The following is a 67,625-nucleotide window of genomic DNA, read 5'->3' on the forward strand; positions in this document are numbered from 1 at the left end:
GGGGGGTTCCGAGCATCAGGAAACTCAGCGAAGGTGGAGGCTGGCTCAGGCTGCGGCAAAGGGCCCCGAAAGAATGCCCCACTCCACCCCGCTTCTTGGGGAGAGACTGGCCAGACCCCAACTGCCCCGGACCGGGGCGGGCCGGTGTCTAGTCTCTTGGCTCCGGCGTGAGTGGCAACGAAGCGAAGCGGGGCTAGACACAAGGAAGGACTTCCCCGGCCTCGCAGCCCGCGGAGAAGGGGGCGGGGCTCGGGGGCGGGGCTCGGGGGGCGGGGCCGGGAGCGGCCGCGGAGCGGGGCGGGGCGGGGGGGGCTGGTGGGAGAGCTCTCGGGCGCGCACCCTCGCCTCCTCGCCCGGTAAAGACCAGCCTTTCGCTTCCCCTGGTTTTCCCCGCCCTCCCCCCTGCCCTGCCCCCAGCGGCGAGCGGGGCCTGGCGGCGCGGGCAGCGCGGGCGGCGGGGCTCCCTGCAGAGCGCGCGGGGCGGGGGCCGCGGGGCTCCCGGGCCGAGGTCGGCGCGGGCAGGGCGCGCGGGGCCGGCGGGGCGGCGGCGGCGGGCGGGCGGGCGGCGGCCAGCGCCCCGGGCCCGGCCCGGGGGCCCCCGCCCCCGGGCCCGCGGGCAGGCTCGCGTTTGAGGAACTGCGCGGGGCCGCGCGCGCGAGCCACCTTCCTGTCCCGGGACCGCCCGCCGCCGCCGCCCCGACCATGTCTCGGATCGAGTCGCTCACGCGCGCGCGGACCGAGCGGAGCCGGGAGCTGGCGAGCAAGGTGGGCTCGGGGCGGCCGGGCCGGGGTAGGAGGTGGGGGGGAGTGCCGGGGCCCGGGGGCGCACCGATCGCGCCGCGTCGCCCCCCCAGCCCCCGCCCGGCCCTGCAGCCCGGGAAGAAAGTTGCTCCGGGCAGGGGCCGGGCGGGAGGAGGGAGGCGCGCGTGTGGTCGGGTGGGCACCCCTCGGCCCGGGGCCCCGCGCCCCGCGGTCGCCGGCGTGGTCGGCCCCCTTTGTCCCCGTCATTCGGCGCAGGGCCCGGGAGGGCCGGTTTCCCGGTTCCTCCCGCCTGCCCCGCCGCCGCGGCCCCCCCCTCCCCGCCCCGGAGACAAAAGTCAGCCCCTCCTCCCCCAGCAAATGGACTTTCCAGCTGTGATTCACTTCTCCCCTCGGGTGGGCGGGTGGCTGGGGTCGGGACGGCGGAGGGACCGCGCACTTCCTCCCCGAGCCGTCACCCTCAGGCTCCGGGAGCAGAGGTCTTTGTGTCGCTGGGACACTTTCCTCCGCCCTTAGGGGCCCTGAGCACACCTGTTTCTGGAACAGGGGGTCTCAGGTCCCCGACCCTGTCTGGCCCGCCGGCTTCCGAGCACCCTGTTCTCCCGGCGTGAAACCTTAGGCTGACCCGCCCGCCGGCACTTTGCCTCTGACCCTCCTCCTCTTCCCCGCTCTCATCGCTTCGTCTTGGGACCCATTCACCTACCATTTCCAGAGCCTGGGGGATAATTATCCTTGGCCCTCACTCCTTCCCAAGTATCCTTTATGCCTTCTTTGTACCCAGGCCCACTGTCAAAGGCCATGACCTCTGCACACCCCAGACCCCAGGAAATGAGGTGTAGGTGCACAAGTTAGAGCTGGGAGCGCTGGTGCATGCGGAGGGCACCTCCCAGCCGCCGGGGCACCCACACTACCCGTCATCAGGAGGGCCAGGACCCCAACAACGGCTGGTTTAATCTCTGGCTTCCCTCTGACCCCCGTGCCCTGCCCCGGGTCCCTGCCTGTGCTTGTCACCACCACTGTTCTCCCGGAAAGGGGCAGTACCCTTCGGGGGCCCTGGAAGATGGTGGAAAGCTCTCCCCACACCTCCCTCCTAGCTCCTAGCCTGGCTACCTGTCTTGAGGCTAAGTTGGGAGAGATTCCATCCTGGAACTTTTCCTTCAGGGGCTGGGATGAGATTGTGCCAACAGGAAAGCAACTAGGGATTTGAGTAGGGCCTAAGACAGGAAGTACGCTGGAGCCGTGGGCGGCAGCCTGGCTGCTCTGCTTGGGCTCCCTCACCCCTGCCCGGGCCAGGCCCCAGCCCTGAAAGTCTGTTTATTTTTCAACCGTTTGAGCTGAGACCCTGGAGTAGAGCCCGGAGGGGGGGGGGGGGCGGAGAGGTTTTTTGAAACCACGGAAATTTGGTTCCACCCTAAAAAGGAAAGCCAAGAGGGAGCTGTGGGGGGCAGACCTGGAGAGGGGTGTAGAGAGGGGCTCTGGGAGGGTAGATACTGGGGTCTTTTTTCATTGGGAGGAGGTGGGGGGCCAGATACCTGGGTCCTCATGCCTTGGTCTTTTTAGTGGTGGGGGGCCCGGGACTCCGGAAGCTTGGCTCTTTCTGTCCAGCCGGCCTTGGTTTGGGGAGTGGGGGGTTGGGGGGGCTGAGTGGGTGGATCTGAGGGCAAAGCGCCGCTGGAGGAGGGTGGTTGTCGGTTTGGGTTGGTCGGAAGGGGAGGGCCGCCTCCGGAAAGCTGTGGTTACAGAAGGGGGGAGTTGGTGCTTGGCCAACAAACCTTGGATCCCCCCTCCCCCTCCCCCAGCACACCAGCTGTCTCCTTTCTTTTTATACTGTGGTGGGAAGTAGAGGGGGCCCTGCTGGAAATGAGATTATTTGAGGAAGATGGTCTCCCCTGCTACCTATTTGGAGGGATGGGTCAGACCAAGCCCTGGGCCCACGCCCCTGGCACATTCCTTGCCTGACACCCGGGAGCCTCCTTAGAGAAGGAGAAATTTGGGGGGAGCATAGCCCTTCTCCCCATCCTCACCAAGGCTGTGTGGCCCCCTCCCCACACTTCTCATCTTGTCACCCCTTCCTCTCCACTCCTCATTCTCTCTGCTCTGCTTCCTACCTTCCCAGGTCCAAACCCCACAGGCCCCTTTCCCTCTGGCCCCCGGCTCTTCCCCCCCCCCCAAATCCTAACCTTCACATCTCTCAGAACAAAGGGTCCTTTCCTGTCTAGGAGCAGGGTTGGCAGGCGCCTCCAGGATGGCTCCGGAGGCTGGGGTCCCCGTGGAGTCTCCAGGACCCCGACCCTGGAGTGTGTGGGGCAGGTGGAGTGGGAGAGAGGGAGAGGCGATTTCTTTGTTCTGAGTAAGGAGAGGTGGCTGGCTTTGTGTGCAGGACAGACTGGGAGAGGAGCGGAGCCGGAGAGGAGGGGTGGGTGAGCAGGGAGGGGTTGGCAGGCCTAGCAGTTTGCCAGGAAGTTTTGCAGGAACTGGGGGTCCCTAGGAGGTTGAAGCTTGTAGGGGCACAGGAAGAGATGCTGGGGGCCATGGAGGTTTGGGACGGAGCTGAGGGGGGCAAGTCACTGAGTGCTGCAGAGGGTTGCTTATGTCTGGGGAAGGGCCGACTGGGCTCAGCAGAGGATTGAGAGAGGGGCCTGGACCGACCTTGGATCCGGGAGGGGACAGATGTGAATGTGTGACTCCCATGCACGCGTGGGACCTGTGTCCGGTATGTGTGTCTGTCCCCAGATGCTCCGGGTCACTGTTCTGAGTGGTGGTCACCAGATTAGGGGCTCGTGCTTTCTGGAAGTAGTTCCATGTTGAGCCTCCGTGTCTGGTTTGAGGGCTGATTAGGAGCCTGAGCGAGCAGATTGGTCAGGGCGCCTGGAGCTGGTAAGAGAAATGGACGAGAGGAGCTGCCTGGACCCTTCTGGGTTTGTTTGTGTCTCCTGGGGGAGGGGTGCCGGCAGCAGCTGCCCCCTCCCAAGCCAGCCGGCCTGCCCTGTGCCAGGAGGGCAGGGAGTCCTGGTAGCTATTGTTCGCCGGCACAAATGCCCGTCTGTTCGCCCTCCCCCCTCCCCTCTGCTGTCTCTCTCCTGACCTGACAGGTGTGGCCGGGCAGGGGGCAGGCTGGGGGCCAGGATGCCTGGGTCTCAGGGCCCCTGGCCTGATTTTATTCCCCATGGCCTTTAGTGCCCCTCTTCTGCCTGCCAGTGCACCCACCCCCATTGTCTGGGGCTCATCCTCATTCATCAGGCGAGTATTTATTAAGTGCCTTTGTGTGTTCAGTGGTGGCTTTTTGTGTTATGTTTCTGGCTTCGGCGCTAGCGTTTCCGTTTGGCCACCTTCTCCTTGGCCTGCTGCCTTCATCTTGTCCCTGGAAGCTGACGCAGGAGCAGAGCCTGGCTGAGGCCATCCCAAGCCCTCTTCTCAGTCCTGGGCCAGGGACCCACTGTCCCCCCCCAGTTCCCAGCCCAAAGCTCATCCCAGGACTCAGGGCCCTTCGCAGCCTATGACTGCACCCCTGCTGGTCAGGGGCTGAGCCGCAGGTGACTTGAATCGCAGTGCAACCCCAGTGGGACCCTCGGGGGCCCTCTGGTCACCGGGCAGAGGCCTCAGCATCTTGGGGAAGGGGCTGCTGCGAGTTTCGGCAGGAGCAGAGGTGATTCTGAGCACCTCGTGACTCCCCCCGCGGTCTTGGTGTGGACGTCCCTGAGGAGGAGCAGGTACCGCTGAGCGCTTGGGCCTTGCGGGGACTGGCACTGGCCCTCCTGGGGGGGCTCTGCCATCCCTGCTGCCCGCCGGGGAGCCCAGGAAGCCAGGCTTTGGCATTACCTTCCCCATGTTTCTCACATGGGAGGCAAGGTGCTGATTAGGGGGCAGACTGCCTCTGCCCCGGAGCTTTTGGGCCGCCAGCTACAGTGCCCTCTGCCCTTCACCCGAATTTCTTTCCCCAAAGTGACCAACATCTAGAAGGACAATGGCAGGAAGGCTTGGGTTGGCGTCTTCTGGCCTCCGGAGGAAACCCTCCAGGGCCTAAGCTCATAGAAAGCAGAGGAGGAGTGAGACGGGGAGACGGGGTTTTAATGGCGCAGGGCGAGGGTGCTGCTGGGACCCTGTGTCCCTCGTCCGTCCTCCCCCCATCCTGCCTTCCCTCCCAAGAGCACGCCGACTGCCTGTTGTATAGGCTGCCGAGCCAGGTGCTTTTGAACGCCCTCCTCACCGCTTCCTGATGCAGCTGGAGAAGCTTCCGTGAGGCCCTGTGAGCAGGAGTGTCTGGACGCCGGCTGGGCAGGACAGGACTGAACTGGGCAGGAAGGGCTTCAGAGTGGTGGGGGTGGCCGGTGTGGATTGGGCATCAGGCCCGTGTCTCGCTGCGGGGGTTGGGGCATGGAGGTGAAGTGCTGTCCTGCAGGTGGGCAGGTACGTAGGAGACCAGCGGGACCATCTTAAGAATGCCTGGAAGACAGTAGGACAGAACCAAGCAAAGCCCATTCACTGCATCTCGGGAGCAGCCCCCCCCCCCCACCCCCGTGGCCGGCCCTGCGTCCATCCATCCTCCCGGCCGGGCGCTGGGGCAGGCACAGACTGCGCAGGGACAATAGCGCTAGGCAGTGCCAGGGCCGTGGCTGCTGGGCAGTGGCCGAGGTGGGGCGTGCTGCTGCTGCGGCTGCGGGGGGGTCCCTCAGCGAGAGGCTGAGTGTGGGGAGCAGGGGAGACTGGGCCCAGAGCCCCAGGGTCTTCTGTGGGCCATCGACAGCAGGGAGGGAAGGGCCCGAGACACTCTGCTCTGGCTGCCCCCGCCCTCCCTCCTCCTCCCACCTCTTTCCCAGGTGAGTCTTCAGGAGGCCGAGGGCCTGGAGGGCAGAGACCCGAGGGCGGAGGGAGGGGGGACTTGGAGCAGCTAGGGCCGATCTCCAGCACCTCCCTTCTGGAGTTCACCCTGACCCAGACGTGTTCTTTTCCATGTTGGCTGGTCCGATGCTTCCAATGCAAGCATAGTGAGAGCTCCGAGTTATTTGCGTCCTAGAGAAGGCTGGGAGTGCAGCACAGAGGGGCTGTGGCAGTGAGGAGAGACCTTGGGACCTGGTCATTGAGGTCCCCCGTCATTCAGAAGGGGATTTGATCTTCTAAGGAGCTATAATTTGGAACAAGACAGATGGAAGTTAGACCAAAGGGAGAATTTTCTAGTGGCCAGATAGGTAGGTACCAGAGTAGAAGGAAGGAGGCCCGGAACACTGGAGGCTGGGGCTGGAAGGCTGGGCTTCCCTAACCAGGCCTGGGGCGGGGAGGAGGGAGTGGGCTGTAGGGGGGAGGTCAGGAGGGAGAGGCCATGGGCAGTAAGGGAAGCCACTGGGGGAGGAGGTGAGAAGGGGAAGGCAGAGGGGAGGGGAGGAGACTAGGAAATAGGAAGAGGAGGAGGAGAGGGGAGAAGTAGGCGATGGAAGTGGGGAAAGACCCTAAGACCTCCAGGCTTTGCTTATCAGCAGACAAACCTGGAGCTTCTGAGCTTCTGCCTGGAGCCAGGGGAGAGAGGACCTCCCCCCACCCCCCGCCGCGCCCCCCCCCTCCCGGCCCAGAGACCTCAGGGCACTGTGGCCCAGCGCCCTCTGGCCCCCGCGCTGTTGACTCAGCTTCTGCATACTTCCCTTTTCTGCCCGGAGCACAGAGTGCCCGCCTAGCACCAGCGCAGTGTGGTTTTCCCCACCAGCCTCTCAGCTGCTCGTGTGGGGGAGCCAAGTCAGGCCCAGGCCGAGGGCTCTCCCCAGGGCCCCAGCCAGTGTCCCCCACCCTGGGGCTCCTGCCCTCAGCATCAGCAGTCTCCACCCGCTCTGTTCCTGGGAAGCTCGGAAGTCCAGGGGGTGGGGAGTGTTCTTGCCAGCCCTGTTCTGTTGGTTACCCTCTCGGGGGGGGACGTCAAGGGTCTGAGGTGACTGCCGAGGAAGGTCCTGGAGTAGGTGGGAAGAAGGGCATCCCACGCCCTCTCAGGCTCTTGGGGGACAGAGAAGAGGGGGGGGAAATGACTTGACCCACAGCTAGCTGCCGGGGTGGCAGGGATGGGGACCCCCAGCCTCTGAGGTTCTGGGGTACTCTGTGCCCCCTCTTGCTGGAGGCTGGAGCCCAAAGAAGGGTGTTGCAGCCGGAGGACAGAGGGTAGAGGCCAGAAAGGACTCGGGATGGGAGCTGGGTGAGCCGGGTGAGCGGGAGGAGTGGGAGCTCACCCGGGTTTCTGAGGGTAGCATGAGGAATACAAGTCAGACTTCCTGCCGGAAGGAAGGAGACCCGTGGGCTGAGTTTCCTTCCTCGGAGAGACCAAAGCCAGGTCCAGCCTCCCATAGGGGCCCTGGCGGTTTGGGATCCTGACCCTGGGTTGGGGGTGGCAACAGAGGCATTCCGGCCGGTCTACTGAGGGGCTCTCTGGCCCCCCCACTGTGACTGCGGAGCCCGGCTCCAACACCCGTTGTCATGGTTATAAGAGCAGCTAACTCCCCTAGATCTGAAAGCGCTGGTGAGCTGGCACCCTCTGCCTCGCCCGCTCCCCCTCCTCTCTGCGCATCTTCCCCCAGCTCCGAGGAGAGCCTACAGCAGCCTGGGGGCGAGCAGAGCAGGGCTGGGAGGTGCAGGGAGGACGGCGGGCTAGAGCCGGGGAGATGAGTGCCCACAGGAGGCAGCCGAGCCGCCGGGGCCAGGTAGGTCAGGGGCGGCCCGGGCCCCCTCGGACAGCCGCCTCTGACACCCCGCGGCGGCCCTTCTTTGGGAAGGGGTGTCTTTCCGGCATCACCCCCTGGCCTCTGCCCTCCGCCTGTCTCTGGACAGCCCGGGCGCTGGCATCTTCAGCCTCACTTCCTGTCTCTCCCACCCCTTCCACAGACCCGGGAAAAGGAGAAGATGAAGGAAGCCAAGGATGCCCGCTACACCAACGGGCACCTCTTCACCACCATCTCCGTCTCGGGCATGACCATGTGCTATGCGTGTAACAAGAGCATCACGGCCAAGGAGGCCCTCATCTGCCCAAGTAGGTTGTGTGCATCCTGAATGGCACTCTGACTCGGTGCCCACTGACCCTAACCTTGCCATCTGTCCTTTCTGCCCTGGATCCGTAGGGTCACTCTCTTGGAGCCCCAGCGGCGCCCCGGGCCAGATGCTTGATCCTTCGCTCCCTTTCCTCCCTCCATGGGGCACAGCAGGGCTGTAGGGGAGTCAGGGGAGGGGGGGCTGGGGTGGCGCCCCTTGCAGCTGTTGTCCGCTGGGTGTCCCCCGGCTCCGGAGCAGCTGCTGAGGGTTAGGGGAACTGCTTGGAGAAGGATCAGGAATGTCCTGCTGGTGGAGGGGGGGCGGTGGCCGGCCGCGGCCTTGCACCTGGTTCTGCCTGTCTTCCTGGGCAGAACTGGAAGGTCAGGACTCGAGGGTCCCCTTGCCCCTCCCTTTCTCTTGACTGGGTGGAGCCTGAAATGCTTGTCTCTGCAGTTTGGAGTAGAGGATGGGATTAGGACCCTCTGTCTCAGATTCCCAGTGTGACAGACAGACCGTGAGAAAGAGGGAGAACAGCAGGAATGTGTGCGTTGGGGGGTAGCGGTCGGAGCTCCTGACCTTCGCCTACCTCGGAGGCCAGCCCTGTATTTAGGAGTCCGAGCAGGGCAGTCTTCCTTCCCTAGGATGCCGGCCTGCCCGCACAGAAGGCCCCTGCCCCCCAGCCTGTGGCCCCCTGAGGTCTGCGACCGGGGCGCTCCGGCTCTCGGTCCCTGCGCAGCTGGAGAGCCAGGGAGGTCTCCCTGCTTCCTCACGACCCATCTCAGAGTTAGGAGGATGAGGAGGGAACCCCAGGCTGGATCCCCCAAGACCTGACAGAGCTCCCCAGCGGGAAGCTTGTTGCCAGGGGAACCGGGGAGGCAGGCGGCAAGCGCTATTTAGAGAGCAGGTGGAAAGCGCTGGGGGTAGAAGGGAGCTCTAGGGGAGTGGGGCAGCCCCAGCCCCCCCAGTCCTCCCCTTCACCCCACCCTGCCCGCCTTGTATTTGTGGAAGTGAGCCTGCTGCTGGGTATTGTCTGCAGGAGTCGCAGGGTTTCCTGTTGTTGCACTTGGTGGAGGGAGCAGGAGAGGGAGAGGGCGAGGCCCGTTGGGGACAGGGACAGCCAGTCGCCCCACTGCCAAGGCCTGGCCACTCCTCCTCTCCTACCCCATGGTGGACAGAGTGTGGGGGCTGTGGGTTTGCCCCGGGCCTGGAAAGGGGGAAAGGTAGGGGTCAGAGCCGAGCCGCGGGGAAGGCCAGGAGGCTCTGGGGAAGGACGTGGCAGGGTCTGTCCCTGCTCCAGCGCCGGGTCCAGCAGCCTTTGAATTGCTTAGGCCTGGCCACAGTTCGTGGGCGCACGTGTGGCCCAGCAGCAAGGGTCTGGCCTCCGGACGCAGCCATGCCGGGGTTTCAGTCCCGGCTGCACCACTAGCTGCCTGGCCTCTGGTGGGGGGGCTGGGGGGTGTCTGAGCTCTCCAGGCGGCGGGCCCCTCATCTGTAAAATGAAGATCCTTGAATCGACCCCCAAAGGGTTGTTAGGATCAAGTAACTGTGGGCCACGTGCTAGGTGCTCCGGGGGTGCGAACCGCCCCCCTGCCCCTGGCCCCCACCCCAGCTGCTCTGCGCCTGCTTCTGTCCCGTGGGCGTCCTCTTCCATCTGTCACTCTCAACCACCCCTGTGCTCCTTGAGCTCGTCTCTGGCAGCCAGGAACCCCTTCTTCCCTCCGGGCCACCCCTTAGGTCACCAATGAGTCAGGATGGCCTCCTCTGCCCCTCGCCTGATTTCCTGCTGGAAGGAAGGGGGAGGAGGAGGCGTGGGGAGGGCCGGGGAGAGGGGCGTCCCAGAGGGCGTGGCCAGGGGCAGACTGGTGTGTGCACGTGGGTGTGCCCCGTCCTGTGCCGCCCGGCCCCCCTCACCCTCTCTCCCCCGCCCTCCCAGCCTGCAACGTGACCATCCACAACCGCTGTAAAGACACGCTGGCCAACTGCACCAAGGTCAAGCAGAAGGTGAGGCGGCGGGCGGTGGGCGGCGGGCTGGGGACCAGGCGGTGAGCGAGCCGTTCGCCCTCACCCGCGTGCCTCACTGTGTGGGCCCACACCCTGCACCCCGGGCCTCGGGCCCACGGCTGGCCCGCTGCTCCGGACACATCCCCTGGCGCTGGGCTCGGCCACCCTCATGCCCGTGGCCACGGTGCCGGCTCTCTCCCGAGGGGCTGGCCGCCCAGCTCCTGCCCCAGCCCGTGGGGGAGACCATTGGCGACAACTGTCCCTGGTGTCTCTTTTGCTCCGTCCCACAGCAGCAGAAAGCCGCCCTGCTGAAGAACAACACCGCCCTGCAGTCCGTTTCCCTCCGCAGTAAGAGTGAGTCGCGGGGGCGCGCAGGAGACCCCGGCGGGGACCCCAGGCCTCTCAGCCTGCGGGCTCTGCTGCCCCCCGCAGGTCGTTCCCCGCATGGCACCCTCCCCCCTCGGTTGGAAGTGCATGGTGGCCCCTCAGGGATGTCCAGCCTCTGGGGGGGGGGGGGGGCAGGGCAGAATTCCCGCGGGGGTGAGGCTAGGGTTGGCTGGCCGACCGAGCGCGCACACTGCTGACCGGTGCCGCACAATGAGCGGAGTCTGAGTCCCTCCTCCGCCACCAGCTGAGTCACCCTGGACGAGTCCCCTAACTTTCTGAGCTTCAGTGTGCTCATAGGCTTGTTTCGGGGACAAGATGAGACAGGAGCGCGTTAGAAGAAGCGCACGAGTGCGAGGTGGCGCTACCGTGACCTTTCCTCGACTTTCCTCGACTAGTGGCCCGGCGGGGTTGGGGTGGCAGAGGAGGCCTCATTTCCAGTCCACGAACCTGGGAGGCCTGGATCGCGGGAAGCAGCAGCGTTGACGTTTGCCTGCTCGCTGTCCCCCCTCCAGCCACCCCCCGGGAGCGGCCAAGCTCTGCCATCTACCCCTCCGACAGCTTCCGGCAATCCCTGCTAGGTTCCCGCCGCGGCCGCTCCTCCTTGTCACTAGCCAAGAGTGTCTCCACCACCAACATTGCTGGGTGAGCCTCTGCTTGGGGAAGGGACAGCCGGGGGGGCAGACAGTGGGGACCAGGAGGCCTGGGGGGTCATTCCTGTTCCTGAGCTCAGAACCATCGACAGGGAAGGAGGACTCAGGGTGCGTGCCCCTCAGACCCCAGCCTCGGTTCCCCATCTGGGGAGGGGTCTGTCCCCCGCATTGGGGTGACACAGGCTCTCTTCCCTCAGACACTTCAGTGACGAGTCCCCCCTGGGGCTGCGCCGAATCCTGTCCCAGTCCACAGACTCCCTCAACATGCGGAACCGAGCCCTGTCCGTGGAGTCCCTCATGGATGAAGGTGACGGCCGGCCCGGGGAGGCCTGCGGGGGGCGGGGCGGGACCCAGTGAGCAGAGTCGGGCTCAGCCGTGGGCCCTGCTGACGTCCAGGTGCAGAGGTGCTCTACAGTGAGCTGATGAGTGACTTTGAGACAGACGAGAGGGACTTCGCAGCCGACTCGTGGAGCTTGGCCGTGGACAGCAGCTTCCTGCAGCAGCAGAAGAAGGAGGTGATGAAGCAGCAGGATGTCATCTACGGTGAGCCCAGACCCCCCATGCTGCTCTTGCTACCAGGGCCAGTTGTCTGTGACCTTCCTCCAGCCAGGGCTCCCCCCTCCAAGACCCCTGCCTCCAGCCCACGAGTTGCCATAAGGCCCCCACCTTTTGGGGCTCTTGGTCTCCCAGGCCCCATCTTTACCCCTTCCTTCAAGTCGGTTCTCCGCCTTTGCTCCCGGCCTTTTCCACGCCTGGCACCATGTGGGAAATCTGGACGTGAGGGGACACGTGGTTCTTGCCCCAAACAGCTTACAGCCTGAGATGGCAGAACGTAAAGAGAAAACATGATTAAAGAATCATCTAAGACCATACCCATGCAGAATGTCAGCCTGGAAGGGAACTTAGGAACCTCCCACGAGCCCTGAGGCCCCCGCCGAGCCGACCAGTGTGGCCAAGCCACAGTCGGGTCCAACGAGCTGTCGCCCCACAGAACTCATCCAGACGGAGCTGCGCCACGTGCGGACCCTGAAGATCATGACCCGCCTCTTCCGCACGGGGATGCTGGAAGAGCTGCAGCTAGAGCCGGGGCTGGTGCAGGGGCTGTTCCCTTGCGCGGATGAGCTCAGTGACATCCACACGCGCTTCCTCAGCCAGCTGCTAGAGCGCCGACGCCAGGCCCTGTGCCCCGGAAGCACCCGCAACTTCGTCATCCATCGCTTGGGTGACCTGCTCATCACCCAGGTGAGGCCGGACCCAAGGGCAAAGGTGTGATCGGAGTCTGGGGGCGGAGGCGGGAGCTGGTGAGGCAGGAGGCCGGAGGGGGTCCCGGGGGTAGGGTGTGGCTTGGAGGGACATGCTGACCCAGCCCGGCACCCCGACTGCTAGTTCTCAGGTCCCAGTGCGGAGCAGATGCGTAAGACCTACTCGGAGTTCTGCAGCCGCCACACCAAGGCCTTAAAGCTTTATAAGGAGCTGTATGCCCGCGACAAGAGGTTTCAGCAGTTCATCCGGGTGAGTGGACCTCTGCAGGACTCGCGCCCAGAGCCACCCCTAGTGGCCCAAACCCCGCCTCCTCTTTCTCGGGGGGCGTGGCGGCTGCCGCCACCAGAAGGCCAGGTTCCCACCAACCCCTGTGGCACTTGTCAACAATAATCCCTCCGAGCGAGCGATAATCCCTGTTCACTTCTTTGTCTGGTTGGTCCTCGTAGTAAACCCGGGGCACAGTGCTCCCCATTTCCAGATGCGGTCACCCAAGCCAGCGGGAGGTCAACAGCCAAGTTAGGGCCGTCACCAGAGCTTAGGCTCCAAGGGCCGTGTTCTTTGCCGTGCACCCCGCCCCTGGCCCCACGCTGGCCCTGAGCCCCACCTCTGCCCTTGTAGAAGGTGACCCGCTCGGCCGTGCTCAAGCGGCATGGGGTACAAGAGTGCATCCTGCTGGTGACCCAGCGCATCACCAAGTACCCGGTGCTCATCAACCGGATCCTGCAGCACTCCCACGGTGAGGGGGCCGGCCGGGCATGGCTGTGCGGGGAGGGCTCTCTGGGGTGAGGAAAGGTGACCCAGGGAAAGGACAGGGTCAGCCGTGGAGCCCGGGGCCACCTCTGACGATGGGATCCGGACACCGTGGGAACTGGGGCGGGATGGAAGTGGACTGGCTGGGCCTCATGCTGGCCCTCGGCACAGGGACGGAGGAGGAGCGCCAGGACCTAACCACAGCACTGGGGCTGGTGAAGGAGCTGCTGTCCAATGTGGACCAGGATGTGCACGAGCTGGAGAAGGGAGCCCGCCTGCAGGAGATCTACCACCGTATGGACCCTCGGGCCCAGGCCCCAGTGCCTGGCAAGGGCCCGTTCGGCCGAGAGGAGCTTCTGCGGCGCAAGCTTATCCATGATGGTTGCCTGCTCTGGAAGACAGCAACTGGCCGCTTCAAAGGTCAGCGGTCAGTGTGGCGGGCCAGGCGGGAGCCCAGCGCCAGATGTAGAGAGGGAGGGGCATCCATCCTGTGGGCCCTCTCTCTGCAGCCCGACATCTGGGGCCCAGGGGCAGGGAAATGCAGCTCTCTGTTGCAGCAAAGTCCGAATTCTGTATTTCACTGCATGGGCCACACAGGGCTTCCCTGTCAGGATGAGTCCTTGCGTGCCCAGAGAGCTACGAGTTTGATGAGGAAGACAGAGAAACTCCAGGACCAGGGGACCAGAGTGGGGCAGCTCGCAGGGCTGCAGAGTGGGCTTCGGGAAGACAGCCAGGAAGGCCCAGGGCAGGGAACTGAGCCGGCGAAGGACAGGCAGGATGGAGAAGAGAGAAAAGAGCAGAGGGGGCCAGGGCGGGGGGCCCACTTTCCCGGCCTCTCTCCCCAGATCGCACTGGCCATGTCTTTCCTACCTAAAGCAAGGCCAAGAGAGTAGCAGGCCTCGGCTTTGGGTGTGAGGAATGAGGGCCAGAGTGAAACTGCTCCCCAGGCCTGAGGCTGCCTGAGGCTGCCTGAGCCCGCCGTCCCATGTCATGAAATCCCCCCTCCATGGCCTGGGGGATGGCAGTGCTTTACCGGCGCCTTCCTTCATCCCTTTCTCTCTTTCCCATCCCTCCCACACAGCAGCTAAGAATATAAACCGTGGGGGTTAAAAATAGCAAGGCTGGAGAGCTTTATTTCTGAAGCATTTAGCAAAAGCCCTCCCCTCTGTGTGCCCACAGTTTAGTAAGATCTCCAAGGTCAAAGGGTGAGCATGTGTTTTCTTGACTGTGACCTCTGGGTTTTAGGGACTTGACCTTTTGTCCGTGTCCCCCCCAGTGTTAAAGTGCGGGACTCAGGAGCAGAGCGGCTGGAAGGTGGGGCAGAGAAGGACGGTGAAGGAGGCCTCTGGGGTCGAGGGGGGGTGGGATTATTCAGCTGTGGGAGGGATGGCTGTGAAGCCTGACTGTCCCCTGCCTCCTGAGCACCGGGAGGTGCGGGCAGGGGGTTTCAGGTCAGGTCGCCAGAAAGCCCTTCTGTCAGCTGCGAGGCATGGCATTTAAAGGGCGGCCCCTCCTGCTCTGGGAATGCTTTTTACTCTCACAAAAATTCTGGACCCTTTCACCGGGAAAAATACATGTGCGTGTTATATTACTACGTAAAATTACGCAACTTTGGGAGGTTTGCAGAGCCCCCGAGACCCAGCAGTGGACACGCTTGGGGTCTGTGGTCCCCCGGTTAAGAAACGGCCTCAGCTGGGTGAAGAGGGTTTTCCTCGGATGCTCCGGTGACCCCCTCCAGTCTCCTCCAGCCAAGAAGCTGTTTGATGTGGGCACAGGCACCTCTCCCCGTGGCATTTCTGAGCTGTAGGAACGGGCAGGTGGGCGGCTGCAAACGGAGGAGGAAGCAGCCAGAGGGAACAGAGGCCGGGGACAGAGTCGTCAGGCCTGGCCCCTGAGAACGAGGCAGGCGGCTGCCGGGCCTCTGATGCTGGCCACTCTCCCGCCAGACGTCCTGATGCTGCTGATGACAGACGTGCTGCTGTTTCTGCAGGAGAAGGACCAGAAGTACATCTTTCCCGCCCTGGTGAGATTTTCCTCCTCCTTTCTCAGCACAGACAAGTGTCACGGGCTCTGCTTGCTTTTCTGCCCACGCCAGAAAGAACCCGAGAATCCCCCAGAGCCAACTGGCGAGGAGTGTAACCGTTGCTACAATATTGGGAGGAATAAAAACAGCTAACGCTGTGTGCGGGCACTTCCACACCGAGGAAGGCCCACTATGATCCCCTGTTTGTCGATGAGGAAAGTGAACCTTAAAGGTTTTTTTTTAATGTGTGTGTTTTTTAAAGTTTATTTATTTATTTATTATTATTATTATTATTGTTATTAAAGACTTATTCATTTGAGAGAGAGGGAGAGCACGAGCAGGGGAGCAGCAGAGGGAGAAGCAGACTCCCCACTGAGCAGGGAGCCGATGCGGGGCTCGATCCCAGGACCCTGGGATCATGACCTGAGCTGAAGGCAGACGCTTAACCGATTGAGCCACCTAGGCGCCCCTAAGTTTATTTATTTTTTTTAGTAATCTCTACCCCCAACGTGGAGCTTGAACAACCCCGAGATCAAGAGGGAAGAGAGGCCGGGGACAGAGTCGCACGCTCTCCCGCCCGAGCCAGCTGGGTGCCCTGATAAACCTTAATGTCAGTTAACTTGTCAGGTCACATGTGCTCCCAAGTGCCCTCTGGCCGCACCAATGCCGGGGCTCTAAATTTATATTGCAGGTAGTCTCTTCAGTCCTTCGGGCACTGCAGATAGACTGAAGACCCAGATACCCCAGGTCAGGGCTCCCAGGCTGAGTCTTTCCTTTCTGACCTGCAGGACAAGCCCTCGGTGGTATCACTGCAGAATCTAATTGTGCGAGACATCGCCAACCAGGAGAAAGGGATGTTTCTGATCAGCGCCACACCCCCTGAGATGTATGAGGTCCACACGGCATCCCGGGATGACCGGAGCACCTGGATCCGAGTCATTCAGCAGAGCGTGCGCGTGTGAGTGTGCATGGCCTCCGGGATCCTGCAGCTTAGGGCCCCAGGCCACAGCACTCCCTGGGGAAAGAACCCAGGGTTCAGAGGGGGAGGCAGGGGCTGGGGGAGGAGCACGGTGGCCCGGGGCAGGAGAGGTCATCTGGGCCGGCATAACCTGTGTGTTTCATGCCGCGACAACCCCGAGCACCTCTCAGGAGTGTGAGCTGGCAAGCAAAGGGACGCTTGGAGCCATCCCATGGTGGCTCGCCTGCCGACCAGCAGGGCACTCTCATGGACAGGAACACCTCGGGCTGTAGGCAGTGGGCAGTTACTTGGATCATATTGCATTTTACCGTTATTTTCTAAAAACAAATGAACAAGGGAATGAAGTCATTAAGACTAGCGCGAAACCCCCATGGTCGAGGCAAGAAGGAAACCGTTCCGTATGCTAAGGCAGCCAACCTCCAGCTTCTGGGGCACGTAGGTAGGATTTGAGGCCCTCGACTGTGTGTCTCTTTTGATGAAAAAAGGAAAATGCGTGTAGAGCGTTCAAAACGGATTCTTGAAGATTATGCCAAAAAAAAGAAACTCAATCAGGATATTTGTCAATTTTTTTATCTTTTAGAAATGGATTTTCTCCACTTTGTAACATGTAAACTTTTTTTTTTTACTTCTGCAGTTTAGACTTTTGAACAAATTTTTCAGAAATGCATGCCAAAGTATGACCTTGCCTGTTCTAGGAAAACCATGCCAAATACCTGTCCTATTGGCAGTAGATCCATGGGGGCCTCTCTGTTAACAGTATTAATGTCTGTCATTGTGAAAATTATAATTAATACTCTGTAATCGATGTATCAAGCTTCTGCCATGTTCAAAGCATTGTTATGTTTTTTTCATTTAATTCTGACAAAAAAAAAGCCAGTGAGGAAGAATGATATCATACCCATTTTTCAGATGAGAAATAGAGGGCTACCACCGGGTGAATAGTGGGGCCTGGATCTGGGCCCAGTTTGCTTCGCGCCGAGGCTGTAGTGACCGTCCTTGCGGTGCAACCCCCGCAGGTGGCCCGTGGAGAGGCACACGCACCGGGAAATTCGGATGATGGGTGTGAAGAAAAGCAGGGGGTCGGGAGTGAGTGAAGCCAGGGCTTGGGGCTGGTGAGTCTTACAGGGAGGCACCGAGCATGTTCAGGAAGGAGGCTGATTCCTGATCTCTCAACCCCACCCAACCTGTGACCTCTCTAGATGCCCATCCAGAGAGGACTTCCCCCTGATTGAGACAGAGCACGAGGCTTACCTGCGCCGAATCAAGAGTGAGTCCACCCACAGAGCTCTTTAAGTAATTTATAATACATCCCCGCGATGGAATACGATGGAATACGATGGAACTGGTTGAAATGTGCCCGTGCTGGGGAGGGCTGATGCAGACCCATAACCAGGATGTACTGTGAAGAAAAAAGAGCAAGGTTTAACACAACATAGGGTGTGTGCTACCCCTGGTGTAAAAATAATGGGGATAGGGTATGTGTCACATGTGGTAGGTGTGTGTGTGTGTGTAGTATCTCCAGAAGGAGAGCTGGGAAGACCAGGGTTGAGACATTAATCTACTTTTTTTACTTTTATTAGAGTATGAACTAACTGCTATACAAAAAGACCAACAAAAATCAGTTTCTTAAACAAGGTAGAAGATCGTTTCTCTATAGTCCACAAGTGGGAAGTTCAGGGTAGTCGGTACACCTCTGCCATCTTCATCATAAAGATTCCCCACCTCCCTGTCCAAAGTGGCTACCCTAGCTCCTGCTATCACATCTGCATCCCAGCTAGCAGGGAGGTGGAAGGGAACAGGGAGAGTTTATACCCTTTTTTTTTTTCTTTTTTAAAGATTGTATTTTATTTTATTTCTATATATATATATAATTTATATTTTATATTTATAAATATAAAACATATTACATGTGGGGCCTGAACTCATGACTCTGAGATCAAGAGTCGCATGCTCTATTGACTAAGCCCGCAAGGTGCCCCTTAAGATTTTATTTTTAAGTAGTCTGTACACCCAAGGTGGGGCTCAAACTCACAACCCCAAGATCAAGAGTCGCACGCTCCACTGACTGAGCCAGCCAGGTGCCTCTATACCCTTTTCTTTTAAGGGCCAATCCGGAGAGACAGTCATGTCCGTTGACCACAGTTTAGTCCCATGGCAATGTCTAGCTGCAGGTCAGGTTTAATTGGGCAGCCACGTGCCCAGATGAAATTTGTATGGACTCTCCAATTAAAGGAAGATGGGAGAATGAAAGTGGTGGGCATCTGCAGTTCTGGCCACAGATCATGTTAGTTTTGCTTTTAAAATAAAAGTCCAGGGGCGCCTGGCTGGCTCCGTGAGTAGAGCCTGTGACTCTTGATCTCGGGGTCGTGCGTTTGAGCCCCATGTTGGGCATGGAGCCTACTTAAAAAAAAAGAAAGTTCATGTATTACTTTTCCCAAAAAAAGTGTTTTCTTTTTTGTAAATGCCAAAAACCCAGAATTAAGTACTACGCTCAGCCCAGCTGTGGCCCCCAGGCCCTTGGGCCGCCCTTCCAGCACGGCTCTCTGGCTGCGCCCCCCCATAACACCACCCTGCCCCCCCTCCACCGTGTGCTCACCTGTCCCGTATCCACAGTGGAGCTGCAACAGAAAGACCAGGCCCTGGTTGAGCTGCTGCAGGAGAAGGTCGGGCTGTTCGCCGAGATGACCCATTTCCAGGTGGAGGAGGATGGTGGTGGGTTGACCCTGCCCGCCCTACCCAGGGGCCTTTTCCGCTCCGAGTCCCTGGAGTCCCCCCGTGGCGAGCGGCTGCTGCAGGATGCCATCCGTGAGGGTGAGGGAGCCCCGAAGGAGGAGTCCAGGGCCATCCACTTGGCCTCACAGAATAGGGACACGTGACTACACGTGGACACACACAGCCCCAGTGTCCATACACTCCCTGGGGCACCAGGTGTGGGGAAGGTGGGGGGGGCGGGGGAGGCACAGTCCTTGCTACTGTTTGACGCCTTGTCCTGCATACGTTTGTGCTGCCCCTTCGGCGCCCTTCAGTGACCTCTGCCCTGTGGGGGGTGGTATGAGTGAGGGCCCCTGGGCGCCTGACTGTTACGCGTGGCTTGGGTGGAAGGCGCCCTGCCGTTCCCTGCAGGGTTCCTTGTGGCTCCTGGGCTTACCTCCCCCCTTCCCCGTAGTGGAGGGTCTGAAAGACCTCCTGGTGGGGCCTGGAGTAGAACTGCTCCTGACACCCCGGGAACCAGCCTTGCCCGTGGACCCGGATGGCGGCGGTAGCACGAGTCCTGGGGTCACTGCCAGTGAGTGCCTGGGCTGGGGCCACGGTGGTGGGTGGGAGGGAGGGGCCAGGCCCTGAGGACGTGAGCTCAGCCTGTCCTTTCCCTTCTCCACAGATGGTGAGCCCAGAACCTTCAATGGCTCGATTGAGCTCTGCAGAACCGACTCAGACTCCAGCCAGAAGGTGGGTCTGCTAGAGGTACCAGGGCTCGCGAGAGGGCGGGAAGGGGCAGCTGGCCTGTGGACCCCGACACAGAGCTGTGGGGGACGGGCGCCTGCGACTCCCCCATCCTTGCCTCTCTCTGCAGGACCGGAATGGAAATCAGCTGAGAGCCCCCCAGGAGGTGAGGTGGGAACCCGCTGGTGTAGCCGACTGAAAGGGAGGGTGTTGTGGCTGAGAAATCGGGGCCCGGTGTGGGGTGGTGTTGGGGAGAGTCAACATCTGAGAGTGTCTGGGGGCTTGCTGTCCCTAAACCCACATTTGGTCACCTTCTGGGCAGCGCTCCCATCCTGAAGCTTGGGCCCTGTCCCCACCCTCTCTGTCCTCAGGAAGCGTTACAGCGATTGGTCAATCTCTATGGACTTCTGCACGGCCTCCAGGTGAGCGGGGCCAGCGCCAGCACGGGCAGGGGAGGAGAGAGTGGGCAGGGCAGGAGAGAGCGCGCAGGGGAGGGGAGAGCGGGCAGAGGAGGAGAGAGCGGGCAGGGCAGGAGAGAGCGCGCAGGGGAGGGGAGAGCGGGCAGGGCAGGAGAGAGCGCGCAGGGGAGGGGAGAGCGGGCAGGGGAGGGGAGAGCGGGCAGGGGAGGAGAAAGCGGGCAGGGGAGGAGAGAGCGCGCAGGGCAGGGGAGAGCGGGCAGGGGAGGAGAGAGCGGGCAGGGCAGGAGAGAGCGCGCAGGGGAGGGGAGAGCGGGCAGGGGAGGAGAGAGCGGGCAGGGCAGGAGAGAGCGGGCAGGGCAGGGGAGAGCGGGCAGGGCAGGAGAGAGCGCGCAGGGGAGGGGAGAGCGGGCAGGGCAGGAGAGAGCGCGCAGGGGAGGGGAGAGCGGGCAGGGGAGGGGAGAGCGGGCAGGGGAGGAGAAAGCGGGCAGGGGAGGAGAGAGCGCGCAGGGCAGGGGAGAGCGGGCAGGGCAGGGGAGAGCGGGCAGGGCAGGAGAGAGCGCGCAGGGGAGGGGAGAGCGGGCAGGGGAGGAGAAAGCGGGCAGGGGAGGAGAGAGCGCGCAGGGCAGGGGAGAGCGGGCAGGGCAGGGGAGAGCGGGCAGGGCAGGGGAGAGCGCGCAGGGGAGGAGAGAGCAGGCAGGGCAGGGGAGAGCGGGCAGGGGAGGAGAGAGCGGGCAGGGCAGAGAGAGCGGGCAGGGCAGGGGAGAGCGGGCAGGGGAGGAGAGAGCGCGCAGGGGAGGGGAGAGCGGGCAGGGGAGGAGAGAGCGGGCAGGGGAGGAGAGAGCGGGCAGGGCAGGGGAGAGCGCGCAGGGGAGGGGAGAGCGGGCAGGGGAGGGGAGAGCGGGCAGGGCAGGAGAGAGCGGGCAGGGCAGGAGAGAGCGCGCAGGGCAGGAGAGAGCGGGCAGGGCAGGGGAGAGCGGGCAGGGGAGGAGAGAGCGGGCAGGGCAGGGGAGAGCGGGCAGGGGAGGAGAGAGCGCGCAGGGGAGGAGAGAGCGGGCAGGGCAGGGGAGAGCGGGCAGGGCAGGGGAGAGCGGGCAGGGCAGGAGAGAGCGGGCAGGGCAGGGGAGAGCGGGCAGGGGAGGAGAGAGCGCGCAGGGGAGGGGAGAGCGGGCAGAGGAGGAGAGAGCGGGCAGGGGAGGGGAGAGCGGGCAGGGCAGGAGAGAGCGGGCAGGGGAGGGGAGAGCGGGCAGGGCAGGGGAGAGCGCGCAGGGGAGGGGAGAGCGGGCAGGGGAGGGGAGAGCGGGCAGGGCAGGAGAGAGCGGGCAGGGCAGGGGAGAGCGGGTAGGGGAGGAGAGAGCGCGCAGGGGAGGGGAGAGCGGGCAGAGGAGGAGAGAGCGGGCAGGGGAGGGGAGAGCGGGCAGGGGAGGGGAGAGCGGGCAGGGCAGGAGAGAGCGGGCAGGGGAGGAGAGAGCGGGCAGGGCAGGGGAGAGCGCGCAGGGGAGGGGAGAGCGGGCAGGGCAGGAGAGAGCGGGCAGGGCAGGAGAGAGCGCGCAGGGCAGGAGAGAGCGGGCAGGGCAGGGGAGAGCGGGCAGGGGAGGAGAGAGCGGGCAGGGCAGGGGAGAGCGGGCAGGGGAGGGGAGAGCGGGCAGGGGAGGAGAGAGCGCGCAGGGGAGGAGAGAGCGGGCAGGGCAGGGGAGAGCGGGCAGGGCAGGGGAGAGCGGGCAGGGGAGGAGAGAGCGCGCAGGGCAGGGGAGAGCGGGCAGGGGAGGAGAGAGCGGGCAGGGCAGGAGAGAGCGCGCAGGGGAGGGGAGAGCGGGCAGGGCAGGGGAGAGCGGGCAGGGGAGGAGAGAGCGCGCAGGGGAGGGGAGAGCGGGCAGGGGAGGGGAGAGCGGGCAGGGCAGGAGAGAGCGCGCAGGGGAGGAGAGAGCGCGCAGGGCAGGGGAGAGCGGGCAGGGGAGGAGAGAGCGCGCAGGGGAGGGGAGAGTGGGCAGGGGAGGAGAGAGCGGGCAGGGGAGGGGAGAGCGGGCAGGGCAGGAGAGAGCGGGCAGGGGAGGGGAGAGCGGGCAGGGCAGGGGAGAGCGCGCAGGGGAGGGGAGAGCGGGCAGGGGAGGGGAGAGCGGGCAGGGCAGGAGAGAGCGGGCAGGGCAGGGGAGAGCGGGCAGGGGAGGAGAGAGCGCGCAGGGCAGGGGAGAGCGGGCAGGGGAGGAGAGAGCGGGCAGGGGAGGGGAGAGCGGGCAGGGGAGGGGAGAGCGGGCAGGGCAGGAGAGAGCGGGCAGGGGAGGAGAGAGCGGGCAGGGCAGGAGAGAGCGCGCAGGGCAGGAGAGAGCGGGCAGGGCAGGAGAGAGCGCGCAGGGCAGGAGAGAGCGGGCAGGGCAGGGGAGAGCGGGCAGGGGAGGAGAGAGCGGGCAGGGCAGGGGAGAGCGGGCAGGGGAGGGGAGAGCGGGCAGGGGAGGAGAGAGCGCGCAGGGGAGGAGAGAGCGGGCAGGGCAGGGGAGAGCGGGCAGGGCAGGGGAGAGCGGGCAGGGCAGGGGAGAGCGGGCAGGGGAGGGGAGAGCGGGCAGGGCAGGGGAGAGCGCGCAGGGGAGGGGAGAGCGGGCAGGGGAGGGGAGAGCGGGCAGGGCAGGAGAGAGCGGGCAGGGCAGGGGAGAGCGGGCAGGGGAGGAGAGAGCGCGCAGGGGAGGGGAGAGCGGGCAGAGGAGGGGAGAGCGGGCAGGGGAGGGGAGAGCGGGCAGGGCAGGAGAGAGCGGGCAGGGCAGGGGAGAGCGGGCAGGGGAGGAGAGAGCGCGCAGGGGAGGGGAGAGCGGGCAGAGGAGAGAGCGGGCAGGGGAGGGGAGAGCGGGCAGGGGAGGGGAGAGCGGGCAGGGCAGGAGAGAGCGGGCAGGGGAGGAGAGAGCGGGCAGGGCAGGGGAGAGCGCGCAGGGGAGGGGAGAGCGGGCAGGGCAGGAGAGAGCGGGCAGGGCAGGAGAGAGCGCGCAGGGCAGGAGAGAGCGGGCAGGGCAGGGGAGAGCGGGCAGGGGAGGAGAGAGCGGGCAGGGCAGGAGAGAGCGGGCAGGGCAGGGGAGAGCGGGCAGGGCAGGAGAGAGCGGGCAGGGCAGGGGAGAGCGGGCAGGGCAGGAGAGAGCGCGCAGGGGAGGGGAGAGCGGGCAGAGGAGGAGAGAGCGGGTAGGGCAGGGGAGAGCGCGCAGGGGAGGGGAGAGCGGGCAGAGGAGGGGAGAGCGGGCAGGGGAGGGGAGAGCGGGCAGGGCAGGAGAGAGCGGGCAGGGCAGGGGAGAGCGGGCAGGGGAGGAGAGAGCGCGCAGGGGAGGGGAGAGCGGGCAGAGGAGAGAGCGGGCAGGGGAGGGGAGAGCGGGCAGGGGAGGGGAGAGCGGGCAGGGCAGGAGAGAGCGGGCAGGGGAGGAGAGAGCGGGCAGGGCAGGGGAGAGCGCGCAGGGGAGGGGAGAGCGGGCAGGGCAGGAGAGAGCGGGCAGGGCAGGAGAGAGCGCGCAGGGCAGGAGAGAGCGGGCAGGGCAGGGGAGAGCGGGCAGGGGAGGAGAGAGCGGGCAGGGCAGGAGAGAGCGGGCAGGGCAGGGGAGAGCGGGCAGGGCAGGAGAGAGCGCGCAGGGGAGGGGAGAGCGGGCAGAGGAGGAGAGAGCGGGTAGGGCAGGGGAGAGCGCGCAGGGGAGGGGAGAGCGGGCAGGGCAGGGGAGAGCGGGCAGGGCAGGAGAGAGCGGGCAGGGCAGGGGAGAGCGGGCAGGGCAGGAGAGAGCGCGCAGGGGAGGGGAGAGCGGGCAGAGGAGGAGAGAGCGGGTAGGGCAGGGGAGAGCGCGCAGGGGAGGGGAGAGCGGGCAGGGCAGGGGAGAGCGGGCAGGGGAGGGGAGAGCGGGCAGGGCAGGGGAGAGCGGGCAGGGCAGGAGAGAGCGGGCAGGGCAGGGGAGAGCGGGCAGGGCAGGAGAGAGCGCGCAGGGGAGGGGAGAGCGGGCAGAGGAGGAGAGAGCGGGTAGGGCAGGGGAGAGCGCGCAGGGGAGGGGAGAGCGGGCAGGGCAGGGGAGAGCGGGCAGGGCAGGAGAGAGCGGGCAGGGCAGGGGAGAGCGGGCAGGGCAGGAGAGAGCGCGCAGGGGAGGGGAGAGCGGGCAGAGGAGGAGAGAGCGGGTAGGGCAGGGGAGAGCGCGCAGGGGAGGGGAGAGCGGGCAGGGCAGGGGAGAGCGGGCAGGGGAGGGGAGAGCGCGCAGGGCAGGGGAGAGCGGGCAGGGGAGGGGAGAGCGGGCAGGGCAGGGGAGAGCGGGCTGCCTGGTCCCGCGCCTCCGGGGCCCTCCCGGTGGGGCTCGCCGGAGCCCGCGTTGTGACGCACCTGTCGGTGCCCCTGACGCCCCCAGGCGGCCGTGGCGCAGCAGGACACGCTGATGGAGGCGCGGCTCCCCGAGGGCCCCGAGCGGCGGGACAAGCTGGCCCGCGCCAACTCTCGGGACGGAGAGGCCGGCCGAGGCGCGCCCGCCCCCGCGGCGCCGGACAAGCAGGCCACCGAGCTGGCGCTCCTGCAGCGGCAACACGCTCTGCTGCAGGACGAGCTGCGGCGCTGCCGGCGGCTGGGCGAGGAGCGGGCCACCGAGGCCGGCAGCCTGGAGGCCCGGCTCCGCGACAGCGAGCAGGCCCGCGCGCGGCTGGAGCGGGAGGCCGAGGAGGCCCGCAGGCAGCTGGCCGCCCTGGGCCAGAGCGAGCCGCCCCCGGCGGAGGCCCCCTGGGCCCGCAGGCCCCTGGACCCGCGGCGCCGCAGCCTCCCTGCGGGCGACGCCCTGTACCTGAGCTTCACGCCCCCGCAGGTAAGGAGGCTCGGGCGCCGGGCTGGGGGGCGGGGTTTGCGCCCGGAGCGCCGGGCGGCGGCTGGGGAGCGGGCGGAGGCGGCGGGCGCCCGGCTGAGCTCACTCCCTGGCCCGCTGCCTCTCCTGCCGGCCCGTCACAGCCCAGCCGAGGCCACGACCGCCTGGATTTGTCTGTGACCATTCGCTCTGTCCATCGACCCTTTGAGGACCGGGAGAGACAGGAGCTGGGCAGCCCCGAGGAGCGGCTGCAGGACAGCAGCGACGCGGACACGGGCAGCGAGGAGGAGGGGGGCAGCCGCCTGTCCCCGCCGCACAGTCCGCGAGGTGAGGCGCCCGAGCGCGGGGGCTGCCGCCCTCGGCTGTGTGCTGGTGCAGGGGGCGCTGAGGGGGCCGCAGTCACCGCCGAGGGCTGCCGCACGCTCTAAGTGTGGCGCGGGGCGCACGGGACGCACTTCCTGCCTTTCCCGATGCCGCGCGGGCAGCCGAGCGCCCCGGGAAGCAAAGAAAGTGGGAGCCGCTCCAGTAAGTCTGTGATGCCGACCTTTGCAAGTAGATGTCGGTTGTTGTTTTTTTTTTTAAGATTTTATTTTATTTGTCAGAGAGAGAGACAGCGAGAGAAGGAACAGGAGCAGGGGGAGTGGGAGAGGGAGAAGCGGGCTTCCCGCGGAGCAGGGGGCCCGATGCGGGGCTCGATCCCGGGACCCCGGGACCATGACCTGAGCCGAAGGCAGCCGCTTCACCGACTGAGCCACCCAGGCGCCCCTAAATGTAGATTTCTAAGGAAAAGAATTTTTTTTTTTTTTAAAGATTTTATTTATTTGCGAGAGAGAGAATGAGAGACAGAGAGCATGAGAGTGGGGAGGGTCAGAGGGAGAAGCAGGCTCCTCGCTGAGCAGGGAGCCCGATGCGGGACTCGATCCCGGGACTCCAGGATCATGACCTGAGCCGAAGGCAGTCGCTTAACCAACTGAGCCACCCAGGCGCCCAGGAAAAGAAATTTTTAAGACTGTCAAAGTTCTCATAGTAGATTCAAGAAATACAAAATAACCCAAAGCTAGTGCGCCTTACATTCGTATGTTCCTAGCCGCAGGGTACCTTCTGTCGTGGGAAGGACACAGAGCAGGCAGGGGCCTCACCCGCCGCCCGGCAGCTCGGCGGCGCTGGGCCCTGTTGGTGCGGGGGTGCAGCTGCTCGGGGAGCCGCGCTGTCCCGCTAACTCTGCCCGTCCCCCTTCAGACTTCACCCGAATGCAGGACATCCCGGAGGAGATCGAGAGTCGCGACGGGGAGCCTGTGGCTTCAGAGAGCTAAGGGGGCCCCTCCGCCGTCCGGTGCCCCCAGGAAGAACACAGCGAGGGACGCAGACTTTGGGGACTGCAGCCTGCCAATGGCGAGGGAACATTCAAAAGAACTGCTGACCCCCTGCCAGCTCTTGGGCTCCTCGGACCCTGGGGCCCCGGGAAGCTGGAGGGCTTGGGCCACAGGGCCCCTGCTGGCATCCGGGAGCTACACCACAGATGCCACGTTTTCATGCCTTCTTCCCTCTACTTTAGGAAAATTTATTTATTTATTGTTTATTAGTTACACAGGGAGTGGGGCGATTTAGAGGACCAGGGACACGGGAACCAAGCCATAGGGATCGGGGGCCTTGTCCTGTAACACTACTGGGGTTTATCAGACTTAACCCCGCGGCTGCTGGGTTCTAGCCCCGACACCCCTCCCCAGCAACACCGTCTTTGGGGAGAGGCTGCTGCGCCACCAGACCCTTCCGGAAGGGCTGCGGGCGGGGCCGTGCCCCCCCCTCCCCGCTAACTGCTGTTCTCCCTTCTCTCCATCCTCCCTGGAGGCCCCAGGGAGACAGCCTGGCTCCCCGGAGTCGGAGGCGATGGAGTAGAGGTCGAGGGGGCCACGATGGCTCTGTTGGGGGGTGAGGGGAAAGCCCACGGGACCAGAATGTTTTTTGTTGTTGTTTTCTTTTTTGTACCAAAGCCAGCTGCACGTGTTTTGTATTTTTAAGAGATGATTGTAGGCAATTAGAAATCACAGCCTTCTATTTCTGCTTATCAGAAGAGCTTGAGGGGTGGGGGGGAACGGCGTCCCCTCATCTGCAGTAACGGGGGACCTACTCTGACCTCTCCTCCAGCCGTTTGGAAAACATGTTGTGGGGTGAGTTGGGAAATCTCTGTGAACCTTGACCTCATCCCCACCTCAGCAACCATGACTGAAGCCTCAGCGTGAATTTGGGGGTTTTCCAGTGGACCCCCAGTGCCCACCAGCCCCAGCCATTTTCTGCCCATTTGATTGTTTAAAAAAAAAAAGAAAAGAAAAGATAAAGCAGGGAAAATTAAAGACCTGGACCCCCACGAAGTGCTGTCTCGATGTCTGCCTGCCCTGCCTGCCCTAGGGCTGGACCTGTCGCCTCCCCCAACACAGGCCACTCCCAGAAGAGAGTGCCTCGAGCCCTTGTTGTTGGCGCTGACGTCCACAGATCCAGGGATCAAAATGAAGGTCACTTAGGTTCCAGGGGCTGCTGGGGAGTCCAGAATTAGAAAACTGGTCTGGGCCTCATTTGCATGCCCTGCTCAGAAATGGCGTCAGCGGTGGCCCCCTCCCCTCCCCTGCGGGCCCAGTTCCTGCTGGCCTCTCCCCAGAGTCCTTCATTTTCAGATTCAGACCCCACTCTGCCCTCGGTCTTTAGTGTCAGAGCCCTGGGGCAACCTCTTCCAGGGGCCCTGGGTGAGAGATTAGGTCGGTTTCAGTTCTTGGTTTTGCTTCATTTCACTTCCTGTTTCTGGTTACTACCCCCCTGCGGCTGGGGGAGGGGAAGAGGGAGGGGGGCCACGCGGTCCACACTCGCACACACCTCCACGGGGAGAGGAGCTGAAATCAGCCGGGGAGCGGGCTTGGGGACCGCCCGCACCTCCCTCCTGTACCCGCCCATGGCATCTGGCCTTGAGCAGGTGCTTTCTCATCCATTACCGGGTCTGTGCGGTGGGCGGTACGGAGCGGGAAGGCTGCCCGGCCAGGGTAGCCGAGCCAGGCAGGCGCCGGCCTCCACTTCCCTCCGGAGCACCAAGCGTCCAGCTCACGGACATGTGGCTCAGCAGCTGTCTGCCGCGTCAGCTGGAAGCTGAGACCCCCTCCAGGGTGGAGTGGAGAGAGGACGACCGTGTGGGTGGGTGATACGAGCACTCAGACCAAGAAAGGGGAATGCAGGCTCCCCCAACACGGTCACAGGTCTGGTGAAGGATGCCGGTCAGGAGACGCGGGAGCCTGGAGACACAGAGCCCGGGGCGGGTGTGGAGAGGCCCACAGCTCACGGGGACAGCACTGGTGTATCCCTGTCCCTCTGCCACTCCTCGACCCCGAGACATGCTGCCCACCTTTCTCTGACGTGGCTGTTTGTGGACATGAGTCTCCTGCAGTTTTCCCCATTCTGGCGCTGGTGCCCTCGCCAAGCCCTTCAGAAACCCAGTCTTAGCCTCCATCCTTCCCACTGCGGTTTCAAAGCTGTCTGGCTGCTTGGCGCAGGGAGCCAGGGCCCAGCGTCACCGCGGTGCTTGCCGTCCCCGCCAAGGAGTGCCCAGCCGCCTGCCCCGTCCTCTGCCGCAGCTCCCCTGCCCCTCCCACCCCTCCCCATCCGATGGTAGGTGCGCACGCAGTCACTCCTCTGGGACTGGGGCCTGTTGCAACTGTCAGTATTTACCTCCAGGCCCCGTGAGCAGAGCTGCCCCCAGGGGAGCCCTCAGAGGAGTTCCAGGGGGTGGCGAGAGAGGGGTACTTAGATGGGGAGGATTCTCCATCCTGAATTGACTGGGAAGAGACTTGGAGTTTTAGAACAAGTTTAAACACGAAACGGAGGAAATTAAACATCAAGAAGCTAATTAGGTCTCGTTAACATTGCTTAATGTGTTGTGAAACGGGCGGCTGTTGGGAGTCTCGGGCTCAGCAACGGCCGGAGCTAGTGCAGAGGGGGCCTGCCAAGGGCGTGCTCCCAGCTTTGCTCTGGGCCCTTGAGAGGCCAGAGTGGTTGGCTTGGCGGTGATGGAGGCAACGGAAGTGGGAGCTCACCGTGTCTAGCTTCTGCCACCTCCCTCCTTTCCAGGGGCTGGCCCCCCTTCTGACTGGGTCTCCATGGATATGGAAACCAAAGGCAGACCCACTGCCCTGGAGAACGCTCCTCAGAAGGGACTGGAGGGGCCAATCCCTCACTCAGGTCTTGATGTACAACTTTCATTTCACTCCAGAGTATGTGAACATCATCCCAGATGAGACCTCTCTGGCTCCCGGTCCCCATCGCCCAGCTGCCCCCTCTTCCCTCCCTTTCTTTTCCTCCTCTTCCTTCTCTCAGATTCCATTTTCCATGAAGTGTTAAGAGCAGTAGCCAACACGCTACTTCAGGCACCGCTGAATCCTCAACACCCCATTTTACAGATGAGAAAACCAGTAGAGAGAAGTAACTTACCGAGGTCCTCCGCTGGTTCGTGTCGGAGCTAGGATGTGAATCAGGTGTTCCTGATCTGCACTGCGCGACAGGGAGGGACACTCGCACCAGTCTCCCACTCCGGTTCCCACTTCTCTGGACACACCTGAGGCCCCTCTTCTCCTCCCCCTTCCCCACCTCTCACCTCCCTATGCCCCACCCACATCCTTGACTTCTCTCCACTTCTCCCTGCAAATCCTGGTTAAAGGATAGGTGGTTTTGACACTTTACACATCGGCTGGGCCGATGCCAGGGGTCCAGCAGCGCCTCACAGGGGGCCTCTCCCTGCAGGAGGCTCCAGCCTTCTCAGCTGAGGTCTGCAGGCACCAGGTTTCCGCGGGCACCACTGAGATGCTGGAAGGCAGAGATGGCCGGTGGGGGGTGGGGGGTGTTTAGCTCTGGCACCAGAGAACGAGGAACACCTGTTTAAGGTGCGGGTAGGGGTGTGTGGGAGGACAGACAGAGGGAAATAGGCACTGACCTCCGATCCGTTCGTCTAGAACCCTTGGGAAATTCTCACAGGAGGTAGAAATGGGGCAAAGAATCCTCTGTCCACACTGAACCGGAGGTGGAAGCGTGACAGGAGGTCAAGACAACTGTGATGATCCAGAGGCTTATTCTCCAATCCTCTTCCTTTTCGCTATTGCCATGCATTCCTCCCCATGCACGAAGACCTGAGCTCTGTCATACTCAGACCCCAGGCGACCCTCCAGCCGCATCCCGCCACCCCCGCAGGGGATCAAAGACCAGCCTCCCCGAGGGCGCAGCGGCCCAGGCTGGCTCTCCCCGCGGTGAATGGTTCCGCCCTGGCGGAGCCCAGGAAGAGGAGGAGGGTGTTCAGCACCCTTCACCCAGGTGTCCGTTTGTCCCAGTCGGTGGCCACGGTCCGAGGGCCCCTCTGCCAGAGCGGGAGTGCGCGCTCCACCCGCCGCCTGCCTCTGTCCCTCGGGGCCACCAGTTCCACAGGCTGGCTCGCTGATTCTTGAAGGTGTCTGCCGGGGCCTGTCAGGCTCCTGCCTCAGGAGACAGGACGGCACGGGGCTGAGGCAGCTCTTGCTGTGCCCCGGGCAGGTGGTGACAGGGGAGACGAAGCTGTGGGTGGTGGAGAAAGATGCTATCCCAGGGCATCCGGTCAAAGGTCACCAGGACGCTCCAGCCAGTGACCACATGGCTGGGGGAGCCGCGGAGGGAGGAGGAGGCCTCCGGGGTAGACAGAGCGGGCCACGAAGGCCAGCAGCGGGTGGCGTGATGGCGCCCAGGGGCGCCGTGAGGGCCAGTGCCGTCCTCTGCGGTTGCACCTGCCGGGGAAAGCGCAGCAGGCACAGACGCATGGCCCACGCCTCACCCTGGGCCCCAAAGACAGCGCCCACCACCCACACGGCGGGGGGGCCACGCAGGCCCGGAAGACAGGTGGCTGTCTGGTCCTGCGGCGCGGCTGGTATCCGGCAACACTCAGCCGGAGTGAGGACGACGCCGGCGTGGACGGGGAGGACGCTGGCCCTCAGCACCACCTCGCGGAGGGCACCTCCGAGCAGCCGGGGGAAGTCCCGCGTGGGCGCAGCTGCCCAGAAGGGGACAGTGAGGCCCGGGCCCTCTGCCTGCCTGAGCCGGGAGCTCCCGGAGCACAGCTGCCCAGCAGCCAGAGCACGGCCAGCTTCTCCAGCAAGCCGGCCGCCCCCACAAGCCCGCCGCCAGGGCGCCCGCCACCCTCAGGGCTACGGACGGACGGGACGGGCATGGCCGTTGCTGGCACTCCGCACACCGTCTCCCAGGCGTTGTCCCAGACCGCGGGTAGCGGGGCACGGACGCCGCCAGGCGGCATGAGAGCTGGTGCCCGGGCGCCTCCCGTGGGGCCGGGGTGACAGCGGCGCGGGCGTGTGCGCCCCCGTGCGCAGGAAGGGCTCTAGCGGGCAGAGCTGGAGGGGGCGAGGGGGAGTTGTGCACTGTGGGGGGCAGCCCCAAGCCTCCACGCAGGCAGAAGGCCAGAGGTACCCCGTCCGTCTGAGCGATGAAACCAAACTGGAGCCCCCTCTTTTCCTGACTGCACACAGAGGCCCCCTTCTCTGCAGAAAGTGCTCCCCTGGGGCCTGGGGGCAGGGGTCGGGGGACACGGGGGCCTGGAATGCGGACGGCTGTCCGAGAGAGCAGAGATTCCGGAGTCCCAGGTCTGCTCCTCACTAAGTGTGTGGCTTTGGTAAATTACTCCTCCGAGCCTCAGCTTTCTTGTTAAAAATTTCAGACAAAAGGGGCGCCTGAGTGGCTCAGTCGGTTAAGCATCTGCCTTCAGCTCAGGTCATGATCCCAGGGTCCTGGGATTGAGCCCCGCATCGGGCTCCCTGCTCAGCAGAGAGCCTGCTTCTCCCTCTCCCTCTGCCTGCCACTCTATCTGTGCTCTCTCTCTCTCTGTCAAATAAATAGATAAAATCTTTAAAAAAAATTTTTTTTCAGACAAAAGTCTCTGCTCCACAGGATTGGTGTGATTAAATGAGATAAAACATGTGAGGGGCGCCTGGCTGGTTCAGTTGTTAAGTGTCTGCCTTCAGCTCAGGTCATGATCCCAGGGTCCTGGGATCGAGCCCAACTTCGGGCTCCCTGCTCAGCGGGAAGCCTGCTTCTCCCTCTGCCTCTGCCCTTCCCCCTCCCCGTGCCCCCACCCTGCTTGTGCTCTCTTTCTCTCAAATAAATGAATAAAATCTTTAAAAAAATAAATAAAACATGTGAAAAAAGCATCTTGTATGTTGCTATTTGCATGAACGACTATTATTTAAAGTTTGGGGTGTCCATTGCAGAAAGGAGCCGGGCATCACACAGCTGCCTATTGTCACCATGCCCGTGGAAGCGTGCCAACTCAAACACAGGTCAGAATTCACTGCAGCAAGTGACCTTGAGGCTAAGGGCTGGGAGGGAAAGGGCAGAGGAAGTCACAGCTTCCTGTTCTCCCCCCTGGGAGCACAGCTTGTGGGGACCTGAGTGGCCTGCCCTCAGCTCCACTCCTAGGTATGAAGTGGTCCTGCCGTCCCCCACCGCTCCCCTGCTATCTCACCCTTTCCTGCTCTTGTCTGTGGAGCCAGAGGCCAGCAGCGCCCCCACCCTCTCCTCTGATCCCCGAGCTCACGTCAGAGGTGTGGGTGCTGAAGTACACCCTCACCACACCTCATCCTGTCTCCCTGTGATCTCAGTCCTAACTGGAAAAAAGGCCTCACTGGGTCTTCCCCTTTTGTGCCCAGATCCCTACCCTTTACAGAATGTGCTGGGATGGGGGAAAAGAGAAGGCGGGAGGTGAGTAGATAAGAGAGAGGGACTTTTTCAATACTCAAGACCTTCCTGCCGTCTGCCTGCTCATTAAGAAGCCTGATCTTCAACTCCCTCGGAGCACTGGGGGAGGAGAGGGGCCTTCAGGACAGACAACCAGCCACGGGTTTGAGGAACCCGATAGGAGAGACCCAGACTGGGTGCCCAGATGTTTGGGTCTTCCAGCAAGGGATGGGTATGAAGTGGGTGGCAGAAGGCAGAAGCCCCGTCCCAGTGCAGGGGAGCCCCCCAGGTGGGGCTGTTCCTGTGTGCTTCGTGTCAGTCCGTCTGTCTGTCGGGGCCGTGCGTCCTCTTCCAGCACCACCTTGCCAGTCTGGCAGTGAAGATATCTGTCGAATACAGAAGCTGGGTCAGGATTCCAGTGTCCTGCTCTCCATGGGAAACGTCAGGTTCTTGTTACCTGTATTCATTTCTAATCAGAATCCTTCCCTTGGACTGAAACTAGCAGCACCCCTGTGGTTATGCAGAGAGCTGATGCCACCAGCTGGCTTGTCTAAGAACTCCACTTTGGATCCTTTTCTTTTTCTACTATTTTGTTAGTTCATGTGTTCATTCATTCATTCATTCATTCACTAACCACAGCATTTCTTGAACCCTTATTATGTGCCAGGCACTGTACTAGATGCTGGGGAGACAAAAACAAATATATGGTCTTCTCATAAAGTATAATACACTTTTTGAGATGGTTGGGATCTCTAAGATCATCTACTTCAACTTCTCTTTTTATAAGGAGAGAAAGTGATTTGTCAAGGCCACTAGAGAAATGGTGGCAGAGTCAAGATCTGAGATAAAAGTCTCTTGACTCCTCGAATCTGTCTCTCTCCACAACATCCCAAAACCCTTTAGGCATTTCTTTCACCTTCCGTAGGGCCCCAAGCGCCAGTCCCTGCCCTTGGGAAGCTCCTAGGTTGCCAAGGGCAACAGCGCCAGGACGTGGACAGAGGGACAGAGACGACTCCTCTCTAGATGGTCTTCGCTCACAACTGCTAGGAGAGAGGAGGAACTGGAACTTCACCAGCCCGTTTTCTATCTCAGTTAGAGTCCCGGGACCTGTAGTGGTAAATTATGGAGTCTGCCTCACATAAAAGAGACTTCTAATGACTGGGCCTTCCCCTCGGTCACCTGAATATCCACCCCTCTCTTAGTTCACATGTCCCTCCAGCCCTACTTCCCTGCGCCCACACTCCCACGCCTTGGCAAAGAGGAACTGGGGAGGCAGGGGGGAATGAGCTGCAACCCCAAGAGCAGAAAGAGAAGGAAGCTTTGGGTTTGCACTTGCGGCAGAGACAGATGCTCCAGATGCTCCGGGGACTAGAAACGGTAGGAGCGGGAGACCTGACCCTAATCCAAATGCCCCCTCACATCAACCCAGCCAGCCGCCTCTCCACTCCTCCACACGTCTGCTGAGACCCACTGCAGAAAATCCTGTGGTCTCGGTAAGGGCTATGGGAAGCTTCAATGCTCATGGGCAAGTTCCAAATCAATCTCAATCTCTCTCTGAACTTTATATTTTGGAGTAGTAGATCAGTAAGTAATCTGTAAGTAGACTTGTACAGACCTGATCTGTAAGTAGACTTACAGAAAACTGCAAAGGCAGTGATAGTCATCTATCTCTTTCACTGTCCACATTAAAATAAAACTGGCAGTTGAGGCGCCTGGGTGGCCCAGTCGGTTAAGCGTCTGCCTTCAGCTCAGGTCATGATCCCGGGGTCCGGGGATCGAGCCCCACATCGGGCTCCCTGCTCAGCAGGAAACCTTCTCCCTCTGCTTGCTGGTCCCCCTGCTTGTGCTTGCTCTCTCTCTGTCAAAAAAAATAAATAAAATCTTAAAAAAATAAATAAAACTGGCAGTTGGGGCGCCTGGGTGGTTAAGTGTCTGCCTTCTGCTCAGGTCATAATTTCAGGGTCCCAGGATCAAGCCCTGCATTGGGTTTTGCGCCTAGCAGGGAGTCTGCTTCTCCCTCTGCCCCCCACCCTGTTCATGCTCTCTCTCTCTCTCTCTCTAATAAATTAGAGAGAGAGAGCACAAACTGGGGGAGCAGCAGAGGGAGAGGGAGAAGCAGGTTCTCCGCTGAGCAGGGAGCCCGATGTAGGGCTCGATCCCAGGACCCCGGGATCATCACCTGAGCCAAAGTCAGACGCCCAACTGACTGAGCCACCCAGGCGCCCTTACAGTCAGTTGGTTTTTGACAAAGGTGCAAAGAAAATTCACTGAAGGATGCATAGTCTTTTTGACAAATGGTTCAGTAACAGTAGAACACCCACATTAAAAAAGAGTGTGTACAAGAGACCTTCAATCCCTACCTCACACCATGCATAAAAATGAAACTCAGAATGGATCATAGATCTAAATGTAAAACCTAAAACTCCAAAACTTCTAGAAGAAAACAAAGGAGAAAATGTGTGGCCTTGGGTTAGGCAAAGATTTCTTAGATACATCAAAAACAATCTATAAAAGCAAAAATTGATAAATTGGACTTTGTCTAAATTAAGAACTTCTGCCCTTTGAGAAACACTGAAGAGAATGAAAAGCTGAGCCACAGACTGAGAGCACCCATTTGCAAACCAGAGATCTGAAAGGATGTATCTAGAATACCTAAAGAGCTCTCAAAATTCAAAAATAAGAAAACAGCTTTATTTTTTATTTTTTAAAATATTTTATTCATTTATTTGTCAGAGAGAGAGCACGAGAGAGCACAAGCAGGGGGAGCAGAAGTCAAAGGGAGAAGCAGGCTCCAGGCTGAGAAGGGAGCCCGATGCGAGACTCGATTCCAGGACCCTGAGATCATGACCTGAGCAAAGCAGATGCTTAACCGACTGAGCCACCCAGGCATCCCAAAAAACAAATTTATTTTTTAAATGGGCAAAGTATTTGAACAGATACTTCATCAAGGAAGATATGGAGATGCCAAATAAGTCCATGAAGATGCTCCGCATCATTAGCCATTAGGGAAAAGCAAATTCAAACCATGACAAGCTAATGCTACGTTCCTATTAGAATGTCTAAGATGAAAAACTGATGACACCAAGTGCTAGTGAGGAAGGGGGGGCAGCAAAACTTTCATGCACTCTGGTGGCGATGTACAATGACATCATCTTTGTAAAACAATCTGGTGGTTTCTTAAAAACTTAAACATACACTTCATATGTCCTAGCCATTTTACTCCCAGGCATTTACTCAAGAGAAATCCATAAAGAGTTGTACACCGATTTGAAGTAGCTTAACATGGGCGATAAGTCAAATGGATAACGTACTTATCCATCAGGTGAATGGGTAAACAAATAGTGGCACATTCATACATGGAACGCCACGCAACACTGAAATGGGCTGCATCAACCCCCCTGCACACAAGCAGCACCGAGGAGAGAGCCCTGGCGGCGGCCAGGCGAGGCTGCCGTCCCTCCCCCGTCACCTCACTGAAGCATCCCTTCTTCTTCCACCTGCTCAGCATCGCTGGTCCATCCACGCTGCAGCCAAGTCCTGCTGGCCGCAGCCTCCGGCCCTTGCCGTGCGCTCCTCCTCGCGATGCTGCCTCCGTTTGTTCGGACCGGGTTTGCTCCAGGGTCCCCACTGGGCTGCCCAGCCTGTGGCTCTGAGTACCTGGAGGCCACACACACCAGTAGGTTTCCATTTCAGATGTCAGGTGTTCATCTTCCTGAGGAAAGGGGAGGGGCAGATGCCTTCCTGCGCGCGGGGATGAGCAGGGGCTCTTCCAGGGCCAGGCTCCTAAAACCAACCAGAGTTTAAGTCTTCAGTCATCCACATGGCTAGTGAAGTCCTGGGCGGGACCCCTGCTAAAGTCCACACCAGCAGGGTCTGTGCTACGACTTGCAATCTCCAGTCCGCCTCAGACGACGCTTCAGTGATGCGCAGCAATCCTTTTGCATGTCCTCGGTCAGCTTGATTTTTCACACCTTCATCCGGTAGCTCTGCGAGCCCCGTGGGTTGTTTTCACAGAATCCATGCCTCCCCCCCACCCACTTTCTAAAACATTTTTAAATTTTTTTATTAAAGATTTTATTTATTTATTGACAGAGGGAGAGAGAGGCAGAGTAGCAGGCTGAGGGAGAAGCAGGCTTCCCACCGAGCAGGGAGCCTGATCCCAGGACCCTGGCATTATGACCTGAGCCAAAGGCAGACACATAACGGATTGAGCCACCCCTCCCCCCTGCTTTCTAAAGAACATCCATTTTGTTCCAGTATCCACCCCTCCCCTACAGAGTCTAGATGACTTGGAGGAAGCTAACTTCATCCCAGATCTAGGCCAATCACAACACAACCATCCTTCTCGCTAGTAATTGGCTCAAGAGCCAAGGCTTCTGCTAATCAATACCCGGCATCACCCTGGTGATTGTCATTAGCCCACAGGTCGGTCCAATCAGACTGAAGTGGGGGAAGGATGTTGATTCTATGAGGAGCAGAGGTTTCTTTCTCCTGTTGGCCCTAAATGCGGGCACCTGTGCCCCAGCCCGTGTGGCAGATTTCTTGTGATGGTGAAGGAAGCCGGTGTAAGGAACACCGTCCTGCGTGGGCAGGCAGGGTAACGCAGCGGGGCACGGACTATCTTGGACTTCTAGTTGTAGGAGAGAATACGTGTATTCTTGTTGAAGTCATTGCGAATTAGGTTTTCTGTTACTTATAATGAGAAGCACCCTCGTTCCAGTCAGAAGGGGATGCAAGATAGGTGAATAGTGCTTCTGGGGGCAGAAGGAATCACACATATTTGCAGTGTATTGCGCTATGGTAAGAGAGAGATGTCGTTCGGGCATACTTCCTCTGAGCAAAGCAGACTGTGAGCCCACCTACAGAGTTCGCGGGAAGCTGCCGCTCAGGGATTGGCAGGTTTTCGGAGGAGTGAGCAGGGGACACCGCGGGCGGACGGTGACCACTCCAGTGACCCTGTGGCTGACTGGTTGGCACCCTGAGGCCCGTGTCCGGGAGGCCGTCTGACTGTGAGAAGTGAGAGGCTGACACCGCGTGGTGTTCACTCAGAGGGGTTGTGGATTGATTCCACGGGTTTCACACAGGTTCTGATGGCTACAGAATAATCAGATTGGCCTTGTTGTTGTTAAGTTTGTGGAATCATTTGTTTATTTATTTATTATTCTCAGGAAGAAGTATTCCTCTCTCCATCCAAGACCGGTCTCTCCACCTGCGTTCCTAAACCCTCCTCTCAGATCCTGCTCCGTCGGCTCCCCTCCCTCCCGGGTTCCCACAGACCCCTTTCACGGCAAAGAACAGGAGTCGCGTTGAGTTGCTTCGAGTGACGAAACAGGTGTGACGGAAAGGATGATGTTGGTTATGCCAGCATCCTTGAAAAACCCTGACCCTTTCCCCGGCCAGCCTTCCCTGCAGCGGACGGGGAGCAGGGCCCGGGGGCCCTTTTAGAGTCTCCGCAGATCTGAGCGCACTCAGGTGAGGTAATGGGACAGCACGGCGCTCAGGAAGCGAGTGTTAACCTTCTGGGCTTTTCTCGTGGCTCCCGCTGCTTCTGCCAGCCCCTCGGTGGCATTCTCCCGCTGCCCCCCGCCCCCGGCCTGCTCTTCCCGGGCAGAGTCTAACAGCCCCTCTGCCCTGACACCCCAGCCCAGGTGACAACCACTGACCACCACAGTTCTCTGGTTCTGAAAATCCTTGCAGAAGAGGATCTTTCCAGTCCTTAGTCAAGTAGATACCGTTGGTTTGGTCAGCTGTGGCCACCAAGTCATGAAATGTGCGAGACTGTCCTTCCCGGAGGCGCGGGGGCAGCCGTCCTCCTCCTTCTCCCACAGCTCACAAGGTGCCACCTCCACTGACATGGGCATGTTTCCTAAACAACTGTAAACGCACCCCCCCAACAAAGAAAAACTACCCAAAGCCAAGTCTATCCTGCAGAGGCCCTTCATCACTCTGCCATCTCTAAGTGCTGCCCATACTTTTCTAGTTCTCTTGTAATCGGTTCCAGGGACGGTCCTTTGACATCTCACACCTTTGAGAAAACCAGCACCCAGACATTTGATGTATATATGGGAGAAACTCAAGACAACCACGAAACATTTTTGTTAAATGGGAGGGAACAAAACGAGTCCTCCAGATCAGCACCACATATTGGTCTAGTGCTCAACGTTCTCTCACGCCCCAGCTTTGTAGACAAGCCCCCCACCCCCCATGCTGTGGGGCAGCCGGGGGCAGACAGCGCACGTGGTGCTGGCCTGTGAGTTCCAATGCCAGCTCCCTGGCTCCTTAGGGAGTCACATCCTTGGAGGTGAGGCGGGTTCTTTGGCCAGAAAATTTGATTCCATCAATTTTGCATATGGGGAAGTTTTCCTCTTGCCACTGATCTTCAGATCATCCCTGAGATTGATCATTGACATAAAAAGGTCCCCCCATGGACTTGAGTTCCTAAAACAATTTTTTTCTGCCATTATCTTTGTACCCGGGAAGAAGAATTGCTGGGGAGGCTGCCTTGCGGTGTTGATTTGAGTCTGACACAGGGCCCCATGCTTCAGGCCCTGTGTTTTTCCAGCACTCTGACTCCCACAGAACCACAGTGGGTTTCCTCTCCTTTGTACTTCTAAGGGCACCATGTTTGTTTGTTTCTTAATAAAGATTTTGTTTTTAAGTACTTTCTACACCCAATGTGGGGCTTGAACTCACGACCCTAAGATCACGACCCAGGAGTCCCGTGTTGCTCTGACCGAGCTGGCCAAGTTCCCCATTTGTTGCTATTTTTTACTGTTGTTGTGGCCTTCTTCTTTTTCTTCTTCCTTTTTTTTTAGTTTTAGTATTTTTCTTTTGACATTATTTCAGACTTAGAAATAGCCCAAAGAATCTCTGTATCCCCTTTACCCAGATTTCCCAAATGTTAACACTGTGTTTTCACATTTGCTTTGTCCTTTTCTCTCTGTGTATATGTATATATAATTTTTTTTCTGAACAGTTTGAAAGTAAGTTGCAGACATGATGTTCCTTTACCTCTAAATTATTCAACGTGTTTCCTAAAAACAAGAAGTCTTTTTTTTTTTTTAAAGATTTTATTTATTTCATGGAGAGAGACACAGCGAGAGAGGGAAACAAGCAGGGGGGAGAGGCAGAGGGAGAAGCAAGCTTCCTGCCGAGCAGGGAGCCCGATGCGGGGCTCGATCCCAGGACCCTGAGATCATGACCTGAGCTGAAGGAAGATACTTAACCAACTGAGCCACCCAGGTGCCCCAAAAGAAGAATATTCTTAAAAAAAAAAAAAAGAATATTCTTACATAACAACAGTACAATGATCAAAATCAACAAATTAACAATGCTACAATAATATTATCTAACCTAGAAACCTCTTTCAGATGTTGCCAAATGTCCCTTGTAATATCTTTTTTTTTTTTTAAAGATTTTATTTATTTGACAGAGAGAGGGAACACAAGCAGGGGGAGTGGGAGAGGGAGAAGCAGGCTTCCCACGGAGCAGGGAGCCCGATGTGGGGCTCGATTCCAGGACCCTGGGATCATGACCTGAGCCGAAGGCAGACGCTTAACGACTGAGCCACCCAGGCGCCCCTCCCTCGTAATATCTTTTGTAGCAAAAGAAATCTCAGATGTGTGACATTCAGTCAGCATCTCTTCATAGTCCCCTTGAGGCTGGAATAGTTCCTCTGGTTTTGTCTTTCATGACATTTTGAAATGTTATATATTTTTAAAGAGTAAAGGTTATTTTTTTAAAAAGATTTACTTATTTATTCCAGGAGGGGGAGGGAAAGAGAATCCAAAGCAGACTCCCTGCTGAGTGTGGAGCCCAATGCGGGCCTCAATCCCAGGACCTAGAGATCATGACCTGAGCCGAAATCAAGAGTCGTACGCTCAACTGACTGAGCCACCCAGGCGCCCCTAAAGGTCAGTTATTTTATATAACATCCTCAACTTGGATTTGTCTATTTCCTTATGATTAGACTTGGGTTACAACATTTTTGACACTGTGTTCATTTAAGACTATTCTATCAGGAGGGGCAGGACCTCTATTACTGGTGACGTTAGGGTCCATCATTGAGTTAAGGTGGCATCTTGGAATGTTTCTCCACTGTGAAGATACCATGCTCCCTTTTGTAATGAACAAGTATCTTGTGAGGAGCTGCTCTGAGGCTATGTAAATATCCTGTTACTCCTCTAACCTTGACCCAGTATCTTCAGCATCCCTTGATGATTCTTGTCTGAATCGATCGTTACTGTCATAGTTGCCAAACGGTGATTTCGAAGTGGTGTGGTTAAAGCCGCAGCCTTTTCCTGACAGGTGTGATTTCTCTGGGACAGTCGGTCCTGCAGAATTTGTTGCGTGGCAGGAACACATGCCTGAATTTTGCCCACCCCCCCGCTCCGCTCCTCACAGCTCTCATGAGAAACTGCATTTGGGAACAGTTATATTTTACGTATCACCTCCAAGCCCACTCATCATAACCCTCTGAAAAGTCATGATTTGGTGGGGGAGTGTTGCACTGAGAAGTGTTTTTGAGCGGCCAAGATGTTAGGGGTTCCCCCACCTCTTCTGGCTCTCCCAGAAATCCACACCCAATGGTCAAGAGCCTGGTCGTGGCCAATCAGTGCATTAGCTTTAGTCACAAAAATCTAGTATGGCAAAGAATTCCCTAGGGCCTAAAATTTGACAAGAAAGGGATTAATTTTCCTCGACCTGGCCTCAAGTACTTTCAGATGACAGGAATAGTTTTGTCTAACAGGATTACGTAACTGCACTTTTTCCCCCTATGCCTGGAACAAAATGTTGATCTCTTTTGGGATTGTGCTTTTCCTAAGGCACTAAAGGATAATTACACACTTTAATATCCTCCCATTTTGCTGACGGGACCTCCAGAGCCTGACCCTGTCTCCTAGTTGTGCTTGGTCGGCCAGGAGTGGCTAGCCCACCGTGGCCAGCTCCGCAGTCCCACCGAGGGTCCCTGATTTCTCTGGGTCTTGTGCAGTGCTGCACCTCGCCAAGGCTCTCGGAGGCTTGCTCAAGGAAGTGGGAGGGAGGGGGACCCTGCAGGAGTTTAAGCTACACTGGGAAACCTCCGGGCTAGGAGGACACAACACAAATACAGGCAGGCCCCACAGAGGCTGGAACTGGAGCTCTATGTGCTACCTCTTTTCTCCCCATTCTTCTCTTTCTTGATGGATTTCCCTTGTACGGTGACAGAAATTATAAAGCTATTTTTAGAACTGACAAAAGAATTCCTCATAGGAAATCCCTTTGTTTGGGAAAATTATTCAGTAAGTGCTTGAAGTAGAAGGTGGCACCCCAAAGGGTGGGGGTGAGCACACCGGAGACCCTGGGAAAGCCTGCTGTCAGTCTTTTCTCTGTCCTGTCACAAGTCCCACTGCTGTGGGGGAGGATGGGGCCCAAAGAGCGAGACCCAGTTCCGGCATTTTCCATGTTTGGGCTGTTCTGCACAGATTCGGGGGAGGTATCCTGGAGGTGGGTGTGGGACAGCACCCCTGGGCAAGAGCACACTGAGCTGTTCATAGAAAGTGCCACCGGAATACGGAGCCAGGGGCAGGAGTCATAGGGCGGGAGGGGATGCTGACAGGTCCTGAATTTTATATCCTGCCCCCACTGTCGCTGCCTGAGAGGTGGCAGCGGATGGCCTAATAATACCCAAATGAGCCCTAGGAGGTGCACAGTCACTGGGATCCATATGCCAATTTTTTGACCATGCACCAAACAGGAAGGAAAAATGACCTCAGACTAACCTCTCCACTTTAGAGACTTTTTCAATCAGCAATATAACAAAGTAATAGTCTTTTTCTTTTTTTTTCTTTAAAGATTTTATTTATCCATTTAGAGAGGGAGATAAAGACATGCGCAGTTGTGGGAGAAGCAGAGGGAAAGGGAGAATCCCAAGCAGACTCCCCGCTGAGCAGGGAGTCCAACGCGGGGCTCAATCCCAGGACCCCAAGATCATGACCCAAGCTGAAGGCAGACACTTAACCGACTAGCCACCCAGGCGCCCCTATAAATTATACCTTATAACTACAAAATATTAGAAATACTTATTATACTTTTAGTATTCGAAGAACCTTTTATATTGACTCATAGTGCCCTCACAACTGTGAGGCAAGCACTATTATTGCCTCCATTTTAAAGATAAGGAAAGGGAAGGGGCACCCAGCCAGCTCAGTCAGGGGAGCATGTGACTCTTGATCTCGGGTATGTGAGTTCGAGCCCCACATCGGGTGTAGAGGTCACTTAAAAATAAAATCTTTTTTTTTTTTTTTTTTTAAGATTTTATTTACTTATTTGAGAGAGAAAGAATGAGCAGGGAAGAGGGCCAGAAGGAGAAGCAGGCTCCCCGCCGAGCAGGGAGCCCGATGCGGGACTCGATCCCGGGACCCCGAGATCATGACCCGAGCTGAAGGCAGACGCTTAACCAACTGAGCCACCCAGGCGCCCCAAAAATAAACTCTTAAAACAAAAGATAAGGAAGCTGAGGCCCAGAATTTGGCCCAAGTTCACCCAAGTAAGTCAACAGTGATTTTGTGATCTGAACACAGGCAGCATGTCCTCTCGTCCATGACACCATTTTATCAATCCAAGAGATTTGGCTACAAAATTATTAGGACTATTTAGGGTGTAACAGGTGGCTGGTATTATAAAACCCAGTAACTTTCTTTTATAAGAAAAACAACTTGCTTAAATAGAATTAAATGTCTTTTCAAAACAGCAGTCAAAAACTTAAAATACCTATGAATATACTTGCAAAGAAACAAAAGCCTAGATGAAAAACAATAAAAGATTTACTGGGGGCCAAATGCAAGAGTCCAATGGAAGGTCACACTGCACTCCTGGGCCGGACAGTCATCACAGTGAACTTGTCACTGCTCCCAAGTTTAAAAACAAAATGCTTCATCAAAATTAAAAAATGTTTATGTTTCAAAGGATACTAGCAAGAAACTGAAAAGGCAACCCACAGAGCAGAAGAAAAGACTTACAAATGTATCGGAAGTACCTGGATTCATAACAAATAATGAATTCTTACAACTCAACAGTAAGAAGACAAACCAATTTTTTTTTTTTAATTTAATTTAATTTTATTTTTTTTAAAGATTTTATTTATTTATTTAATTGACAGGGAGAGAGAGAGAGAGAGACAGCGTGAGAGGAAACACAAGCAGGGGGAGTGGGAGAGGAAGCAGGCTTCCGGCTGAGCAGAGAGCCCGATGCGGGGCTCGATCCCAGAACCCTGGGATCATGACCTGAGCTGAAGGCAGTCGCTTAACCAACTGAGCCACCCAGGCGCCCCGACAAACCAATTTTTAAAAGGGCGAAGAATTTGAAGGCATTTTTCCAAAGGAAAGATAGAAATGGTAACTATCGGGGTGCCTGGGTAGCTCAGTGGGTTAAGTGTCCAATTCTTGGTTTTGCACAGGTCGTGACCTCAGGGTGGTGGGATGGAGCACCACGTCACCCCAAGTTGGGCTCCACGCTCAGCACAAAGTCTGCTTGAGATTCTTTCTCCCTCTCCTCCCCACTCTCTCTCATTAAGTAAATAAATTTTAAAAAAAAAAGAATGGCGAATATCTATAAACAACTAAACGGATGAGTGAGTTGTGGTCTGTCCATACAATGGAATATTTGGCCATAACAAGGAATGAAGCACAGACACACCCTAAAATATGCATGAACCCTGAAAACACGATGCTCAGTGAAAGAAGTCAGGCACAAAAGGTCACATATTCTATGGTCCACTTATGTGAAATGTCCATAACGGGCAAATCCAGAAAGACAGAAAGTAGATTAGTGGTTGTCGTTAGCAGGGGAAAATGGGAAGGGTCTGATACTGGGTGTAGGGTTATTTTGGGGGTGATGAAAACGATGTGGAATTACATAATGGTGATGCCTGCATAACTCTGTGAATGAAGCACTTCAAGTACCCTTTTGCTTTACTTATTTTTTAAGTAGGTTCCATGCCCAACACGGGGCTCGAACTAATGACGGAGATCAAGAGTTGCATGCTCTCCCAGCTGAGCCAGGTGCCCAGTACTCTTTTAAAAAAGGTGGTATGGTTTATAAATCACATCTCAATTTTTTTTTAAAAAGGAAAAAATAATGTAATTTCTTTTTCTTTTCTTTTTTAAAGCTGCACGCCCAGCATGGAGTCCAACTTGGGGATTTGAGTCACACCCGATCGAGGCCTGGGCTGAGATCAAGAGTCACGGTCTACCAACTGAGCCACTCAAGCGCCCCCTAAACAATGTATTTTCAGACTCCCAAAACATTGTATTTGGGGATAAGGGGCAAAAGGAAAACAATGCTGTTTAGTCTGAAATTCTTGGGAAAAATAAACCTATCAGAATAGGCAAGGAAACACAGAAGAGATGGGAATCCACTTCCCCAATAGATACTAAAATATAGAGAGAATTATTCAATAAAGATGCTGTAGCAAAAGAACATCAACGCAAAAGAATGAAAGAACATAATATTGTATATATAAAATTCCCTGTATGATAAAGACGCTGTTTGTACGGAAGGGGCATTTATTAAAAGCTGAAGGGAAAACACGAATTTGGATTTCAAATTAATTTGCATTCTCTTAATCACACCAGGATGCAAACTCATTTGAAAAACAGCACCTCAAGCTATCCGTTCAACCGGGTCTCCTTGCAGCTCCAAAACCCTCCAACACTGTCAGCGGGCCGTGTCCACGACCCACTCGGAGCCCGCCCCTCACCTCCGCCGTCCACCGCCCTCTCCGAGCCCCTTCCCTCGGCGGCCGTGCGCCCGGCCCGCCCCTCACCTCCGCCGTCCACGACCCACCCCGAGTCCCCTTCTCCCGGTGGCCGTGCGCCCGGCCCGCCCCTCACCTCCGCCGTCCACGACCCACCCCGAGTCCCCCAGGCGGCCGTGCGCCCGGCCCGCCCCTCACCTCCGCCGTCCACCGCCCTCTCTGAGTGCCCCAGGCGGCCGTGCGCCGGGGCCGGCCTTTACCTCCTCTCTCCCGCCCGGGCGCCGGCGCCCCCTCGCGGCGCACCCCCGAGGCCCTGCTCTGAAAGCAGTGGTTGGCGCACAGACGTAAAACCAGAGAAATTCTTCACGTGACCTTTGGGACGAACCATTTGCCTTTTCCTAAGCAGGTAACAGAAACGTGAAGCGGGCCAAAGTGGCGGGAAGGTTCTCTCCCTGGCCAGAGAACGTGGCTGGACTGGGGGGAGAAACCTGTTTAATTCCCTGACTCATGCGTATTGTCGTGTAGGCTGCTATCAGCCTGCCCACAACAAACATGGACGGCCTCGCCCCAATTCCGCCTTGATATGCGCTTCGGCAGCCATCTTTCTCAAGGGCAGGGCGCAAGCAGGAAGGTCACACCCTACCTGCCTCGGATAACGCCAGCCGCCTTGAAATCAACAAGAGTCCAATTGGAATCGACGCTCTCACCGGAACAGCTTTTCCTCACGACCGGAAGGGGCTGTGCGTGAGGGCGTTGGGGGCGGAAGTGACGGGAAGGTGGTAGTGGGGTAGTTGGCGGGTGGTTGAGCAGAGCCGGTCGCCATGTCCGCGGGGAGCGCGGCACATCCCGGGGCCGGCGGGTAAAGCTCCGTGGGCGAGGGCATCGCAGCGCGCTCGGGGCGGAGGAGAGGCGGAGGGCCGCTGGGAGCTGCGTCCGGGTGGGGGGGCGCTGAAGTGGGACGTGTACGCGTTGGAGGGCTGGGCTTTTGGGGAGAAAGATGGTGAGCAGGCCTTGGGGTCCCCGAAGGAGGCCGGCAGGGATCAGGGGGAGGAGGAAAGCAGGGACTTTCGGAAGGACCAGCCAAGAGGAAGATGAAGACGAGGGCACGTGGGACTGAGTGGAGTGTTTCGAGAGGGAGGGTGGAGTGGAGCTGCAGCAATGATGTGTGTACGGAGGGACGGTAATTTTAATCCTGATAGGAGACTCGAGGGTGTAAAGAGAACGTGATTGAGGGCAAGCGGGGTGCGAAGCGTCGTAAGGGAAGAATCATAGAAATAAAAGCTTTGGGCCCTAATATTTTCCTTTTTCTTCCTGTAGGCGCCGCAGCAAATGGGACCAGCCAGCTCCAGCCCCCCTTCTCTTCCTCCCACCGTCGGCCCCAGGTGGGGAGGTTCCCAGCAGTGGGGGAAGCCCTGGGGGCTCCGCGGCTGCCCCCTCTGGCGCCTTGGATGCCGCTGCCGCCGTGGCTGCCAAGATCAATGCCATGCTCATGGCCAAAGGGAAGCTGAAACCGACTCAGAACGCTGCTGAGAAGGTATATGCAATTGAGGGGACTCTGCTAATTGTAGCTTTAATAGGGGCTATTTTGTAATCCTGTCATCAATTATTTGTGTTAAGGAGAAAACAGGGTTACAGTAATTTAAAGATCACTTAGTTTTGGAATGCCTCACATGATATTTCGTCATTTGTTTTTAGAGGCAATTTTGGTTGATTAGATTTATGGACCAAATAGTTGATTTTGTCTTTGTTCACTTAGTTCAGCTTAACTTCTCTTGACGTAATCACGTAAAGGGACGATGTAATATGTTATTCAACACGTGCACTTTCCCTGAAGTCAAAAGAGACGTTCAGGTAAATCAAGCGAGCTTTAAACTGTCTAGTCAACTATACTAAAGAGTAAATGCAAACAGTGTTCTCTATAATTAGAATCCATAGGTTTTTAATGACTGCCTACACTGTAATTGTGAAATAAAATGAATACTTTATATGTTGGTGGTTTTGCTGTTTTCACACAAATTGAGGAAATTATTTGGTCATTTTATAGAATTTCTGGTATAATTAGAATTTCACGACTAGGATGGATCTGAACTTTGAAGTCTTTAATTTATCCTGCAGTAGAAGACAAGAATCTTCCTACAGGATAATGAGCATAGTGGCTGTTTGTATTGCTAGAATGCATGCTTTGCACTTAAAAAAAATCTTTGCAGCAATTTGATGGGATGGATTACTGTCGCCGGTTCAGAGGAGGAAAATGAGGCTCGTGAATGTAAATTGTATAAGATAAGATCTGTCACGGCGGGCACATGTCTGACTTCAGAGTCACTTCAGACAGTCAGGGGTTTAGCTTTTGCTTGAAAGCCTCTACAGTTGGAGAATTCAGTGTTCTGAATTCCCATAAGCTCAGTGCTCTGAGTGTGTTCTAAGGCAGCTCATTCCATTATAATTCTCATTTAAAAAAAAGTTCTTTTGACTTCAATTAAAAATAGCCTTCCAGTGAAGAGATGGGTTCTGTGTTTGAAAATGCAATTTGGGTTAGCGATAAATGTGTTTGTTAGCATGTTTGTGACAATTATTTCCCAACGTATACGTATGTCAAAACATCCAGTTGTTCACCTTAAATGTGTACAATTTTTATGTGTTAGTTATATCTCAGTAAAGCTGGGGGAGGGGCAAGATGATACAATTTTTTGTTAGCTATCTAGTGTATGAGTATAACAACAGAATGGCCGTTATCTGTCTGGATGTTTAAATATTCAAGTTCTGCAGAATTGGTGGGAACTTTTAGTGAATAGGAAGTTCATTAATTCATTGTATTTTTGTTTGCAAAGATTGAGTCAACTGTCCATTTCTAAGTTCTGCAAGGAAATACTAAAAGCACACTAAGGTGGAATGCTCCTTGAATATTAAAATTCTTAACGCTGATGTTAATCATTTATTCATTTTTTTCCTCTAAAAAGCAGTTGAGCACAGCAGGAGGCAACATGGTGCCAGTAGTGGATTTAGAATCAGAATATATGGATTTGACACCCGGATCCTCAGTTACTGGCTGTGTGGCTTAATATGTTGTGGGGCCTCAGTTTCCTCTTCTGATGGGGTTGGTGACACCTGTGCGGTCCACAACAGTAGTCACTAGCCACATGTAGCTTTTTAAATTAAAATTTGAATTAAAATTTAAAATTTAGCTCCTTGTCACAGTCTTTGGACATGAGGCTGTGGCCGTGTTGGACGGCGAGGTAGAGAACACCTGTGTCGTCACAGGAGGTCCTGTGGGATAGCACTGATAAGTACCTTTGATGGTGGCCAATACTGAGCAGGTATTGCAGCTCTTTGCAAACAAAAATACAATGAATAATGAACAAAGATGAGATATTGTTGAGTCTATGTAGTTTGTGTACTTTGAAAAATGTATCTAATGCGGGGCAGCTGGGTGGCTCAGTCCGCTAGGTGTCCGACTCTTAATTTTGGCTCAGGGCATGATCTCGCGGTCATGAGATCGAGCCCTTTCTTGGGCTCCGCACTGGGTGCAGAGTCTGCTTGAGATTCTCTCTCTCCTTCTCTCGAAATTAAGTAAATAAATCTCATTCATTTATTTATTTTAAAGATTTTATTTATTTATTTGACAGAGAGATAGCGAGAGAGGGAACACAAGCAGGAGGAGTGGGAGAGGGAGAAGCAGGCTTCCCGCCGAGCAGGGAGCCCGATGGCGGGACTCGATCCCAGGACCCTGGGACCATGACCTGAGCCGAAGGCAGACGCTTAACGACTGACCCACCCAGGCGCCCCAATAAATCTCTTTTAAAAACGTATCTAATGCGTAAAGAAGTAAACCGCGTTTTATCTTCTTTGAGCAGATTTGCCGAACATTGGTCCAAGGCAACAAAGAGTTGTGGAAGGCCATCTTGGGATGAAAATTTTTTCAGATAATTCATACCCGCTATCTGGAGTTGCCTGTAGTTTAAATTGGGAGAAACCAGATCAGATTTTAGGATTTTGCTTGGCGTTTCATTCATTCTCTTAGCTCTTCTTTAATGGGGAGCAATGGGTTGTCAGATAAACTTGACCGGTTTTCCAGATCATTGCAAGGATGGGACTGGTTGCATGTGATACGTTGTGGCTGCAGTGTTGGCACAAAGATAGCGTCCAGTTCCGCACATGAGGTGTGTGGGTTGCTGGACTCTGCATCGTGCTGTGGACTCTGCCCTGTATTTACTGTACGTACAGCCAGCTGGTTGAGCTGTAAAGCACCGTAACTTGGTCTTTTAATTTTCTTCACGGAGATTGCAGCTTCTAGTCCGTAGGGTTTCTAGGATTATGCAGTCATAGAAATGCACACATGGCCTCGGTTCCAGAGAAATCTGATGATTGTCTTCAAGTAAATTGGCAATACTTGGTGTCCGTTTAGTGAGGTTTTGTTCGCTTGTTATTTCATCTTTGGAGAATGACCCAGGAGTGACCAAGTGTATTTGTAGGCAGGTAAAGGCAGCAATAAGGTGATGGTGGGACCTGGGAAGGGGCACTTGTAAATTGAACAGCAGAAACATATTATTTCATCTTACAAACTTCCCAATCCAATCTCTTGTAGCTTCAGGCTGCTGGCAAAGGCTTAACTAGCAGTAAAAGCAAGGATGACCTGGTGGTAGCTGAGGTCGAGATCAACGATGTGCCTCTCACATGCAGGAACCTGCTGACTCGAGGGCAGACTCAGGACGAGGTGGGCAGATGTCGGGCCCCTTTGGGGAAGGTGGTGGGTGGACACAGTCAGGAAAATGAGACCTCTAACTACAGACAGGAGTCAGATGTTTATGAGTGGGTTTGGGTCATAATCTCCAAAGTCAGGATTGGGTTGAATTAACTGCAGAGGAACTTCTCAGTGAAGGTAAAGAAACAGATACGGGTGGATTCCCCTGGTCAGGTGAGCAAGAAACAACGGAACTGAGGTTTCGGATACAGGAGAGAAATCATTCCTATCTACTGGTGTAGCGATTGAATGGGGAAAATCCATCTTTCTGCCTGCCATTGACCTTGATCAGTTGCCACATCACCTTTTTAATAGAACGTTTCCCTTTTAGATCAGCCGACTTAGTGGGGCTGCGGTGTCAACTCGAGGGAGATTCATGACCGCTGAGGAGAAGGCCAAAGTGGGACCGGGGTGTGTATGCACATCCTTTGCTTTGGGGAAAGGTTGGACACGTGGCTCACATTAGTTTCATGTTTTTCATGCTTAGGAAATATGTGCAAATATTTGGTTAGTAGCTTGGTGTGTGTATATACACATGCTACATAGTAGAATTTGGGACAGCTCAAACACGTAAGGAGTTGGGAACCATTTCCTTCCTGTTGCTCTTTGGATTTTTTATTTCACAGGCAATATTTTATTGGAGGAAACAAATTATGGAAAAGTGTAAAATGAGATAATTGCTACATTTAATGTATACACTTTCAAATTTCTGTATGGGAATATTTCCCCCAACAAAAGGGTCTGTATTTTGTTGTAATCTCCCTTTTTAAAAAAAAAAAACCTCCTTTCATCAGGCTGTAAGGTTTTCTGCCGAATGATTTTGTCCCCCTATAGTTGCATCCCTCCCATGACTCAGTTTTGAGGGCAGGTAGGCATGCGACGCTTTTCGCATTGGCTTAAACTAAATATAATTAGGAGGCAAAACTTGGTCCCCACCTGAAACCAACATTTCAATTTTTTGTGTGTACTGGTTGCTGTTTTGAATTTTTTTGTCTTTAAATACTGTTATTTTTTTACCTATAGCTTTATATTAACTATGGTTTTTGATGATCTCCATTATTATAGTCAAAATCGGAATCCATGCCACTTTACATTTAGAATCTAGAGTCCCCTTGGTGTGGGCCTCAGAGACATGGGCCCACAGGCCGCCATCACTTTGCCCCTTTAATTTGGATAGCCGGGAGCACAATTGCCCATAACCTGTTAGACAAACAGCAAAAAGGAATATTGTTCTCAGGCCTCAGGTTATCTCGGTTGACTAGATGCCAATATTCATGAGCCTGTAAGAACAGATTTGATCGCTGTGTGGACCAATTAACTTGAAGCAACCAGAAAAGGTTATTTATTCCCCAGCTGTAAAACCGTGTTCCTAGAAATTTGCAGCAGCCATTTCCTTGTACGTAGTCCCTTTTACTTATTTGGAAACTAGAAACATTACAGATTTGATTTGGTGACCCATTTGGTTCCTTTGGTTATGACCAGTTTGGGATCATCATTTTATATTTCTCTTTATAGGGATCGTCCACTATACCTTCATGTTCAGGGCCAGACACGGGAATTAGTGGACAGTAAGTAATGGTTTGGCTCACATCCCACTTTTTGTAAAGGACAAAGTACAGGGTTCTATAGAATATGTTCGCAGAATGTTCCTGGTGGGTGTTGTAACTTGTGTATGAACTGCTTATGAGTGTGCTGGGGGTATAGAGAGGCTGAGGACCACATGTCTGGGTGTCCTGTAAAGTGGATTAATACAGGGGTAATTGTGCATTGGCTGGGTCTGTCAGTGGGTACTAGTCAGTTCATTCATTCCTTCGGTATATTATCTCACTCTGTTTTTCCATAGGAGCAGTAAACCGAATCAAAGAAATTATCACCAACGGGGTGGTCAAAGCTGCCACGGGGACGAGTCCAACTTTCAATGGTGCGACAGTCACTGTGTATCACCAGCCAGCGCCCATTGCACAGTTGTCTCCAGCCGTTAGCCAGAAGCCTCCCTTCCAGTCAGGGGTAAGTTTAGTGGAGAGATCATTAACCGTGTTGTCATTTCTGTAAAAGTGATATGTGCCACATAATATGGAAAGTATGAAGGAAAATCCTGAAATCCAACCCGAGGCTTACCTGCTGATGCTATCCTATTAATGGACCATTTCGGCTTCTAAGAGGCAGTGAACATCTGAACACACGTTTGTTTACTTTGATGTATTCTAGAAAGGGCATCGATACAGATCAGAGCATGTCCACACTGTACATTTGGAAGTTCTGGTTTGATTATGTGATGGCAGCTGGAGGATTAAGAAGGCTGAGTCTGGTGAAGTAAGACTCTGCTGATACAATCCTCCTAGAAAACCGGGTGGGAGAGAGCAGCCCTCATTGGAGAACACCACAGGGCTGACTGTACGACCCAACATGCTTTGCTTGTTTCACAGAAGACTGTGCTGTAGGCTCTTACGACTTACAGCACTCGGGGGCTGTAGGTGCACTTAGTAGTGAGTCTTTGCTTTGCACCTGGTGAGTAGGTTTTGCTGAACGGAGGAAGGTGTTAATGTTCTGGGTAGGTACATGGCCCGTGTAGTGCTCGTTTAAGTTAAGCTACTTTATAAAGTTTGTTTTTATGGGCTCATGGTGGAAATTATAGGGGGTCCTCATTTTGGCAGTGATTAAAAGTATCTGGAGGATTAAAGTTTTTTGCAAAATAATTTTCAAGATTACGATTTAATTATGTGTTGTGTGTTTAATCTGAGGTATTCTGTTTTTCTACAGATGCATTATGTTCAAGACAAATTATTTGTGGGTCTAGAGCATGCTGTGCCCACGTTTAATGTCAAGGAGAAAGTAGAAGGTCCAGGCTGCTCCTATTTGCAGCACATTCAGATTGAAACGGGTGCCAAAGTCTTCCTCAGAGGCAAAGGTTCAGGTTGCATTGAGCCAGCATCTGGCCGAGAAGCTTTTGAACCTATGTATATTTACATTAGGTATGTATGGATGGCTGGGGCTGAGGACATTTGAGTGCTTGTCAGCTGCTCAGTACGGGCAGGAGTGATTCAAAAGGAGTAAGAAAATAGGTTTGATAAATAGTAACATGAGGAATGTAGGTCAGTACTAACAGTAATCACTTTAAATTTCTTATTTATTCATTTGACAGAGGGAGATAGCACAAGCAGGGGGAGCCAGGAGGGAGAGGGAGAAGCAGGCTTCCCGCGGAGCAGGGAGCCCGATGCGGGGCTCAATCCCAGGACCCCGGGATCGTGACCTGAGCTGAAGGCAGATACTTAACTGACTGAGCCACCCAGGCGCCCCCAGTAATCACTTAATAAACAGTGAATAAGAACTGTTGAATTAGGAGGTGGAATTGTCTTTTAGTATTCAGGTTCTTGGGTTTTATACAGATCTGTGACCCTGAAATGAGCTGTGATGAGCCTAAAGTCATCTTCACCTAAAGCTATGGTGATATTAATGCGTTTTACAGTTATTTTAGTGACTAAAATGTTTTTTAATACTTTAAAACTGTTTGTTTTATTGATACTAGTTATGGGTTAAGGGGCTTATAAGACGTTACTTTGTGATTTTCAGAAGCTTAGATTGGTGCTATGTTGAATATATTAAATTTGTGTATAGCGTACAAAGTGAAAGCAAAATTCTGTATCCTTACTCTTCTCCTCTTTGACTTTTTGGTTCTTGTTTCTTTGCAGTCATCCCAAACCAGAAGGCCTGGCCGCTGCCAAGAAACTCTGTGAGAATCTCTTGCAAACAGTGAGTTATATTTGTGTGTCTGATACTCGGAAGAGCCACTGCTATTTGGGCCGTGTCTTAGCTGTTTTCCCACCTGTATTGGTTTCCTAGGGCTGCCGTATCAAAATTCCCTCACACTAGGTGACTTAAAACAACAGAAATTTATTTTCTCATGTTCAGGAAGCCAGACAGACATTCAGAATCAAAGTGTGGGCCGGGTTGGTTCCTTCTGAACGAATGCCCTGAGGGAGGATGCTCCATGCCTCTCCCGGCTTACCGGCCTTTGCATTCTTTCCCCAAACAGCAGAGCTCCATCCTCTGCCCCGTTGTCTCCTGGCCTACTCCTGTGTCTCGTCTGCCTGTCTCCTGTAAGGGTCGCAGTCCTTGCATGTAGGGCCCACCTGACCCGGAATGACTTCATGTTAACAGACTATCTGCAAAGCCTGGTTTCCAAAGAAGGTCGTATTCTGAGGTTCTGGGCAGGCGTGAATTTTGGAACCACTACACCATTCTAGCAACTCAGATTCTCCATAAGGAAGACGAACTTCCCTAGCCAGGGTCAGCTGGCATGCAGTTCTTCTTTAGGAACTATTTCAGCGTGGAATTTTGAAATCTGTGGTACATCAGTGTAAAATCTCAGTGTTGGCAGTTATTTAAGTAGTACTTTCAGTCTTGGCCCAGTTGTTTACCGGTGGGCATTCCAAATTTTTCTTAACAGTAGGTTTAGCTAAAGTAAGGGTAGAGCTATATTAGTTTAAAACCAATTAACAATGCCTTTGGGCTAACTGCTTATTTGATTACCTGTTCTTTTTATTCTGTGATCTAGTAACCAAACGTTAAACCAGTAGGGCCATTGGTAGAGTCCTTGGCGGCAGTCGCATTTGGGGGTTGCAGGTATTCAGCCTGTGTTAGCTGGTATTTCAGGGTGCCCTTTTGGGAAGCTGTGTTCTTTGCTTTTGTGAAGTAACCTGATTTACCATTCCCTGTCTGTCTCTGTTGCCGCTTGAAGTTACTGATTCAGTGGGAATCTCATAATGAAGAACTGGATGGGGGGACATGCTAACCCTGTGTTGAGCCCTGAGCTCCTTGAGAAGGCCAGTAAATAAAAGAATGAATGAATTCTCAGTAGTTACACTGATAATTTAGGAATTTCCTAACCTTATTTCCGAATGATTTTGTACCTCAGAATTGAGTCTAGTTTGGGGATTTAGGAAGCTCCTGATGTCCATGCTTCTGATTCCCGCATCCTGGCTTAATAATTTATAGGGTGTGCCTTATTAAAAGTAATTGATTAATGGATTTTTTTTTTTTTTTTTTTTTTTTAAGATTTTACTTATTTGTGAGAGGGAGAGAGAGCACAAGCAGGGGGAGTGGCAGGCAGAGGGAGAAGCAGGTCCCCGGCTGAGCAGGGAGCCCGGTGCGGGGCTCGATCCCAGTACCCTGGGATCATGACCTTAGCCAAAGGCAGACGCTTCACCAACTGAGCCACCCAGGCACCCCAGATTTTTAAAAAATACTTATTTTTAGAGAGGGAGGGAGGGGTAGAGGGACAATCTCAAGTGGACTCCGAGCTGACTGCGAGCCTGACGTGGGGCTCGATCCCATGACCCTGAGACTACATCCCAAGCTGAGACCAAGAGTTGGACGGTCAACCGAATATGTCACCCAGGCGCCCCTTGATTGATGGATTTTTTTTTTAAGATTTTATTTTTAAGTAATCTCTACACCCAGTGTGGGACTTGAACTCACAACCCTGAGCTCAAAAGTCATATGTTCTACTGACTGAGCCCGCCAGGCTCCCCGCGCTTTATTAAAATTTAGACTAAACAAGTCTAAATTTGGTTGAAATGTCAATGGAAATTTTTTTTCTTTTTTAATCAGTGGAAATATTTTTAATTCCTAGCTGCTTTGGTCCGAGAGTCGTATAGTCAGACCCTTGCAAATACTCTGTGAATTAGGACTGTCCCATATGAATTTGTTTTCCCTTCTCTTGCAGGTTCATGCTGAATATTCTAGATTTGTGAATCAGATTAATACTGCTGTACCTTTACCAGGTGTGTATGTCTTAAAGTGTTTAAGAAAAAGAAATGTTTTGTTAGTGATATTTATGTATAAAGTAGGGTGTTTAGGGCTCGACCGTGCCAGGGCACTGATAGTGTTCCCTTCGACTTAACGGTAATTTGGAAAGCCATTCGTCCCTCAGTATTTTTCTTCCCTAGAGATTAAGTTAATATTCAGCTAAAATGTCTCATTTTGCTACAGCTGATTAAACACTTTTTTTCTTCCCCCTCAGGCTATACACAACCCTCTGCTATAAGTAGTGTCCCTCCTCAGCCACCATATTATCCATCCAATGGCTATCAGTCTGGTTACCCTGTTGTTCCCCCCCCTCAGCAGCCAGTTCAGCCTCCCTACGGAGCACCCAGCATAGTGCCCCCAGCTGTTCCGTTGGCACCTGGAGTCTTGCCAGCATTACCTACTGGAGTCCCACCTGTGCCGACCCAGTACCCGCTGACGCAGGTGCAGCCTCCGGCCGGCGCTGCACAGGTAGGACGCCAGGCGCGAGCCGGACCGCTGACCTCGGGGGAGCTGCCCGGGCACGGCGGTGGTACCTGCGGGAAGACGGCGTGTCGTTCCTGCGTAACGCGAGCTCTTCTGTTCCTGCTGCTCCGGTGTGACCGCTCCCAAGCTACCGGATGCTCTAGGGCGGCGTGTACACGTGCGTGTGTGTCCCGAAGTCTCTAGCTCCGTGTCACGAGCCTTTGCACCAAGTGGTTGTTTAAAAGAGGAGTCAGGAAGCTTGCTCTGGAGTGCCAGGTGGCAGATAGGTTAGACCCTGCGGGCCATGCGGGCTCTGTCACACCCGCTGCCCTCCGTCGCTGGGGGGGCACAGCGGCAGCCCGGGACGATGCGGAACGACCGCGCGGGGCGGGGCTCTGAGAACACTGGATTTCCCGAAGTGGGTGACGAGCCGCAGTCGTGGTTTGCCGTGCTGTGGGCCGTCGCTCGCCTGCCCCGCCTCAAGGAGAAGGGGGCCGGCCTACACGCCTCTCCATGATTGGAACTGAGTCACTAATCTTCAGAAGAAATGCACCATATGCAGGGGTTCTGGGCCGAGGGGTACCTGAACTTTGCCAACTTAAGGATTATAAATGTTCTTGTATATTTCTCAAGTTACATAAGAAACTAGAATTTTAGGAAAGGGTAGGTAGCTAGCTCATCCAGATGGATGATGTCCACCCCTTCTCTGAGGCAGGGGAGAAGCTAGTGAGCTCAGGGAGATGGACTGATGGTAGGCTCTTCTCTGTGGGCCTCTCACAGTGTACCCGTGTGAGAGGGGTGCGCAGCCCTGCACCATGGCCCTGCTCCCGACTGGTGGGCTGGGAGCACTGAAGGGGGCTGTATGGTGTGAAACAACAGAAGACTTTCCTAAATTCTGGTTGTGACCCCTCGTCCCGATTACTTTCCTTGTAAGGTTTGGCAGGGCCGTAGGTCTCCAGCTCTGAGCCACGTTGCTTTGTGACCAGAAAGGAGTATGACCGAGTTGGCCCTTAGGGTTGGGCTTTAGACATAGGCTGCCAGGGTTCCTCATGCTTTCCTGTGATTGAGCTGTGCGATCCTGGGATGTGACTCAGCCCATCCAGGCTTTGGTTTCCTTCTAGAAAATGGGCATAATGATAGTATTTCAGAGGTTGCAAAGATTAAGTGAGATGACCCAAGCACTCAACAGGTATTAGCCATTTGTTTAATAAGAGTTGTCTTTTGAGAAGTGCTTGTTTTCTCTAATACATCCTGGATCAGTCCTTACTCCTTTCTGGAACAATCTCTTACAACATTGGACAGACTCCCTCTTGCTGTAATAACTTATCCCTAGAAGTGGCAGATGAACTTGCCTTTGCCACAAGCATTAGCAGCCTTTATAATCCAGAAAGAGCTAATCACATTGATTAGAGGGGTCTAAACTGGAGAATGTTCTTGCTTGATAACTTGTGAACTAAGTGAGTGGCTGGAATTTTTATTTGTTGGTCATGTTTGCCCAAGTGCACAGCAGGTTTCTCCTGGGAGTTCAGAGCCCTGGAGGAATTGTCAGTTTCGCATTTCCCTCCCATGAAGGTGGGAAGGCTAGGCTCTCCTGACACCAACTGATCCAGGAGGAAGCTAAGGACCAGAGACACAGGATTTCTAGGACACACATGGATTATTAAAGTCTATTGTGTTACTGTTTTCCTTATTAAGTGGCTGGACGTTCTCACACCTTTTTCCCCTTGGTTTGTTTTGGTCCCAGAGTCCGATGAGTGGGCCTTTTATTCCTGCTGCTCCTGTCAAAACAGCCTTGCCTGCCGGCCCCCAGCCCCAGCCCCCGCCCCCGCCCCAGCCCCCACTCCCAGCTCAACCCCAGGCACAGAAGAGGCGATTCACAGAAGAGCTGCCAGATGAACGAGAATCTGGACTTCTTGGATACCAGGTTAAATAAAATACTCTTACTTTTCTCATCTCATCTTACTATATTCTCCCTTTAAAGAAAGATAAATTCACATCTATATTAACCATCCTCCCAATACTAGATTTTTGTTTTCTGGAATCCATTTAGATTAGGTTTTTTTCCTTGGGGGATTAGTTTAAAGCAAGAGTGACTCCGTTTGGGTGGGTTGGTGTTTGGGATCAGTATAGGAAAATACAAAGCTCCACGTGGAGAGAGGTCGAGAGCTCTATGACTCGTACCTAGAAGGAGTTCTGTAGAATTCTGCACTTCCTCTTATTCATACAGCACTCCTGAAAACCTCAGATAGTTCTCACTTCCGTTCTACCTACCAGCATATGGTTTGTACTTTAACCTTGGCTCTCAATTTATTGTTCTTCTTCCGCGTAAAAGAGAGCAGTTACTTTCTCCAGTCCCCACCGCCCACAGCAAAAGCTGGGCAGAAATGTAGTGATTCTGGGCATACACGGTATATAAGTAGGCGTTCAAGTAAAGAGTTTTTTAAAATGTTTTTTTAAATGTGAAGTTTTAAAATAAATAAATAAATGTGTAGTTCTGGTGCCATTTTGTTTTATCAGGAGAAGCACCTTTACTTTTTGCCAGAGCCCTTGAAATGTTCTTTGAAACAAACTCTGAAGCATTTTTATAGTTTATAAGAGGATAGTTGAAAACAGATACATGTAGCTTGACCAAGTCCTACAGAGAAAGATCACGTCTCCTCCAGCTGTGGTTATGTTCCAAATCCCAGAGGGCTATGTAGTGAGCTTACTGCAACCAGAAAGGCGAGGCACTTGACAGTTACATTAAGGAGCTAAAGTCAATGCAGCAGTTGTAGATTTGCTAATGCCACTGTATTTTTCTGCTCATAGCATGGACCCATTCATATGACTAATTTAGGTACAGGCTTCTCCAGTCAGAATGAGATTGAAGGTGCAGGATCGAAGCCGGCAAGTTCCTCAGGCAAAGAGCGAGAGAGGGACAGGTAAGTTAGTTGGAGCATAATTACATGAATGTATTCAGATGTCATTGGTTTACACCATTAGTGTGAATAACAACCATTGCTATGAGCTTCCGTGTTCTAAAACTAATGAAGGGGCACCTGGGTGGCTCAGTCTGTTGAGCATCCGACTCTTGATCTCAGCCCAGGTCTTGATCTCAGGGTCGTGAGTTCACTCCTCGCATTGGGCTGCATGCTGGGCATGGAACCTACATTTAAAAAAAATAATCGATCAGTCAAAGTGTAATGAAATCCTTTGGCTCAAATAAACTTTTTTTTTTTTTTTCTTTTTTTTTTTATAACTGCTGCACTATGCTGCCCCTTTCAGTCTTGAGGCAGTTACCCTGGGCTTTGAGTCATTCAGTTCTTGCTTATCAGGCATCTTCCTCTACTTCACTGTCCGCATCTTGGCCATTTTCCTAAGTGTAGGCAGTGACTGGAGTCTTACACAAGCTGTGTTTGCTACTTAGAATCCTAGAATATTGGGGCTCCTGGGTGGCTCAGTCGGTTGAACATCTGCCTTTGGCTCAGGTCATGATCCTGGGGTCCTGGGATCAAGCCCCGCATCAGGCTCCCTGCTCATTGGGGAGTCTGCTGCTCCCTCTTCCTCTGCCCCTCTCCCTCCGGCCTGTGTTCTCTCTCTCTGTCTCAAGTAGATGTTTATTAAAAAAAAAAAAAAAAAGAATTCCTAGAATATTATCCTAGAATATTATGGACTAAGGTACTTGAACGGGGGGTCCAGTTGCCATCCCTCTCCTGTGTGGTTCTGAGCCTTCCTAGGACGGGACTAGCCTCCCACAGTAGTGTTCTACTTTTGGCCTGGCCCGGCTAATAGCTTGGCACCTTACAACCTGCCAGTAGCTCGAAGGGGGGCTCAGGTGGAAAGGGTGGAGGTGAACGGTTGACTGTCCACTGGAGAAGGTACAATTGATTGGATCTGTCTGAAAGGCTGTCATGGTTTTTCTTCTAACAGGCAGTTGATGCCTCCACCAGCCTTCCCAGTGACTGGAATGAAAGCAGAGTCTGATGACAGGAATGGGTCTGGGGCCGGAGCAGGGGGCCACGGTGAGTGACGTGGAGCTGGGGACACGCGGGCAGCTAAGACTGGTCCTAAGTTACTAGTTTTCTGACCTGATGTTCATTCAGGTGGCACTCAGTCAGCTGTTTAATCCAACTTCTAATATCTACAGGCTAAGGAGGATACCTTTTTTTTTTTTTTTTAATAAGGCAGCATATAGTTACATGGGCTTTTATTTTCAATCGAAGTGTGTCTAGAAAAGTCAACTTATATTTTATACATAGCATCATTAAAACCCTAGGAAATACTAATGATTGGTAGGTTGTTTCAAAATTTTGTTGCCTTTGTTGTCTGAATACCTGGAGGTAATCTGATAAAGACTTAAGGGTTGATATTTCGGGATGCCCGGCTGGCTCAGTCGGAGCGTTCGACTCTTGATCTCTGGTCATGAGTTCAAGCCCCATGTTGGGCGTAGAGCCTACTTTAAAAAAAGATTGATTTTTCTTTGTATTGGGAGCTGAGCTGCATCTCTCCTCATAGTTCTTTTGGTTATGAATGGTCAGCCTGTGGCTGTTAAAAAAGTGTTGCCTCCTAGTATCCCAGAATTTAGAGGAATATGGGATCACTTGTTCTTTGCCTGTAGTCCTAATAAAAATGAACAGAAGAAAATACATTTTTTTCTTTTCTTAACTTCTTTTCTTTTAACTCTTTAAAAGGTGAAATATCAGCCTCCAGAGACTCACTTGCTAACTTTCCTTTTTTTTCTTTTTCTTTTTTTTTTTTTTTTTGTGTTTCTTTTTTCTTTCTCTGTTTTCTTACATGGTTCTGGTGGATTCACATTTGCTGATGCTGGTGCTGTTTTTCGTGTGATCTTCAACGTTTTTGGGTGACCATTGACCCTGTGACCTCAAAATGGTGTCCAACTAACCACTTACAATTAACATCTTTTTTTTATTAACGAATTTATGGTATTATCTTTTTTTTTTTTGTCTTGGTGGGGGATGGGGTTGGGGTTGTTTTTCTCTATTCTAGATTATCCAGTCAAGAAGATGAAAACTGCAGAGAAGGGATTCGGGTTGGTGGCTTATGCTGCAGATTCATCTGATGAAGAGGAGGAGCATGGGGGTCATAAAAATGCAAGTAGTTTTCCACAGGGCTGGAGTTTGGGGTATCAGTACCCTTCGTCACAACCACGAGCTAAACAGCAGATGCCATTCTGGATGGCCCCGTAGGAAACAGTGGAACAGAGCTTTGACCCTTGGTGACTCTCTTTAGCAATAATGCATGCATTTGATTTAATAAGACTCGGGGGCCTGTATTGGGAACCATCATGGACCTTTGCAGAAGTTAGAGATGCAATGTCCCCTCTCTTAAAGGGGCTTCATTCTTTTTTAAACATCCTTGTTTCTGCAGTGGCATAGTATCTGTTAAAATTTACTTAGAATCACAAATTTGTCTCAGAAGCTTTTTAACAGTTGGTGAAATGTGCTTGTTCAGCAGAGCATCCCAACAGGGTCATTCCAGTATACATTTGACCTGTCCAGCCTTTTCCACATGAATGGCCACTATTCTGACAAAAAGAAAGTTTTATTTGTATTTTACTGCTGTTTGGTCAATTTTGCTGACAACTGGTCACAAAGACTTACTATTTATTAGTGGGGAGTTGATTTTAAGACCATCCTTCCCTTTCAGCACCTTTAAATCTAAGAACAGTTCATCCCTATTTCATTTTTGCATTCTTTTCTGTTTTGGAAAATGCAGTTTTACTAATTTAAAGGTGCTGGATATAGCTGGATCCCGAGTAGGAAAATGAAGGGTTTTTGGTTTTTTTCTTCATTATGTCTTTTTATTGGGATGATCCAAAGCTGGCACCTTCAGGCACTTTTGTCCCAGAAAGCCATTGCAGCTTTTATGGCCCTTCTAATAAGCTCCATGTCTTCAGCTGGGTCCGAGAAAACCGCTTGATCAAAAGCTGGTCAGAACTCATCACAGAAACGAAACACAGCGGTCTGTCTCTCCGAACTGGTTGCAGCTAAAATAGATGTGACTGCTCACAGTAGGATGGATGGTGGACTTAGTGACGGAAATTGCAACTTGTCCTTTTTCTTGGCATTACAGGTTTTGCCAAAAGAACTTTTTTGTATCAAATATTGATGTGTGAAAGAAGGAGCTAGTCTGCTGAACCAGGAGTAGTTTGAGATTCTGAACTGTCATTTTTGCACATTTGAATACTTTGCAGGCTGGCTTTGTATAATAAACATATTCTCTGGTTTCCTATATGTTGTAAATATTTAGACCATAATTTCATTATAAATAAATGTATAAATATTCTGTTTGTGGTTTCTCTTCTCTTTTCCACAACCCATCCATACACTAAAATTTATAAACTTCTGATAAGCATAACGAAATTAGAACCCACCAGAAGAATAAATACATGGGTCCAGAAGTTTGCATATAGTTGCTAGAGTTTATGACTGTCCAGAGTAGACCCTTCAAAGTCCCGATGAAAACCTGGAGGGTAACTGGTGGGCTCCCTCCATTCCCGTACATTAGGCGTCCTTTACTGAACACGGTTAGTGAGGGAGTGAAATACATTAATTCACAAATTATTCTTGGGAAAGCATTCTTAAAGAGGCTGCGAAGAAGTTGAATCAGCCTTTTCCCAGGGCCAACTCCTCCTAGTACCCGCGTGTCCTCCCCAAGGGAGGTGAAGGGAGTGGTGGTGCCCAGGCGCAAGCTCAGGTGTCTCCAAAATCCTTCATTCCGCTGGGGGAAGTACATTATTTTACAACAAAACGGGCCGGCTTTTCGAGTCTCCTTTCTGCGCGTGGAGTCCGGACCTCCCTGCGGTTAGAGCCCCGGCACCGTAGCTGCGTCTGCGCTATTTCAGGGGTGATGTGGCTTCCCATACTCGCATGTGAATTACTTTAGGCCCCATCCGGGTTTTGTCACAAACGACACCCAGCCCCAATAAGTACGCACCCGTGGCCGGGCCCCGCCCCGGCACGGCTCGCGCATGCGCACGCCGGCGAGCCGGGCTCTCCGAGGGGCGGGGCCAGGCGCGCGTCACGCGGCCCCGCCCCCCCGCGGTGGCGCCATCTTCCCCGGCCACGGGAGGGGTCACAGGTCAGCGCCGGAACCTCGCGTGGGGCGGGCGGGTGGGCGAGCTGGAGACCCGCGCGGCGCGGGGCGGGGGTGGGGGCGGGCACGCGCGGAGGGCCCGGGGGCCTGGGGGGCCGCCTCCTGGGCTCTCTGCCGGCGCCCTGGTCTGAGGAGGAACCCTGAGTTGTTTTGCCGCTTTTGTTTTTCTTCTGGAAACTGCAGTACCTGGGAACGCTGTGCGGTGTCGCCGGCCGGACCGCCCGGGGAAAGGTGAGGAGGCGCCGTGTCGGGGGGGCGCCGGGCCGGTGGTGGGGGTCGGGGGCCGGAGGCGGAGACGCCGGCCGGGGGCCGGGGGCGCAGCGCGGGGGGCGCGGGCTGGGGGAGGGGCCCGGAGGCGCCGGGCCGGTGCGGGGGGCGGGTGCAGGGGGTCGGGGGCGCGGGGCGGGCGCACGGGGCGGGCGCGGGTGCAGGGGGCCGGGGGCGCACGGGGCGGGCGCAGGGGGTCGGGGGCGCGGGGCGGGCGCACGGGGCGGCGCAGGGGGTCGGGGGCGCGGGGCGGGCGCACGGGGCGGGGGCGCACGGGGCGGGCGCAGGGGGTCGGGGGCGCGGGGCGGGCGCACGGGGCGGGCGCAGGGGGTCGGGGGCGCGGGGCGGGCGCACGGGGCGGGGGCGCACGGGGCGGGCGCAGGGGGTCGGGGGCGCGGGGCGGGCGCACGGGGCGGCGCAGGGGGCCGGGGGCGCCGGTTGCGGCCGCGGCGCAGCGCGTCCTTCTTGCTTTCCAGGTGCGCGTCCCGAGGGACCATGGAGCCGGGGCCGCGCCCCGCCGGCAGCAGCTGCGGCAGCCCCGCGGGCCTCTCCCGGGAGTACAAGCTGGTGATGCTGGGCGCCGGCGGCGTGGGGAAAAGCGGTAGGTGCCCTGTGCTTGCGTTTCCCAAGAGGTGCTCATCCGCACCCACACCAGATGGGAGGCTGACACTTGTTCTCTCCGTGGGTCACGTCTGTGGATTTTAACTTTCGTTTCTTGTTTCGAAGCCATGACCATGCAGTTCATCAGCCACCGATTTCCAGAAGATCACGACCCCACCATCGGTAAGTCGAGTTACCACCTAAGTTTCTAAGTAAACGGTCTGGACCTGTCTTGGTGTCAGTTTTTGAAACCGTTTTTAACTACTTCCCTTTGGAGCCTCTGTGGGTGTCCTTGTAAGATTTTTTAACAAGAGTTTCATAGCACTGAGTGAACAGATACTACTTTTTTTCTCCCTTAACTTGGTAGGTCGGTAAGCCGTCTTTCGTGTCTTTTCTTGAAGGTTCATGGAGCACTTTGGTCCGTTAGGATTTCGGGGCTCCCAGGCTGTATTGCCCGGTAAAAGGAAAAGTGTCCAGGCCTCGAAGCCGTTCGCTGTCACTTCGCTAAGGGTCTCTGGCTCTCTAACTATGAGTCAGCTGGTTTGAACTTCCACAAAAGGAAGCAGAAAAACAAGTCCAGCCAGCCTGCTGAAGTCTGACAACTCAGACCTGCAGCCTGGACTTCTTCCCCTGGAAGCTCTTCGTTTACTTCCTTATTCCTCAAGTTTATTACCTAGTAAGGTCTTCTTTCATGTCTCCTCTAACTCTCAGTGCTCTGTTGTTGGCAAAACACTGGTGGAGGAAAAAGAAATTTTGTTTGGCCTTTTCAAAAAAGTTGCTCTTCTCTACAAAGACTAAGAATATTACTGTCATTCCTGGACTATGAGGAAGCAGGTTTGATTCTAAGGGGTTAAAGATACAAAGAAAAACGGAGGGGAGGGGACGGTGAGGGCGGGAGCCATACTACTAGTGTTTTCAGAGTGTCAGGATCCCGGGTGTCTCGGGAGGATTTCCACTGGGTCAGGCCTCTGCCGCCCTGTTTTCCACAAAGCCAGTGAGAGAGCTCTGCCAAGCCGGGTTTGGATGCAGTCGTTCTATATAGTTCATGCTTCTGTGGCTCGAGGGACATAGAAACACTGCTTGTTTTTTTAAATGTACAGCATTGCTCAGGGATTCAAACTATGTTGAGGATTCTAGAAATAAACTCAGTTTAGGGCTTACGATAATTTACTTAGAACCTCTCAAATATTTTTTTTTTTCTTTAAAGCAAAACTTATATGTGTTGTCTGAAAGAGCTAATTTTTTTAATCAGTTGATTTTCTTCCCCAGTCCGCTGCTCTCCTGACAATACCATCTGATTCAACAGCATGCACTTACGTGTCTTGAGTTCCCATTATGTGCTAAGTACTGTTGTAGGCCCTGGGAGTGCAGTGGTGAACAAAAAGATGCAGCAGTTTCTCTCGTGGAGTTTGTAATTTAGGGCCTTTTCTTTAGGGGGCTTTGTGGCAACCTCTGGCTGCTGACTCTGAGAAGAACAGTTCTGCATTGGAGCTAGTACGTGTGCGAGTGTGTGTGTGGTACATGCTTACCCGTAACTGAAGTATCAGGAAACTGTGTGTGTCACTGCATGTGGTATGCTCTTGTATTATTTCTTGTAGGTTTTTGCTTATTTATTTTAATGCTGGTCCCAACGCATTAAATTCATTCACAACTCCCTAATCCTAGCGGGTCATGGCCTGTAGTTTGAGAAACACTGGTTCGGTGGGCTCTTTATCTTTGAGGAAGAGTCATGAGCAGGGGTTCAAGAAAAAATACTGAAATACACTGGGATGTAAGCAGCAATTGTTTGAATGATGAAAATACTGAGTGGGTTTTTCTCTTTTTTAAAAAATTTCCTTGTATTTTTCAAGGTTCATATAATAATGCCCATAAAGAAATTTGTTTTCATGAAGGAGAGATTATGACAATACGGATTATTTAGAAAAAAGTAAATGATTTTTTTTTCTTGTATAGTATTAAAATGAGGAGGAACCATAGTATTTGGTTAAGTAGATAAGGCTTTTGAAGCAAGCAGCCCTTGGTTTTAATTCTGGCTGTATAATTAACTTTGTAATGTGGGAAAGACATTTAATGTTTCAGAGTTTTTCTTTATCTGTAAAGTGGAGGTGATACTATGGATTGGAATATTTGTCACTATTGGAGTATTGCCACTATTGAATGAGTTAAGGTATATAGATTACTTAGTATAATGCCTTGCATCTAATAACTATTTAACAAATGGTAAAGTTACTTTTCGAGCCTAATTTTTGCGGGGCAGGGTGAGAGGCAGAAGGAGAGAGAGAATCTTAAGCAGGTTCTGCCTCCAGCTCAGAGCCCAGTGCAGGGCTCGATCCCACAACCCTGAGATCATGACCTGAGCTGAAATCAAGAGTTGGACGCTTAACTGACTGAGCCACCGAGGTGCCCCAGAGCCTTAATATTTTTTAAAAAGAACCTTTTTTTGGCCTAGAATTTTAGATGATGTCTTATAAATATAAACAATGAATAAACCTATGTCATCACTTAGGTGAAAAACACAAAACAACTCAGTTGAAGACCCAATTTACATATCTCAATGGATTGAGCATGCTTCCTGAGAAAATCTGGACATTCAAAGAACTTGTGTATAATCCATTTCTCTATAAGATGAATTTTAAAATAAGGTTGCAGGGTGCCAGGCTGGCTCAGTTGGTAGAGCGTTCGACTCTTGATCTTGGCGTCCTGAGTTTGAGCTCCACTTTGGGCTTAGAGATTACTCAAAAAAGAAAAAAGTTAAAATAAGGTTACATAATTCCTGTGCTTATGGGTTTATAGTACACCTTTCTTCCCTCCTGTAGAAGATGCTTATAAAATCCGGATCCGTATTGATGATGAGCCTGCCAACCTGGACATTTTGGATACGGCTGGACAGGTATTAAATCTCAGAATGCTGCGTGTAAAGGTGTTTCTCACTCTAGTAGAGGGGAGGGGAAGGCTTATGCAGAGAAGATCACCAGTTCATCTCTCTTAATTTTTCATGCTCTCTGACTCAGGATAGCAGGTAATTGATATATGTGTCTTCTTTGATCTGAAATCATAGCTAATGTGTGTGCAGCCCTAGGTTTCATCACTACATTAACGATCCTGTTCCCCTCCAGGCAGAGTTTACAGCCATGCGGGATCAGTATATGAGGGCAGGAGAAGGGTTTATCATCTGTTACTCTATCACCGATCGTCGAAGTTTCCATGAAGTTCGGGAATTTAAGCAGCTTATTTACAGAGTTCGACGCACTGATGATACACCTGTGGTCCTGGTGGGAAATAAGTCTGACCTGAAGCAGCTAAGACAGGTGAGGAGAGAGCAGAAGTGCAGTCTGTGCTCTCAGATCGGTCGTCGTCATTTCGCTGTATATAGATTCTTTTGCTTTAAAGTAAAAATTTTAAATTAACTTCTCTTTAACCTTAGAAATTTCTCTAAATCTACTGATTGGCAATTAACTTGGATAAAAATCTGAATTTTAGAAATCAGTTTACAGGATAAAATCCACAGCGTGGTAATCAGATGACAAATAGAGTATGTATTACATGAAGGATCATGGAATGTTCCTAAAACCTTAGAAAATAATCAACCAATCTGTCAGTTTATGTTGCAGCAGGACAAATGTAGGTTAGACTTCAAGATATACTTCCTGATGGTGAAGATCATTAAGGGGACCTGGAAGGGGAGAATAAGAGAAATTATAGAGGATTCTAGAGTAAG

General features: G+C 54.8%; 3 protein-coding genes and 2 non-coding genes across 12 annotated transcripts in view; all 5 read left to right on the top strand.

Moving 5' to 3' along the window:
- The first annotated feature begins 308 nt into the window (after positions 1-308).
- Positions 309-26,830, top strand: ARHGEF2 (Rho/Rac guanine nucleotide exchange factor 2). Of its 6 annotated transcripts, none has more exons than XM_078078549.1 (22): positions 309-356; positions 7,615-7,759; positions 9,692-9,759; positions 10,050-10,113; positions 10,659-10,788; positions 10,994-11,103; positions 11,193-11,339; positions 11,788-12,038; positions 12,183-12,308; positions 12,678-12,795; positions 12,981-13,229; positions 14,756-14,832; positions 15,621-15,790; positions 17,011-17,078; positions 18,425-18,622; positions 18,978-19,097; positions 19,191-19,258; positions 19,383-19,418; positions 19,624-19,674; positions 24,021-24,464; positions 24,605-24,788; positions 25,701-26,830. In XM_078078549.1, the coding sequence occupies exons 2-22, from the start codon at positions 7,633-7,635 to the stop codon at positions 25,772-25,774; spliced, it is 2,880 nt and encodes a 959-aa protein (XP_077934675.1). In that variant the 5' UTR covers positions 309-356; positions 7,615-7,632; the 3' UTR covers positions 25,775-26,830. The 6 variants fall into 6 exon arrangements, with proteins under 6 accessions (XP_077934675.1, XP_077934671.1, XP_077934674.1 ...); XM_078078545.1 differs by lacking the exon at positions 309-356 and adding an exon at positions 609-765; XM_078078548.1 differs by lacking the exon at positions 309-356 and adding an exon at positions 609-765 and having other exon boundaries at positions 24,671-24,788.
- Positions 26,831-45,691: 18,861 nt separating this feature from the next.
- On the top strand, positions 45,692-62,230 carry KHDC4 (KH domain containing 4, pre-mRNA splicing factor). 3 transcript variants are annotated; one of them, XR_004909360.2, is made up of 14 exons: positions 45,692-45,796; positions 46,255-46,471; positions 49,520-49,648; positions 50,007-50,086; positions 51,191-51,243; positions 51,519-51,682; positions 52,436-52,647; positions 53,365-53,425; positions 55,401-55,458; positions 55,698-55,951; positions 57,690-57,869; positions 58,782-58,866; positions 59,855-59,946; positions 60,932-60,989. XR_004909360.2 is itself a non-coding variant. In XM_036067493.2 (14 exons), the coding sequence occupies exons 1-14, from the start codon at positions 45,759-45,761 to the stop codon at positions 61,129-61,131; spliced, it is 1,851 nt and encodes a 616-aa protein (XP_035923386.1). In that variant the 5' UTR covers positions 45,692-45,758; the 3' UTR covers positions 61,132-62,230. The 3 variants fall into 3 exon arrangements, 2 of the variants coding, with proteins under 2 accessions (XP_035923386.1, XP_035923387.1); XM_036067493.2 differs by having other exon boundaries at positions 58,754-58,866; positions 60,932-62,230; XM_036067494.2 differs by lacking the exon at positions 60,932-60,989 and having other exon boundaries at positions 59,855-60,920.
- Positions 51,957-52,085, top strand: LOC118519837 (small Cajal body-specific RNA 4). The gene has a single exon (XR_004909365.1).
- Positions 56,678-56,813, top strand: LOC118519836 (small nucleolar RNA SNORA42/SNORA80 family). The gene has a single exon (XR_004909364.1). It is a non-coding gene; the product is annotated as a small nucleolar RNA SNORA42/SNORA80 family (small nucleolar RNA).
- Positions 62,231-62,970: 740 nt separating the features above from the next.
- RIT1 (Ras like without CAAX 1) overlaps positions 62,971-67,625 on the top strand; it is a 7,772-nt gene continuing 3,117 nt past the window's right edge. Inside the window, exons 1-6 of the mRNA XM_078078558.1 lie at positions 62,971-63,025; positions 63,224-63,271; positions 63,784-63,908; positions 64,034-64,090; positions 66,724-66,797; positions 67,024-67,215. Coding sequence (XP_077934684.1) covers positions 63,803-63,908; positions 64,034-64,090; positions 66,724-66,797; positions 67,024-67,215 — 429 coding nt within the window. The 5' untranslated portion in view covers positions 62,971-63,025; positions 63,224-63,271; positions 63,784-63,802. The remainder of the gene's footprint in view (positions 63,026-63,223; positions 63,272-63,783; positions 63,909-64,033; positions 64,091-66,723; positions 66,798-67,023; positions 67,216-67,625) is intronic.

This window comes from Halichoerus grypus, chromosome 7, assembly GCF_964656455.1.
Source record: "Halichoerus grypus chromosome 7, mHalGry1.hap1.1, whole genome shotgun sequence".
Classification (NCBI taxonomy): Eukaryota; Metazoa; Chordata; class Mammalia; order Carnivora; family Phocidae; genus Halichoerus; species Halichoerus grypus.

Coding starts and splice junctions, on each gene's coding strand:
- ARHGEF2 (XM_078078545.1), top strand. CDS start 703: ATGTCTCGGATCGAGTCGCTCACGCGCGCGCGGACCGAGCGGAGCCGG. Junction 11,104..11,192: donor GGAGTCCCTCATGGATGAAG/GTGACGGCCGGC, acceptor GCTGACGTCCAG/GTGCAGAGGTGCTCTACAGT. Junction 19,675..24,020: donor GACTTCTGCACGGCCTCCAG/GTGAGCGGGGCC, acceptor TGACGCCCCCAG/GCGGCCGTGGCGCAGCAGGA.
- KHDC4 (XM_036067493.2), top strand. CDS start 45,759: ATGTCCGCGGGGAGCGCGGCACATCCCGGGGCCGGCGG. Junction 53,426..55,400: donor GTGAGAATCTCTTGCAAACA/GTGAGTTATATT, acceptor CTTCTCTTGCAG/GTTCATGCTGAATATTCTAG. Junction 58,867..59,854: donor AAAGAGCGAGAGAGGGACAG/GTAAGTTAGTTG, acceptor TTCTTCTAACAG/GCAGTTGATGCCTCCACCAG.